Here is a 72,089-nt window from a genome sequence, read left to right on the forward strand (position 1 = left end):
AAATCGAGAAAGACCATATGGAATACAGCAACTGGACAGTCAATCAGACTAATCCAAGTCTGGATTCCTAAAGTACTAATCAGTTTAGGACCCAAATAGAAAAGGGTACCAAAAATTATATCTTGTATGCGATTGCAGGTAACAGGTACAATTAAGGAATCAAGTACACTGGACCAAACATCAGTTTTGGAGATAATTCCAAAGGTAAAACTGTGGGTAAGGGTAAGCTTATCCATGGTAATTTTACCATTAATGATGTTTTATTAGTTGAGAATCTCAAGTATAATCTGATTAGCATCAGTCAGTTATGCGATAACGGATTCTCAGATCAGTTTGACAAACACTCTTGTTCAGTCAAAGACTCAACTGATGAGGTTATTCTAACTGGCAAACAGTGTGGAAACACTTACAAAGTCAGTTGGAATGATCAACCTCATGCGTCAGTATGTTTCATTACTTCAAAGATTTCTAAAAACTGGTTGTGGCATAAGAGATTGAACCACCTGAACTTTAAATCCATTGCATATCTGAGTAACCACGATCTTGTAACTGGTTTGCCCAAAATGGATTTTGTCAAAAATAAAATTTTTTCAGCATGTCAGTTTGGTAAACAAGTAAAATCTTCTTTTAAAAACAAGGGACGTAAATCTTCTTCCCGATGCTTAGAACTATTACATATGGATCTCTTTGGTCCAATACCAATCATGAGCTTAGGGGGAATGAAATACACCTTGGTGATTGTAGATGACTTTTCAAGATTTACTTGGGTTATTTTTCTCAAATCCAAAGACCAAACTGCTGCACAACTGTTCAAGCTTTTCAAAAGATTATTAAATGAAAAATCAGTTGGAATTGATATAATCAGATCTGATCGAGGAACTGAATTCATCAATCAAACTCTTTCAAATTTTTTAGAAAATGCTGGAATTAAGCATGAGCTCTCAGCAGCTAGAACTTCTCAGCAAAATGGTGTAGCTGAAAAGAGAAACCAGACCCTTAAAGAAGCTGCTAGAACAATGCTTGCTGATTCGGGCATTTCTCAAAGGTTTTGGGCAGAGGCAGTAAACACTGCGTGTTATACTCAGAACAGATCGATGATTAATAAGAATCATATGAAAACACCATATGAGATCTGGCATGGAAGAAAAAGTGTGGTCTCCTACTTTAAAATATTCGGCTGTAGATGTTTTATTCTTGATAATGGTAAAATCATTTAAAAACCTTTGATGCAAAATCTGCAGAGGGAATATTTCTTGAATATTCTTCAGTAGCAAAGCATATAGAGTTTTTAATAAAAATTCTTTGAATGTTGAAGAATCTATCCATGTTGTTTTTGAAGAAAACGCTCTAACTGATAAGCCAACTGATCCAGTTGAGCTAATTGATAGACTTACAGAGATCAGTTTGGAGGATGAAGATGAATAAGATAATCATATCAATCACAACAACCTCCAAACACCAGAACCAGAAGTACTAGAACAACCAGTTGAACAGGAAGCTATTCCTGATGTTCAGTTGGAGGAGCCTATTGAGAATATTCAACTGCCAACTGATGAAGCTCCAACTGATACAGAAGTAGTTACCAACTTGGTTACAACAAACACTGAACTCAGATGGAAGAAATCACATCCTCCGGAATTGGTGATAGGCAATCCATCTGATCCGGTAAGAACAAGAAATCAGATGCTTAATTTATTTATTCATTCAGCTTTCGTATCACAATTGGAACCAAAGAAAACTGATGAAGCTCTTGCTGATCCAAACTGGATAAATTCAATGCAAGAGGAGCTGAATCAGTTTACCCATAATAATGTCTGGAACTTAGTTCCAAGACCACTTTCAAAAACTGTTATAGGTACAAAATGGGTGTACAGGAACAAACTGAACGAAGATGGTTCAGTTGTGCGCAACAAGGCGAGACTGGTAGCACAAGGATATAGGCAGGAAGAAGGAATTGACTATGATGAAACATATGCCCCAGTTGCAAGACTGGAAGCCATCCGAATATTCCTTGCCTATGCATCATTCAAGAACTTCAAAGTCTACCAGATGGATGTGAAGAGCGCATTTTTAAACGGTCAGCTGCAGGAAGAAGTCTATGTGGAGCAACCTCCAGGTTTCAGCAATCATACTTTTCCTGATCATGTCTACCATTTGAACAAAGCCTTATATGGTCTGAAACAAGCTCCAAGAGCTTGTATGAAACGCTTTCAAAATTCCTAACTTATCATGATTTTTCAGTTGTATCAGTTAATAAGACCTTGTTCAAATTCTCTAAGAATGATCATATTCTACTTGTTCAAATTTACGTTGATGATATTATATTTGGGTCAACTAACCCCAAATTATGCGAGTATTTTGCTAAGTTGATGCAGGACAAATTCGAATTGAGCATGATAGGTGAACTGACATTTTTCCTTGGACTGCAAGTGAAGCATGTGGAAACTGGTATCTTTATCAGTCAGACCAAATATACGAAGGAACTGCTTAAGAAATTTGGCATGGAATCATGCTCAGCAGCTAGCACTCCCATGAGTTCATCAGTCAAACTAGACAATGATCAAGGGGGAATATCATTTGAGGCGACATTATACAGAGGTTTAATAGGTTTATTATTGTACCTAACTGCTAGTCGTCCTGATATTGTATTTGTTGTATGCATGTGTGCTAGATTTCAAGCAAATCCTAAGCAAACACATTTCTCAGCCACCAAAAGGATTTTAAAATACCTTAAGGGCACACAAAATGTTGGCTGTGGTATTCTAAAGACTCATTTTTCAATTTAGTTGGATGTTCAGATGCAGATTATGCAGGATGTAAGCTTGATCAAAAAGTACAAGTGGATCATGTCAGTTTCTAGGAGACAGACTGATCTCTTGGTTCAGCAAGAAGCAAACACCCATAGCTACTTCCACGACTGAAGCAGAATACCTTGCTGCTGGAAGTTGCTGCGCTCAACTGCTCTGGATTCAGCAACAACTGAAAGACTATGGAGTTATCGCCAAGGAATCGCCTATATTTTGTGATAATACAAGCACGATTGCTATCACGTATAACCCAGTTCTTCACTCAAGGACCCGACACTAAGTTTTCTCACCTTCACAACATACTTGGTTTAATAGATTTATCTTAATCAGTTTTCCATGATTATATCTCATTTGTTAATATATTTGTGTTATTTATCTAATTCTTAACTGATGTTAGCTTGTCAGTTTGTTATTATGATTCAGTTAGTCATTTATTTTTCAGCTGATGAGATTAACTATTGCAGAAAAATAAAAGACAAAGCTAAAACAAAATGAGTCTTTATTTAAAGAAATTGTTGCGGATTACACCAAAATATTCTTCTTCAACAAAAGACCTCCATTTTTTCATCCAACCGGATATTTCGCCAGTTGCAGTCTTAAGAAAACTATCAGAAACAGCTATGCGCTCCATAATAGTCCTCTCCTTGTGGAGCATCAGCTGGTAGACATAACCATCTTCAAAGAGGTTCACTGTCTCGGCGACGTGCAAACGCTCTCTATACTTTTCCAGCTTTGCCAACACTCTAGGAGTGTTCGCTTTTCCACATTCATAGAGGAACTGGAGTCCTTGTATCTCCTCCCAATAGCGAAGAATTTTATGAAAGACCTCATCTTCCATATCAACTTTACGTTTCTCCAGAGCAGTGTTAATAAACTCTTCAGCGATATCTTGAAGCCTTGAGCTACTAGCACCTGTCATTTTATTTGCTGAATATTCGTAACTGATATATTTGATACTAACTGAGCCACTTCTATTTATAGCGCAGGGTCAAGGAAGATGAAAGGGCTCAGTCACTACAGCAGACGATTAATCTTCCAAGCATAAGATTTTATTTAATTAATCTTGCTTAAATTCGCTTAATATTTATAGGCATTTATTAAGGGAGAATATTGGTTTTAAGAAGTTAAATTAGAAGACAGAAGTTAGTAAATCTTCAGCTGAAAGGACACAGTTTTACAACTGATCGTTCAGTTGGATATTCCACTAATCTTCTCACATACGTTAACAAATTAACCATTTTTTTTTCCAAATTAAGTGACGTGACTATCTATCAAGCATTAAATGTTATCTTTCAGCAAATGACAAGTTGAAACGTGGACTCATATAATCCACATATTTACTACACACGTTCTTACCACACAAACACACGTTTTTATTGAAAAATTTTCATTGACTGACATGTGTCCAATAATACGAACAGTCGCGTACAAAAGTACTTTTCCCCCTCCATTTCAATTCTTCTTCTTACGCTTATCCAAATTTCTAAGAGCAAAAGGAAATTCAAGCCTTCTTTTTCGTAGAAAATCATTCAGCTCAAATGGCAAACCAGATTCCAGCGCATATGTTGAATGCTATGGCAATTAATTTCGAATCAGTCCTATCTATCAAAGAAGCCGAGGTGAAGAATGTATTTCAAAAGCTTCAATCAGCTGGGCTCAGAATATTCTTGGGACAATTTTCCCAAGAGATCTATCCAAAGAAGCTTTTCGATTTCTACTCTAGTGGATTTATCAATCAGGATGGAAGCATCTCATCTACTTTCAATGGTCAGTTGTTGACCATATCTGAAGACTCTTTTGGTGAGATATTCTTGTTGTCGTCTGATGGATTGGCACACCTTGCTGATTTTAAAGCATCAGATATTGAAGAGATGCAGATACAACTCTCCGCTGATGGACGAAAAATCAAAGTTTCTGATCCAAAGAAGGAACTAAAACATGAGGTTCAGTTGTTGGCTGACATTGTAGCCAAGGGGTTATTGGCAAAGGCAGGATCCTTTGCTGCTCTTACCTTGTAGAAATTTCAAGCTCTTACCATTATCATGGCAGGACGAACACTCAACTGGAGGCAACTCACCTTCAACATATTGAAAAAAATGTTTCAATCCACCAAACAGTCCAAAGGATTTGCTATTCAGTTGAGCTATTTGCTGAAAATCAAAGGGCTGGTGGCTGATGATTCTAAAAGATCATCCAAATTCAAAGTTTTCAATGCTAAGAATATTCTGCCGTCCAAAGCCAAACTGGATCTTACTCCTGATCAATTCGTCAAGATCAAAAAGGAGATTGGAGCATAGTAGGCTGCTCCCAAGTCTGTGAAAAGGGCAAAAACTATGGCACAGCTGAAGACCTCCAAAAGGAAGCTGATTGTCAGTGAATCGGAATCGGAGAAAACTCCATCTCCCAAAGTTACCAAAAAGCCCAGAACCCAGAAAACCAAGCCAATAGCTTCGCTGGAAGCTATTCAAACTGAAAGGCTGAAACCTTCAGACGCTCAACAGCCTATTCAGGCTATTCCTCTAAAAGCCGTTCCAGTTGCAGTTTCAGCAAGAGATCAGTTGCCTCAATCAACTGATCAATCCAAGAAGGTCATCACCTCAGCAGGTGAAAAGGAGTCAGCCAGGGTCGTATCTTCTCTGCAAACTGTCAATCGCCCTACCATCTTTGCTCAGGCTCGACCTAAAGGGATCACTATTCGAGAATTGGTGGAAACGCCTCGTTCGGGTCTGAACATTTCACACATTCTTACTGATGAGAAAGGCAAGGGCAAGATGATTGAAGAGCCCATGTCAACAAATGCAATCCAGACCCATATTGACCTAATTTAGGAACAGGTCAATGCTTTTGCAGCATCCAAACTGAAAACTTATGAGGCTTGGATCACATACAGAACTCACACTTTTGCCAAACAATTGAAGAAGAAGTCTCAGCTGAAGAAGTTTATCAGGTTGGAAGCCATAGTTTTGAGGATAGTCAAAGCTGCTACTATTGTACAGGCTTTGGAAAGAAAAAATTATTTCTTTGATTTGATGAGTGCCAAAAAGTTGGCTCAACTAGTTGAAAAGTTGAAAGCAAACTACATTCCGACGAATCCAACTGCTTACAATGATCGAGCTGTGCTTACTCAGTTGGATTCAGATCTTACTTCCCTGCATGTACATATAAGATTTTGGGAACAAGATCAGGAATTAGTTATTCATGGAGGGTCTTCAGAAGAAGAGGAAGAACCCTCATCACCGAATAAAGAGCAAGCTCAGGATGTCCCTGAACCCTCTGTTGCTGATCCTCCAATGTACTCAGAAGCTGACTTAACACTTGCAAATATTGATGAAATTATTCAGTCAGTAGTACAGGAATCTCAACCAGAGGAGCTCATTTCTGAATCAGTTGATCACTCGACTGATCAAGCAATTCTAGAGGCTCCTATCTTAACTGAAGAGCCCGTTTGGCAGGATGATCCAACTAATGTGCCAGCTCAGTCCACAGCTAAAGAAATCGCTGAAAATGTGAAGGCTCAGTTGCTCAATTTTGAAAATATTCCAACTGACAAGCCAGCCCAAATTTCAGCTGATTCTCAAGCAGAAGCACCAGTTGATGATCCTCCAACTGAATGTCTCACAGATTTACCTCTTCATCAGGACAGATCAATTGCTACTCAGGATCCTTCTTCTCCTCCTCCAGCGCAAGTAGAGGTTACTGAATCAGTTGTTCCAGAAAAAACTATTGCCGAGACAGTTGTATCTGACAGGACCTTGGTGGTCTTTGATCAAGTCTCCAAAGAACAAGAACCTGGAACTTCTGGACATCTACCTCCTCAGTCGTCTGGTGATCTTGAAGTAGTTCTTGAAGAAATTCAAGACATTCAGAATAATATGCACAAAATACTTACTGTCGTTTCCCAGATTCAGCGAACTCAACTCGCTCATACTCGAAAACTGGAACATGCAGAGGTATTCAACTCAGAAAAACTGAAGGCAGTTCAAGCTACCGTGACCTCTCTTTCCCTTGCAATAGAAGATATCAGAAAGAATAGACGCTTAGCTGAAAGTCTCTTTGTAACCCAAGATGCAATCAGAAATAGAGTTGACTTTGTGGAGACATCTGTTTCCAGAAAGATAGACTTGATGCAAACCACTGTGCTGAATGCAGTCTCAGACGTAGCCACTTCTGTTAAAGTTCTAACAACTGATGTTAAAAGATTATCTATCAGAATGGAGGCGTTTGACAAAAAAAGGGGAATATAGACCTAAGCTAAGTCAAATCAGTTGACGGATTTATTTTGTACAGATTATTTAATTCTTTCATTGTACGAATCTGTACACGACAGTTATTATTTTATCTACAACCGATTTGAAGGACGTCTATAAGCTTAACTGATCAGTTATTATTCGCTTAGTTTTGTCAAACACCAAAAAGTGGGAAATTGTTGGAAATTTAATTTCGGCTGTTTGACAAACCATTTATCTACTGGACTAACTGATCAAGTATTCGTATTATACAACTTGCCTAACTGAAGTATCACGTGAGTTATCAAAGGCAACCGAATCCAGCTGAAATGAACCTTTAGAGTTAACTGACTGATCAATTGGAAAGTGATCAATTGAACCTAACTGGATTTCTGAAGACAGCTGAAGTGGGTCAGTACAAACATTGTATTCGATCAAAGTCTTTTAGTAGAAATCCTATCTTCGTGATAGAAGGGGTGACGTAGGAGTTATTCCATTCTCCGAACATCCAGAAACAAATCGCATGCTTTTCATTTCAGTTACCTTTTATTTTAGTTATTCTATCTTTCATTCTGTTTACTTCTGCAACTGTTTTCTCAGTTAAACTGATTGTCATCAACTGACGAGATACTGAGTATCAGTTTGTCATTAAACCGAACTCAACTTACGAAAAACGAACATAATCTGTGAGTGTTTATTCAACCTCCCCTTCTAAACACTTTCCACTTCTTAACCGATCTTTTCAATGTGCTTCTTAGCTTCTTATCACCGTATATTTTATATCTTATGCTTACTCAAGTAATACTTACAATGGGAGATTCACAAGTAAAATATAATGTGTGGATGACTGAAGAGAGTAATGAATTGCTAAAACTCATGGTTGATGCCGCAATGCAAGGATGGCATGATAAGAATGGAGTATTAAACAAAAAAAATGAGGAGAAAAAAATACTTCCTGCTCTAAACGAAAAACTTCGATGTGAAAAGACTATAAAACAATATCAAAGTCGTTTAAAGTTGTTCATTAAGATCCAAAATTAAGACGACGTAATCCAACTGCATGCAAATTTAGGGAACATGAAAAACGATTAATTAAATGATTTTAATTGCTAAATTGATTATGTGACATGTTTATATGATGTTTTAGTAGTTTTCCTACTTACATGCATTAAAATGTATTTTTAAGGGTTATACGAGTTGCGATCGAGGAACGGATATCGAGGGCTGAAAAATAGAAAATGTTTTTATTAAATAATTGTTTTTAATTATCTAAAATATGATTGATGTTTTTTCTTATTTTTGAAAATAAGGGGGTTTTGAGGTGATTTTATACGCCGAAACGTAAATTTTATCGGTGTTGGATTTTCAACAAAAATACGAACGTGATTGCAACCCGACTAATAAATTCACAAACTTTTCTACTCAAAATAATTTTTAATATTTCAATTGGGCTTAATGGACCAAATTAACCTCCTTGATGGGCTTAAGCCTTGTTAGTGGATTAAATAAGTATATAATATACAAATTTCACCCCATAAACCTTCTAACCCCACGCCCCACTCCCCAATTCAATACTAACTCTTCTCTCCAACAAATCACACGGCACACACATCAAACTTCAAGAGAAAATTCGAAAGTTGCAAAGATATTCAAGTCAAGGTTGTTCGTCGCCGTTCTTTGCAATCGTCAACGTTTATTCGTACGTAAAATACGCAAAGGCATGCCATATTCTTCCTTTCAAACATCTATCACACCATAGTAATTATCTAAGCATATTTTGAAGGAAAACATGACACACAAGTTGTTATTTTTGTAATTATATGCATACATGTTCTAAACTTGTGATTTTTTATTCCAAAAACATGTTTCTATGTTTTCAAGGGGCTGCCATGGGTAGGGTGTTGATCAAGGGTGTTTTACACTAGTGTTAGAGTCATAAAACACACACACAAACGCTGCAAACAAGAACCGAATCAAGTTGGAACCACTTTTTTTCATAAGAGATCATAGGGGCTCGGTTTTTGACATGGTTGCTTGTCTTGGCTTTTTCAGGGACGAGGGATTGGTTAGGGTCAATGAAGGGTCAAAGGTAGGGTCTTATCCATGCTAGGACTCGAGTTAAGAGGACTGAGGAGGAGTCCTAGCAAGCTAGGGCTCCCACCCGAGAGGTGATCAAGGGGATGCGCAGGTGTTTAGCTTGCGCAGGGTTAAGGGGCTCGGCGTGGAGGCTTGGCTAGGTTAGGTCCTTAGGGCCCTAAGAGGGTGCACAAGGGGCTGGGTCAGGGGCTGGCTCGGTTGGTTACAGTCCTAGCAAGTTTGAAAAGTCCTAGTGCATGTAGAAGCCTCGGCCATGGCATGCGTCTGGATTGTGGTTCGGTTTTCAACTTAGGGTCGAGTCCTTTGGGTCAACACAAGTCCAGTAGGTTCCTAGGTGGTCTGGCTCGAGGTCGGCTCATGATGGCTCAAACTTGGCTCGATGAAAAAGCTAAATGGTTCGAGGGTGGCTTAGCCGAGGACATAGGGTTTTCTCCTTTAAAATAAAATTGAAACATGGCTCACGGGGGTCGAGTCGTGTTTCACGATGGCTAAAATAATATAAAAATTATATTTTTTAAATTTAGGAGTTTTATATTATAGTTTTAAATAATTTGGGATTAAAACGTCATAAAAACGAATAATAAATATTAATTAAAAAGTCTAGTATTTAAGCTAAATAAAATTATGATAAAATTAATTTAAGCTTAAATAATTATTTGGGACATGTTAAAGCAAAGAAATTAAGAAAATGTTAAAAACATTAAATTTTACGTCTAGGGGTAAAATAGTAATTTTATACCCAAAACTTATTAACGTCATGGCAGTGTCCTGAATGCTGTTTTACATGTTAATATGATTATTTTAAATGTTTATTAAATTTTATATGTTAAAATATGATTTTTAAATGTTTATGGGTTTTTACGATGAAACGATAACGTTAAAAGACATGTTGCATTCTTGGTTTAAAAGAAAAACGCTATATGCATGTTTAATTTTTATGAAGTGATGAAAATACAAAACGTTGAAGGAAGTGAAGTAATTGTGACTAATACGATGATATGTTAGAGATATCGTGAGGGAGAAGGTTCAAGGGGGAGCCCGACGATCGTATTTTCATGGACACGATATGATATGTTAATACGTAAGGCCAATGCTCTGTTGACGGGTGAGAGTGTCGCTGATGTCTCCACCGCCCAGTACTATGGTTATATGTAGATGGATCCATCGCCCAACACGTAGACAAACACGAAACTAACAATTAACTATCTGAATTCAACGAAAAGAAAAAGAAATACGTATATGTTGATGATAAAATGTATATGAATATGTTGATGATGATATGAAAATGTTTATGTTAAAGTTTATGCATCCTCATGAAATGTTATTTTAAGTACAATAATTTTTCACTGTTGTATGTGATCTGTATACGTATTATGTTGTTATCAAGATTATAGTGTGTTGAGTCTTTAGACTCACTAGGTGTGATCGATGTAGGCGAGTGTGATGTTGAGGGTAGTGGAGGTCTTGATGCCTGATCTGACTGGACTGGAGGTGCACATGACCCGAAGACCAGCACTTCTATTTTTCCGCACTTATGATTTACGTTAAGATATTTTACGACTTTTTATTTATGCTTTGAGAGATTTTTGAGAGATGATAGTATGAGCTATACTTTTCAAATTATTGCTTTAGGTTTGGTTTTATGTTTAAACTATTTCCTTGATTTTTAAAATATTAGTTGGTTTTATTTTTAAATTGGTGTCAAAAATATTTTATATTTGCATATGTGTATTCGGCCGAAATATGTGAGAGGTTTTAAAAAAAAATTCTAGTATTTTTTAAGCAAACCGAATAGCAGACGTTTTAGTTGGTATCAAAGCAATGGTTCTGTAAAGGGTTGTGCCACCATCAGTGCCGGGAAGCTCAGTCGTGTCAAGCCTCAATCTTTAAGTTTACGTGCTTTATATGATTTATTATAATGTTATCTACATGATTACATGAATAATATGTTTACGTTACATGTTTACTAGCTTTTTGGGGATATATACTTTATATGCTTAAATTGCTAAAATGAATTAGAATATATTACATGATTAGAAAACTTAGATTTAAATGCATGTTGGTTATGTTAGAATTTGGAAAACATTCAGATATAATGCCTCATAGACGTGCACCTCTTGATAGACAGAGAGAGACCACCGAGGATCAGAATGTTAATGCACCCCCGTCTTCTAATGGGGATGCTGATACTCGTGCATTAGAGGGGATGGCTCGTTTATTCGAGCAGCAGGCACCTAGGCCACAGCATGACGTGTATGATCAGTTTCGGAGGCTAGGGCCGAAGGAATTTTCTGGCACCACTGATCCCTTTGCTGCTGAGGCATGGATTCGTGCACTCGAGGTGCACTTTCGTTATCTGAATATGGGGAATGCTGACCGTGTGAGGTATGCCACTTACCTATTTAGGGATGATGCGCCTTTATGGTGGAAAGGAGCCGAGCATGGTGTTAATATGGCTACACTTACTTGGGCTCGATTCAAGGAGATATTCTACGAGAAATATTTTACTGCTGATGTTAGGGCGATTGAAGAGGGAATTTATGACTCTCCGTCAGAAAGACTCTTCTGTTGCTGAATTTGTGAAGAAATTTGATAGGGGTTGTCACTTTTTACCCCTTATTGCGAGGGATGTTGCGGAGAAGCTTAGACACTTCATGGATGGTCTACGACCTACCATACGAAATAACGTGATGATTATGCGTCCTTTGGAGTATGCTACTGCTACTACTTATGCATTTCAGTCTGAGCAATCTTTGAAAGACATTGAGTTTGAGATGCAGCGCAAGAGACAGCAACACCAACAGCATAATCAGCCAAACAAAAAGTCATATATGGGTCTTCCTAGAACTCAATGACCTCAAAAGCCCCAAGGTCAAGGCAAGAAGCAAGTACCACAAAAGCCACCAAATCCTGGAGCACCAAAGCCTATTGATAGTCAACCATGCAAGAAGTGCAGTCGCTTTCACTTTGGCAAATGTATGTGGGGATTTTTTAGATGCTTCATATGTAAAGAGGAAGAGCACAAAGCTGCTGATTGCCCAAAGAAGAATGCACCTACTGTGAGATGAGCATATGTTATGAACGTAGAGGAAGCGGAAGAGGAGCCAGACACGACTCTTATCACGAGTAACCTAGTCATTTAACATTTTTATATTGCTTTTATTGCATTAAATGTTAAATTGGTTATTAGAATATAATTGGGATCAAGATTAACTTAGTGAAAATTAGGTTTCATGCTCTACCTTAGTTGGAATTAAGATATGATTTTAGAAATCATAGAATTAAAATTGATTTTGAGCCTTATTTTATAAAAAGGATGTAATACTTCCAAACAAAAAGTTTTATGGCCAAAAACTTAAAGGAAAATCATAACTAAGGGTTTCGAATTCTTTGAGGGGTATGAGTGCAATTTTTGAAAGTTGAAGGGCTTAAATGTAATTATCGAAAAAGATGAAGGACCGAAAATTCAATTACCGAATTCTTAAGGACCAAAAATATAATTTTCAAAATTTAAGGGACCAAAATGTAAATTTTCAAAAATATCAAGGATCAATTGGAAAATATTCGGAAATTTGTGGACAAAAATGCAAATTTCGAAAAATTGAAGGGTTAAAATGCAATTTTTCAAGAAATGCTTAAGTTCAACGCGTAATCTTCACGTAATTTTGGGAAATTAACGATAGAAATTCGTTAAGCTTCAACACGAAAAGATTTAAAAGACATTTTCGCCGCAGGGAGGATTATCATTCAAGGTGTAGCTACCAATGCACTGCTAGATTCAGGAGCTACACATTCGTTTATATCCGAAACCTTCATCAAGCGACTAAATATTATTCCTGAAGATATGGGTTTGGGTATCAAAGTTTCTATTCCTTCCGGTGATCAAATGCTCGCGTCTAAAATTGTCAAGAATCTGGAGCTTTGTTTATTCAAATATGTGGTTCAGGCATATTTTATTGTGCTTCCTATGCCCGAATTCGATATCATACTTGGTATGGATTGGTTATCAGCGAATGAAGCTTCGATTGATTTTCGTCAGAGATCAGTGTCTATTCGACCGCCTAGTGACAAATCTTTTGTATTTGAGACGGCGAAATACAAGCAAATGCCGCACATCATCTGTTGTCATGTGCGAGCTTTTCTAGCATGTGTCACTATCGCACATGCTCCTATCACTCAGAAATTGGAGGATGTTGATGTTGTAAGAGACTTTCTTAGTGTCTTTTCCGAAGACGTTTCTGGCATTCCACCTGATCGTGATGTGGAGTTTATTATTGAGTTAATGTCGGGCATAGTACCTATATCAAAAGCACCTTATCGCCTAGCACTTGCAGAAATGAAAGAATTAAAAGATCAAATTCAAGAATTGCTAGACAAGTGTTTTAGTCGCCCTAGTTATTCTCCATCGGGTGCGCCGGTATTATTTGTGAAGAAGAAAGATGGTCGTATGCGACTCTGTATCGATTATCGAGAGCTGAATAGAGTCACTATCAAGAATAATTATCATCTACCAAGAATCGAAGATTTATTTGATCAGCTGCAAGGAGCATCGATATTCTCGAAGATTGATCTTCGTTCTAGATACCATCAGTTAAAAGTGAAAGATGCAGATGTTCACAAGACAGTGTTTCGGACTAGATATAGGCACTATGAGTTTATGGTCATGTCATTTGGACTGACCAATGTGCCAGCAACCTTCATGGATCTCATGAATCGTGTATTTCAGCCGTATCTGGATCAATTTGTCATAGTCTTCATTGATGATATATTGATCTATTCCAAGAGCAAAGAGGAGCATAATCGTCATTTGAAGACAGTACTGCAAGTACTGCAAGATATAAAGTTGTATGCAAAATTCAGCAAGTGCGAGTTTTGGCTTGATAGAGTGGCTTTCTTAGGCCACATCATTTCTAGTGATGGCATTAAAGTTGATCCAAGTAAAGGTGAGGCAATGAGAGAGTGTCCAGTACCGAAGAGCGTCACCGAGATTCGCAGTTTCTTGGGACTAGCTGGCTATTATCGCAAGTTTATTCAGGGATTCTCATCTATAGCGGTATCCATGACCACCTTGACAAAGAAGAATGCAAAGTTTGTATGGGGATCCGAGTGTCAAGACAGTTTTTATAAGTTGAAGCAAGCCTTGATATCAGCGCCAGTGTTAGCTATGCCATCAGGCCAAGGAGAGTATGTTCTCTGTATCGACGCTTCTAAACTTGGTTTGAGTGCAATTCTAATGCAAAACGACTGAGTTATAGCTTATGCGTCGAGACAGTTAAAAATTCACGAAAAAAACTACCCTGCTCATGATCTTGAGCTTGCAGCGGTAGTTTTTGCATTGAAGATTTGGAGACATTAATTATATGGGGAGAAGTGCAAAATATTCACCGATCATAAAAGTTTGAAATACTTCTTCACCCAAAAAGAGTTGAATATGCGGCAGCGGAGATGGCTTGAGTTAGTGAAGGACTACGACTGTGAGATTACCTATCATCCGAGAAAAGCTAATGTTTGGCAGACGCATTAAGTAGAAAAGCAGCAGTTATCACTCAACTATCACTCCAAAGACAGTTGCAGTATGAGATACAGTGGTTTGATGTTATAGTATATGCTAGGGGCGAGGCCCCTAATCTTGCCACATTATCAGTGCAGTCGACTTTGAGAGATAGAATCCGTGAGGGACAGTCCACTAATGAGCAATTGGAAAAGTGGAAAGCAAGAGATGAAGCCAAGGGCCGGAAGTTATATTTTGAGGTGGATGGTATAATTCGATATCGAGATCGTTTATGTGTTCCTAGTGACGATTCTTTGAGGGATCTCATTATGAAGGAAGCTCATGACACACCATATTCCATTTATCCGGGAAACACGAAAATGTACAAAGATTTGCAGTTGATATATTGGTGGCCAGGCATAAAGAGATATATCCTACGATTTGTATCCGAGTGTTTGACTTGTCCGCAAGTAAAAGCAGAGCATCAGAGGCCAGCGGGAAAGCTTAATCCACTTCCTATTCTCTAGTGGAAATGGGAAAATATTACGATGGACTTTGTTGTGGGATTGTCGAAGACTATTAAGGGATTCAATGCTATATGGGTTATAGTAGATCGTCTTACGAAATCAGCACATTTTCTACCTATTAAGACGACATTCACCATGATTCAATATGCAGAGTTATATATTCGAGAGATAGTTCGTCTGCATGGAATTCCTGTATCTATTGTTTCTGACAGAGATTCGAGATTTACGTCATCTTTCTGGAAGAGTCTGCATGCAGCGATGGGGACCAAGTATTTTTTCAGTACAGCATTCCATCCTCAAACCGATTGTAAGTCCGAAAGAGTTATTCAAATTTTAAATGATCTACTGCGAGTTTGTGTGATCGATTTCCAAGGAAGTTGGGAACCGAAATTACCTCTAGTGGAGTTCACCTACAATAATAGCTTCCAATCATCAATTGAGATGTCTCCTTTTGAGGCACTTTATGGAAGGAAATGTAGATCTTCTATTCATTGGGAGGAGGTTGGTGAAAGAACAGAGATTGGTCCGGATGTGATTGAAGAGACTGCCGAGCTTGTAGTCAAAATTCGAGATAGAATATAGACTGCACAAAGCCGAAAAAAGAGTTATGCTGACAAGAGACGAAGGGACTTAGAGTTTGCAGTGGGAGACCACATGTTTGTGAAAATAACACCTATGAAAGGTGTTATGCGATTTGGCAAGAAAGGCAAGCTTAGTCCAAGATTTATAGGTCTGTTTGAGATTTTGGAGAGGATTGGGACACTAGCTTATAGAGTGGCATTGCCACCGATGCTTTCTGGAGTTCACAATGTGTTCCATATTTCGATGCTGCGAAAGTACATGTCGAATGCATCACATGTGCTAAATTATGAACCTCTACAACTGACTCCAAATATGACTTATGAAGAAAGACCTGTCCAAATCTTGGCAAGGCAAGAAAGAAGACTCCGAAACAAAGTCATTCCAATGGTCAAGGTCAAGTGGCTGAATCACTCGGAAGAAGAGGCTACTTGGGAAACCGAGAGGGACTTGAGGAGTCGCTACCCGTAGCTATTCAGTAAGTTAAAATTTCGAGGATGAAATTTTATTTAATAGGGGGGAGGAATTGTAAGGTCCAAAATTAAGACGACGTAATCCAACTGCATGCAAATCTAGGAAATATGAAAAATGATTAATTAAATGATTTTAATTTCTAAATTGATTATGTGACATGTTTATATGATGTTTTAGTAGTTTTCCTACTTACATGCATTAAAATGTATTTTTAAGGGTTATTCGAGTTGAAATCGAGGAACGGAGACCGAGGGCTGAAAAATGAAAAAAAATTTTATTAAATAATTGTTTTTAATTATTTAAAATATGATTGATGCTTTTTCTTATTTTTGAAAATAAGGGGGTTTTGAGGTGATTTTATACGTCGGGTCATAAATTTTATCGGTGTTGGATTATCAACAAAAATACGAACATGTTGGCAACCCGGCTAATAAATTCACAAACTTTTCTACTCAAAATAATTTTTAATATTTCAATTGGGCTTAATGGGCCTAATTATCCTCCTTAATGGGCCTAAGCTTTGTTAGTGGATTAATTAAGTATTTAATATACAAATTTCACCCCATAGACCTTTTAACCCCACGCCCCACGACCCAATTCAATACAAACTTTTCTCTCCAAAAAATCACACGGCACACACATCAAACTTCAAGAGAAAATTTGAAAGTTGCCAAGATATTCAAGCCAAGGTCGTTTGTCGCCGTTCTTCGCAATCGTCAACGTTTATTCATGCGTAAAATACGCAAAAGCGCGCCATATTCTTTCCTTCAAACATCTATCACACCATAGTAATTATCTAAGCATATTTTGAAGGAAAACATGGCGCACAAGTTGTTATTTTCGTAACTATATTGTTGGAACTTTTCAAGTTCGCAATCTTTGCTTAATTTTGATGTTAACAAAACTTGTTATTTTGTTTCTAATAACTTACGTTAGTGCGCAGATAGCTGAAACTGAAATTATCAGTTTAGAGCCAAAACTAAAGCTATCGGAGATGCTAACTGAAAAAACCAACTGATCGAACGAACTGAACCAGTTCAACTGATGCATCGCAACCAGCTCAACTGAATGTCCAGCTTATAGGTAGTCCAGCTGAAGATCTTCAGAAGCCCGGTCAGCTGATGAAGAGTTCAACTGATGAAAAGCCCAGCTGACCAGGTAAATTGAATCAGTGAAATCAGTTCAGCTGACGAGTCAACTGATTTCACTTGATCAGTTCAAAGACCAGTTGCTGATCAGTTTAAAAACCCTTTCAGAACTTCAGTTAGGAGCAATCAGTTGCAGATCACGACAAGCTTACTTAATGGATGACAGCTATGCGCAAAGGTACAAAAGAAATTGTACTATCACAGTACAATCATGAACGTTGCATCAGAAACTTAAAGCCAAAACTTCCGGAATTGATTCCAAAGAACAAATTCAAAATGCAACGGATACAATAATTGAGTCTCACTGTGTGATCAAGCTTCGCGCCTATAAATAGAAGATCAGTGAAGACTCAGAAAATAACGATATACACAATGTGGTTAAAAGAGAGAACACAAGAAAAGAAGAGAGGGCACTGTGAGGGAACACTTCAAAGTTATATCAGCTTGGATTAGAAGCTTATTTCCCTCAATGTGTGAGAAAACTTTTTGGTAGTGTTCATTGTTCAGTTCTCACACACACGCACACACCACCATCCAAATTACAGTCTTGCACAAAGACAATAAACTTGTGTATGTAATCTTTGACACACAGACGTTAAACAAGTGTTGGCTGGAACGTGCTGCCTTAAGTCTAGACTAGGAGTTCAATTAGGCAGTGGGTAAGTCCTAAGCTGTGTAAGATTTATACAAGGTGTTGTATAAATCTAAGTCTTCTAGTGTATCCTACCCGTGAGGTAGAAGGGGTGACGTAGGAGCAGTTTAAGTCTCCGAACATCCATAGACATATCCTGTGTTTTTTAACTGTTTAACTGCTTGTGTTGTTCTTAACTGATTTGATCAGTTCAGCTGATATCAGTTCAGTTTTGTCCATAACTGAACTGATATAAGCTCCAATTGATTTTCCCGTAAATTCAGTTCTTCAGTTGCAAAGTATATAAAACATATCAGTTTTCTTAAAGAATGATTATTTCAAGTGTTTTTCGCTTGGTTTAATACCAAACTTGATCTAATTCATCGATGTATGCATTCTTAGAACACGACCTATTGCAGCTCATTGATTTATTGTGTTGAAGCACCCCTAAGGTCCCGAGCACTTGATCCGTCAATTGATATCAGAGCAAGGTGTTCTAAGAAGGACATTTGAAAATTGATATCTTAAAATGTATTTTAAGATGGTATTTAAAATGATTTTCAAAACCCTTTTAAAAATTTTATATATCATGCTTTTACTGGAGAAGAGTGGATTGGATCTGCAAGTAACATCGTAGCCACTTCACTCGACTCCGCAATTTTGCTGTTTCAGCAGCTTGCAGGGTTTTGAGTTCAACAGATAGAAGAACAGCAAAACTGATCTGTAGACAAGACCTCAGTTGCCAATCTACCAGTCCAACTGATCTGCAGACGAAACCCAACTACCAGCTGAAACTGATGAGTTAAGTGGAGCTTAATCATCAAAATTGCCGCCACTTCATTGCCATATCAGATCAGAAGAGATGATCAATGCGGTTCAGCAATCAGTTGAGTCCAGTTTGCATCAGCTAGACCAGTTAGCCAGCACAGAAGTCAAGTTCAAAGCAGCTAGTTGTTCATTTGGCAAAGAAATTCGAGACTATGCAGCATGTCAAGCATTCAAGGCGACCAGTAGTTGGTACATTTAGTTCTACTATGTGTAAATTGATTGATAACTGATGTTGTTTAAAATTCAGCTAAGTGTAATAGCATTTTTCCCTTACATAACTGGTGTGCTTAATTATTATACAAGGGAAGTTTATTTGATTAAATAAACATCGTGTTATCCAGTTAGTTTAAATATAACTGAACTGATATTTCCAGTTTTTGTGTAACCTTAACTACTTGAATGATAATTTCTGCTGAAAATATTTTAAAAAATTGCGTGACTGATTATATTTTTAAGGGGGAGTTTTTAATTAAGTTCTTGAGGGAGAGTTTTCTTTTCCCTCGAACTGAAAAATGTTTTAAAAATGTTTTTAACCCGTTTTTTAAATTCAGTTATTGAGAGGGAGTTTTTTCTTTTAAAACTGATTTTAAATATGTCATCCCTAAAAATTGAAATTTTTTTTTGTTTTAAATTTTTATCGTTTTAACTGTTCAAGTTTTGTGAGCATCAAAAAAGAGGAGATTGTTGGAACTTTTCAAGTTCACGATCTTTGCTTAATTTTGATGTTAACAAAACTTATTATTTTGTTTCTAATAACCTACCTTAGTGCGCAGATAGCTGAAACTGAAATGATCAGTTTACGAGCCAAAACTAAAGCTATCGGAGATGCTAACTGAAAGAACCAACTGATCGAACGAACTGAACCAGTTCAACTGATGCATCGCAACCAGCTCAACTGAATGTCCAGCTGATAGGTAGTCCAGCTGAAGATCTCCAGAAGCCCGGTCAGCTGATGAAGAGTTCAACTGATGAAAAGCCCAGCTGACCAAGTAAAATGAATCAGTGAAATCAGTTCAGCTGACGAGTCAACTGATTTCACTAGATCAGTTCAAAGACTAGTTGCTGATCAGTTCACATAGATCACGACAATCTTACTTAATGGATGACAGCTATGCGCAAAGGTACAAAAGCAATTGTACTATCACAGTACAATCATGAACGTTGCATCAGAAACTTAAAGCCAAAACTTCCGGAATGGATTCCAAAGAACAAATTCAAAATGCAACGGATACAATAATTGAGTCTCACTGTACGATCAAGCTTCGAGCCTATAAATAGAAGATCAGTGAAGACTCAGAAAAGAACGATATACACAGTGTGGTTAAAAGAGAGAACACAAGAAAAGAAGAGAGGGCACGCATATTGCATATCAGCTTTCAAGAAGTAATCAACCCAGTTGTGAGGGAACACTTCAAAGTTATATCAGCTTGGATTAGAAGCTTATTTCCCTCAGTGTGTGAGAACACTTTTTGGTAGTGTTCATTGTTCAGTTCTCACACACAGCACACACCACCACCCAAATTAAAGTCTTGCACAAAGACAATAAACTTGTGTATGTAGTCTTTGACACACAGACGTTAAACAAGTATTGGCTGGAAGGTGCTGCCTTCAGTCTAGACTAGGAGTTCAGTTAGGCAGTGGGTAAGTCCTAAGCTGTGTAAGATTTCTACAAGGTGTTGTATAAATCTAAGTCCTCTAGTGTATCCTACCCGAGGAGGTAGAAGGGGTGACGTAGGAGCAGTTGAAGTCTCCGAACATCCATAAGCATATCATGTGTCTTAACTGTTTAACTACTTATTTTGTTCTTAACTGATTTGATTAGTTCAGTTGATATCAGTTCAGTTTTGTCCATAACTGAACTGATATAAGTTCCGACTGATTTTCCCGTAAATTCAGTTCTTCAGTTGCACAGTATATAAAACATATCAGTTTTCTTAACGAAGGATTATTTCAAGTGTTTTCCTCTTAGTTTAATACCAAACTTGATCTAATTCATCGATGTATACATTCTTAAAACACGGGCTATTGCATCTCATTGATTTATTGTGTTGAAGCACCCATAAGGTGCCAAGCACTGGATCCGTCATATATGCATACATGTTCTAAACATGTGATTTTTTATTTGAAAAACATGTTTCTACGTTGTCAAGGGGCTTCCATGGGTAGGGTGTTGATCAAGGGTGTTTTACACAAGTGTTAGAGTCCTAGAACACGCACACAAACGCTGCAAATAAGAACCTAATCAAGTTGGAACCACTTTCTGTCATAATAGATCATAGGGGCTCGGTTTTGGACATGGTTGCTTGGCTTGGCTTTGGCAGGGACCAGGGCTTGGCTAAGGTCTGTGAAGGGTCAAGGGTAGGTTCTTAGCCATGCTAGGACTCGAGTTAAGAGGGCTGGGGAGGAGTCCTAGGAAGCTAGGACTCCCACCCGAGAGGTGATCAAGGGGATGCACAGGTGTTCAGCTTGCACAGGGTTAAGGGGTTCGGCCAAGGGGCTGGGCTAGTTTAGGTCCTTAGGGTCCTAAGAGGGTGCACAAGGGGTTGGGTCACGGGCTGGCTCGGTTAGTTAGAGTCCTAGCAAGTTTGAAGAGTCCTAGTGCATGTTTGAGGCTCGACCATGGCATGCGTCTGGATTGCGGTTTGATTTTCAACTTAGATTCGAGTTCTTTGGGTCAACATGAGTCCAATAAGTTCCTAGGTGGTCTGGCTCGAGGTCGGCTCATGATGGCTCGAGCTTGGCTCGATGAAAAAGCTAGATGGCTCGAGGGTGGCTTAGTCGAGGACCTAGGGTTTTCTCTTTTAAAATAAAATCGAAACATGGCTCACGGGGGCGAATCGTGGTTCATGAGGGCTAAAATAATATAAAAAGTCTATGTTTTTAATTTAACAATTTTATATTAAAGTTAGAATTAATTCGAGATTAAAATGTCTTAAAAATGAATAATCAAATATTAATTAAAAAGTCTAGTATTTAAGCTAAATAAAATTATGAGAAAATTAATTTAAGCTTAAATAATTATTTGGGACATGTTAGAGTCAAAGAAATTAAGGAAATGTCAAAAACGTGAAATTTTACGTCTAAGGGTAAAACGATAATTTTACACCCGAAAATTAGTAAACGTCATGACAGTGCCCTGAATGCTGTTTTTCATGTTAATATGTTTATTTTAAATGTTTATGAAATTTTATATGTTAAAATATGATTTTTAAATGTTTATGGGTTTTACGATGAAACGATAACTTTAAAAGACATGTTGCATGCTTGGTTTAAAAGAAAAAAACTATATGCATGTTTAATTTTTATAAAGTGATGAGAATACGAAACGTTGAAGGAAGTGAAGTAATTGTGACTAATACGATGATATGTTGGAGATATCATCAGGGAGAAGCTCCTAGTGGGAGCCCAACGATCGTATTTCCATGGACACGATATGATATGTTAATATAAAAGGTAAATGCTCAGTTGACGGGTGAGAGTGTCGCTGATGTCCCCGCCGCATAGTACGGTGGTTACATGTAGATGGATCCATCGCCCAACACGTTGACGAATACGAAAATCATAATTAACGATCCGAATTCAACGAAAAGAAAAAAGAATACATATATGTTGATGATAAAATGTATATGAATATGTTCATGATGATATGAAAATGTTTATGGAAATGTTTATGTTAAAGTTTATGAATCTTCATGAAATGTTATTTTAAGTACAAGTATTTTTCACTGTTGTATGTGATTTGTATACGTATTATGTTGTTATCAAGATTATGGTGTGTTGAGTCTTTAGACTCACTAAGTGTGATCGATGCAGGTGAGCTGTTAGAGTAGATGCCCGTCGAGCCAAGTGTTGGCGAGGGTTCATGTTTAAACGCTATGTATAAACAGTCTTTATTTTAATAATATTTGAAATTATTGTTTTGGCACTTCTTTATCTATTTACCCATGCATGTTGCATAGATAAAGTCCTTGAATATACAAATAGTAGAAAGAATATGATATGCTCATATGATGAGTATCATGAAACTCATATTGGGAATACTGTATATTCTAAATTGTTCCTAGTCAATTCAGCCGCCACTAAGAAAGATATAGGCCGCTCGAGTTTGAGAGTAGTATCTGCGATGTGAGTACCATGTTACATTGGTAGGGGGCATTGTAATGTCCGAACATGCAGATAGGTGCTCCTGGTAGAGTGCACTGAACAACCCTCCATAAAGGAATTTCCAAGTGGTTCTCACTTATCGAGTGGAAACATCCAACGATGCAACTACGACATGACACATAGTATCGATTCATTGACAACTCTCGATATAGCAATGGTTGTCGAATCGATCGGGATATATGAGTTGAAGGGACCGTACTGTACGCTAACCATAATTGAATGGTTCTTGCAGGCACTATCATTTGATACCTAGGGAATTATGTAAGCGATGCTTCTAGGCGTTTAACATGATTGGTTGGGTACTATCAGACTTGAGTTCTGACGTTCTTATTATCAAGGAGTTGATAAGTAAGAATGGAGCAATTGGGGTATGCTCGTATAAGGACATGTTTAGTCCAAATCACAGGGAGATGTGAACCCACGTCTAGTTGTATCAATGAACCATTGAGGGCCACACAAGTACTAGCTTTCTAGATCCCGTTGATAAGTAAAATAGTTCAATGTGTTGAATGGCTTATGAAGGAGTTTATAAGCGTAAGGAAAAATAGAAGTATGACTTCTATGAGGGAAATGTAATTTTTAATTTATGAATGTGTTCCTAAATTAAAAGTTGGCCAAATAAATAATGTATTTGAAAATTGTGATTTTCATAAACATTATTATGGATTAAATTAAATTAATTCAAGTGTTGAAGTAATTAAACAGTAGTGGAATTAGTAGAGTCAAATAATTATATTAATTCAAGTGTTGAATTAATTAAACACCATTGGGCCTTGTAGAGCCCAATTAGAAATAATTATTAAACTAGTGGGCTTGAGTAACATCAAGTAAAGTTTAATTGGGCTCAAATATGTTTGAGACATTTAAACTTTAGTCCATGATCCTTGTAATAGTTACAAGCCCAAGTCAAAATGCATGCTTGGGGAGGTGAAGAGTTGGAGGGAACTTTTTCAATAATCTATGCATGGCATGGCATGCACATGCTTGCTACTACTTTTCTCAATACCAAGAAAAACTCTCCCCTTCACTCTCCAAGTAGACATGGCCGAAATTTTTTAGTCATTCCCTCCTTCAATTTTTGTTCTTCAATTGTTGAGGAAACACTCTCTTCTCAAAGAAAAATCTCCTTATTTTTCTAGTGCAAAATAAGAAGGGTTCTAGCTTGTTGGTGGTGGGCTTGATTTGAAGAAAGGAGTCCAAAACCTAGGTGAAGCTTGTAGATTGTCTACCATTGAAGAGCCAAGTTGTTTACAACTTGGTTGGAGCCATAATCAATCCTTGTGGTTGATAGTAATTATCTAAACACCCTATGTATGACATATTGTGTTTTGTATTTGCTACACATCTTAGTATAGGTGTTCGATTTTCTTCTTGAAAATAAATTTTTGAACTTCCGTTGCGCATTTGAACACCTAAAATCGATCCCTTTCAAGTGGTATCATGAGCTAAGGATACTATTTTGTGTAGCATTTACATAATATTATATTGAGGTCAATTTCTAACCGCATGAGATGGATTTTTGCAACAAAATCGAGGCCGGTTTTTTGGGGAAATTTCGGGCAGCATGTTGCTGCTCGGGCTGCCCGAACAGCCCCCTTAAAATTTAAAAAAAAATAAAAAAAATTTTTTGTTGGCCGGAATCCTGCGACGGCGATGACGACTAGGGTTTCCAAAAGTGTTTTGGATTATCAAAGTGTCATGGGCCTTGATGTTGTTGGGCCATTAGATGGCTAACATATTTGTGAAATTTAAATGGGCCAAAATGTTTTTGGTGAAAAATGAATTTTTGGGCCCTTAAGTTTAAATTTACAAAAGTTGCAAATATTTTCTCATGAAATAAATAATTTAAGTTGGACTTTAATTATTTATAGTAAATGGTGATTTACAAGAAATTCGGTTATAAATAAATTAATTTGAAAGTAGACAAAGGTGTTTGTATACTTTGTTAATTTAGTTTATAATCGTGGCGGTTAGTGATTGGATCAAGATATATAATATTGGATCAATTAATTATTGTGATAATTAATTGATGGTGTATGATATGTGATATTATGCATGAAGGATGATCAAAAGCCCAAGCCCAATTTGCTAGGTGTATGCTAGGATATTTTGTGTTGAATGATTGTAATAATTATCAAATTTATAAAGTGGGCTTGGTTTATGGCCCGTTCCCACCCCATGAGATGTATCCCTATTTGCCATGGATATTTATTTGTAAATATTAGTATAGTGGAAGATCAAGATTGGAAGATGGTGGCCTTGATGATTATGAAGATCGAAGACATGTAAATATTGGAAGCTAATGTAATAGTTGCATTTGCATCCCATGCATTTCCCTAGGATTGGACCTAGGCCCGTGTTTAGCTCACACGGGCCATTAGTATTGGGGCGATTGATCATCCTTGTTTGTTTACTGTTTATAATATATGCATGATATGTTATAAATAATGAGTATGTGCGTTATTATTATGATAATAACAAAGTTGCATGAATCCGGCAAACATACGATCAAACATGGCGAGTTTTTAAAATAAAATTAAAGATGAGACCTTTCAAAATTAAAAACCCTCATTTTGAATAAGATTCAAAATTAATATCAAGCCCGAAAAGGGGAATTATAAAGTTGTTTATAATTTCCATGTCTTCCATCGACAATGGTTGCATGACGAACGCTACCCGTGTTCGGGGCTCGGCTCATATTATTGGGGGGGCCCTGGGTGCCGGAAAGCTGTGACATCCATTGACATGGTGATGTGAACTACGTGGAACTCCCATGATTTCGGCTCATATTATTGAGGGAACTCATGGGACCGTCCATTAAGGTTCAACATCGATGGGTAAGGCTTGACACGTTAAGATGAATGACGTCATATTATTGGGTCCTAATCTAACGTGAGACAAAAGTTTACGTTAAGGGTTGCATTGTGATGCAATTGGAAACTACCTTTTAGGAATTATGATTGGCTGATATTATTCGGGATCATAATTCGCTAATTGGACCTTACGTACCTACTGAGGAAAGGAGTTTCCCGTTTTCACTAGAGGGTAGTGAAAATGTCGAAATAGTGGGAGCGAAAATTTATAAAGTAAAAGTCCATACTTTATATCTTACTAAATATTTTAAAATAGTCATTACCATTTATCTGTTTTATTTTTCAGTACAAATTTTTTTACAATGTCTTCGATTCGCAATCCGCTATCTGCAATACTCGAAAAGCACGTATTAACCGGACCTAATTACCTCACTTGGCTAAGAAACTTGAAAATCGTCTTAAACTCGGAAAGGATTGCATATACACTGACTGAGTCGCCCCCTGTTGAGGCTGCGACTGGCTGCACTCCTGAGGAATTGCAGACCTACAAGGATTGGTGTGACCATGACTTGAAGGCCAAGTGTTATATGTATTCTTCTATGAACGATGAGCTGCAGAGGCGTTTTGAGGATGCAAAGAGTGCTGCTGACATTCATTTGCACCTCAAGGAGCTCTTTGGTGAGCAAACTCGGCCTCTTAGGTATGCTACCGTCAAGGAGCTAATCACTTTGCGCATGCGAGATGGGGCCTCGGTCCATGAGCATGGCCTAAAGTTGATTGGGCTCGTGGATAAGCTCGTTGTCATGGATTTGATGTTGCCTTCGGAGTTGACCACCGACGTGTTGCTCTTATCACTGCCTAGCTCATTTGATCCTTTTTTGGTGAATTTCAATATGAACAAGATGGAGCCGTCCCTTGAGGAGTTGGTGAACATGCTTGTGACCTTTGAGTCCACCATCAAGAAAGAGAAGTCGATTCTTTATGTGGGCTCTTCATCTGGTACGAAGACTGGTCCACCTGAGAAGGGAAAGAAGCGTTCTTTCCAACGTCCCAAGAAGAACGTGCCCTTGAAGAGGCAGACTCCGAGTCCCGTTGTGGCAGCCACACCAGTGAAGGCTGACAAGACTGTTGACATCTGTCATCACTACAAGAAGCCTAGACATTGGAGGCGTAACTGCAGGGAATATCTTGCCCAAAAGAGTTCTGGAAACGGTATGTTCTATATTTAAGTAAACATTTCAATTAACTCTACTTCTTGGGTATTGGATACTGGCTGTGGCTCACATCTCTGTATTGATTTGCAGGTGATGGGAAGAAGTAAGAGGCTCAGGGAAGGTGAGACCTTCTTGAGGATGGGCAATGGAGCAAGAGTTGCTGCCAACGCCGTAGGAGATGTTTGTTTACTTTTGAACAATGACTTTAAGTTAATTTTAAGAGATGTTTTGTTTGTACCGGATTTGGTGAAAAACATTGTTTCCATTTCTATGCTTGATAAAGATGGATTTTCTTGTTTATTTAGCAAAGGTGTTTGCAACATTTACAAGAATGAATGTTTAATTGGTTTTGGAGAACTTGAAAACGATCTCTACAACTTAAAATTGAAAGATATTCCACTAAACAATGTCCAAACTATAACAACAACAAGCAAGAGAAAACAAGATACTCTAAATTCGGCACAATTATGGCATGCTCGATTAGGACATATTTCCCTAAGAAGGATGAACAAGTTAGTGGGAGTGGGCATGTTTGATATGTCTGATATTAATGCTCTCACGACTTGTGAATCCTGTCTGAAAGGAAAGATGACCAAGATTCCCTTTAAGGGCCATGTGGAGCGAGCCAAAGGGTTATTGGATTTGATCCATACCGATGTGTGCGGTCCGCTTAGCATCACCACTAAGCATGGACATGCCTACTTCATCACCTTTACCGATGACTTTTCGAGGTATGGGTATGTGTATTTGATGAAATACAAGTCTGAAGCCTTTGAAAGGTTCAAAGAATTCAGAAGTGAAGTAGAGAAACAACTGGGACGAAGCATCAAGACACTTCGATCGGATCGAGGTGGGGAGTACTTGAGTGCCGAGTTCCAAGAATATCTTAGGGAGAATGGGATTCTCTCGCAGTGGACTACGCCCGCTACACCGCAGTTGAATGGTGTTTCAGAGCGTCGTAATCGAACTTTGATGGACATGGTTCAGTCTATGATGGGGTTCACGGAGTTGCCGCCATCCTTTTGAGGATATGCGCTTGAGACAGCGGCACTGTTGAACAATGTCCATTCAAAGGCAGTTGATAAGACACCATATGAGATATGGATGGGTAAGCTTCCCAGATATTCTTATCTTAGAATATGGGGGTGCCCTGCTTATGTGAAGCAGGTAGTGGGAGATAAATTGGATAGTCGATCCATTTTATGCTACTTTGTGGGATATCCAAGGAATTCAGTTGGATACTATTTCTATCATCCCCAAGAAACAAAGGTGTTTGTTTCTAGGAATGCAACCTTTTTGGAAAAGGAATTTCTATTGGATAGAAAAGGGAAGATGATAGAACTCGAAGAAGTTCGAGAGACACCCACAATTGAAGAACCCACACCCGAAGAGCCAAGAGAGGAGATACAAGCTCCTAGAAGATCCGAGAGAGTCTTGAGACCACCTATGAGGTATGGTCTGCTTCTTGAAGAGGGCCATGATGAGCCTATCCATGGATGTGATCCAAGGACCTTCAAGGAAGCGTTATCTGATGCCGATTCATCCAAGTGGCTTGAAGCAATGGAATCTGAGATGAATTCCATGCATTCGGACCAAGTGTGGAATCTCGTGGATCCACCTGAGGGAATTGTTCCCATAGGGTGTAAATGGATTTACAAGAGGAAACTTGGGGCGGATGAGAAGGTATTGACCTTCAAAGCGCGATTGGTGGCAAAAAGATATACTCAAAGACAAGGAGTTGACTTTGAGGAAACCTTTTCTCCAGTTGCAATGTTCAAGTTGATAAGGATATTGCTAGCCATAGCTGCATCGCATGACTATGAGATATGGCAGATGGATGTTAAGACAGCCTTTCTTAATGGGGATATTAAGGAAGAGATTTACATGTCTCAACCTGAAGGGTTTACATCTATCGGAAGTGAGCATATGGTATGCAAATTTCAGAGATCTATTTATGGTCTAAAGCAGGCATCTAGGAGTTGGAACCTCAGATTCGATAGTACAATCAAAGAGTTTGGTTTTACTAAGAATCCTGAGGAACCCTGTGCGTATAAGAAGGTCAGTGGGAGTGCTGTGACATTCCTGGTGCTTTATGTTGATGACATTCTACTCATTGGGAATGATGTAAGAATGTTGCAATCAACTAAAATATAGTTAGCAAGTAAGTTCTCGATGCAGGACTTGGGTGAAGCATCTTTTGTATTGGGAATACAGATCTATAGAGATAGATTAAAAAGATTGCTTGGTCTCACCCAGTCCACATACATTGATACCATCGTGAAGCGGTTCTCGATGGATGAGTCCAAGAGAGGACATCTACCAATGTGTCATGGCGTGTCCCTATCCAAGTTGATGTCTCCCAAGACTGATACAGAGATAGCGGCGATGACAAGCATTCCTTATGCATCTGCGATTGGTAGCATAATGTATGGGATGATATCTACACGTCTTGACATGACTTTCGCACTAAGTGTAGTGAGTAGATATCAATCGAACCCTGGTCTTCCACATTGGAAAGCTGTGAAAGACATCCTCAAGTATTTGAGAAGGACCAATAAGTTGTTCTTGGTCTATGGGGGTGGAGAACTGAAATTGGAAGGCTATACCGACTCTAGCTTCCAAAGCGATATCGATGACTCGAAGTCAACCCCTGGATTCATATTCATGCTCAATGGTGCTGCTGTCTCTTGGAAGAGTTCCAAGCAAGAAAGTACAGCGGATTCCACCACTGAGGCAGAATATATTGTTGCATCAGCTACAGCAAAGGAGGCTTTTTAGATAAGGAATTTCGTCCAAGATTTGGGCGTCATTCCTAATGGAGTTGCTCCTTTCCCGGTGATTTGTGATAACACGGGAGCCATTGCTCAAGCAAAGGAGCCGAGATCTCATCAGAAGTCCAAACACGTATTGAGAAAGTACCACATCCTCCGAGAGATCGTGGAAAGAGGAGATGTCTCGATTGAAAAAGTCGGCTCCGCAGGTAATGTTGCTGATCCGCTAACTAATCCTTTACCTGGACCATTATTCGAGAAGCATCGCGAATTGATGGGTTTGAAGCATATGGGTAGTTGGCTCTAGTGTAAGTGGGAGATTGTTAGAGTAGGTGCCCGTCGAGCCAAGTGTTGGCCGAGGGTTCATGTTTAAACTCTATGTATAAACAGTCTTTATTTTAATAATATTTGAAATTATTGTTTTGGCACTTCTTATCTATTTTCCCATGCATGTTGCATAGATAAAGTCCTTGAATATACAAATAGTAGAAAGAGTATGAGATGCTCATATGATGAGTATCATGAAACTCATATTTGGAATATTGTATATTCTAAACTGTTCCTAGTCGATTCAGCCGCCTCTAAGAAGGATATAGGCCGCTCGAGTTTGAGACTATTATCTGCGATGTGAGTGCCATGTTTCATTGGTAGGAGAAATTGTGATGTCCGAACATGCAGATAGGTGCTCCTGGTAGAGTGCACAGAACAACCCTCCATAAAGGACTTTCCAAATGGTTCTCACTTATCGAGTGGAAACGTCCTAGTTTATGGTTGTACACCATTAGTCCTTATGATCCGGGACAACATTGAGACTCTATGTGCTGGCATTACACTTTGACTTATTTACCGACTCACATGGGGTCATCAGGTGGCAAGGTTGGGTGTTTTGGCGAAAAATATAGGAGTCGATGCATTGTAGTCGGGGATTCACCGCTTACCTTCGGGTATGGATATCCTATGTGATCTCATGTGTATGTAGTTTGAAATATCTGATCAGAGTATGGTGGTAATTATGAAAGGGATTTCATAGATTACACCATCGAAGCAACTACGACATGACGCATAGTATCGATTCATTGACAACTCTCGATATACTAATGGTTGTCGAATCGGTCAGGATATATGAGTTGAAGGGACCGTACTGTACGCTAACCATAATTGAATGGTTCTTGCAGGCAATATCATTTGATACCTAGGGAATCATGTAAGCGATGCTGCTAGGCGTTTAACATGATTGGTTGGGTACTATCAGACTTGAGTTCTGACGTTCTTATTATCAAGGAGTTGATAAGTAAGAAAGAAGCTGTAACGTACCGTAATTTTAACTACTTTAAATTTTGCGGAAAAATAAAAAGTTTCTTAATTAAATAAAAACCTTCAAATTGCGATAACAATAAACTGATCATTTAAAATATTTGCAATGAAAATATCACATATAAAGTTTTCTAAAAACACTTAAAAACACTTATTTAAATATCGGACACAATAACATGAAATCAGAATATTTGAAACATTGCATAATGTCTTAAAAACATGGGCGGTCCTCGGGTTTAGCCTCCTGCTCAGTCCAAGCCGACTCATTGGTCCCCACCTCTCGTCTCCTCAATGTCATCCTCACCTGCATCGATTAAGTCTAGTGAGTCTAAAGACTCAACATGTATAACTTGGTAATAACAAGTAATACGTGATAAAACCACATGCATATTTAAAATAGAGCGTACATAATTTAAACTTGAACGTAATAGCATAAACATACTTGAACTTGAACGTAATAGCATAAACGTAGACGTGCCATCATCATAAAACTTTTCTTAAACGTGATTGCATCATACATACTTGAGCATACATAACATCATTTTACGTAGAGATATGTTTCAAAGCAAGTGGCTCATACATAAATGTGCCTGATCAGACTAAACCATAGTACTGGGCTGGCAGGGAAAGTCCACTACCACATACATGAGATCCCCGTTCATGCTTTAACGGGTAGATTGGTCCCTGGTCATGCTTTACCATTTTCCAATCCTGATCTAAACCCCGTCATACTTTACCGGGGTGGAGAGGTCCTCGGCCACGTTCACCCACTTACAAACCCGTTCATAATTTGGTCACAAGACATTTAGCATACCTCAAAAACTTAAAAGTATTTTCTTTTTGCACGTCGAACATACTTACTTGGCATTGAGGGATTAGTTGGATCACACTTGGGGCCACTGCTGCACATACTAACATGAGTTCAAACACTTATCTTTCATAGCTTAGACGTAGATATTCGTGCGCGCCACCGAAATAAATAAATAGCTTATGACATTCTAGATCACTCGAGACTTGACCTCGTTTAATAATCGTACTAAACCATGATATTGAACCCCAAACAAAATCCTATGTTTTAAATTCATAACCACAAAATAAATCCTATATTTATATTCACAATCATAAAACACATCCTATATTTTATACTCATAATCATAAAACACATCCTATATTTTATACTCAAAATTAAAAAAATATATATTTTTTTTATAAAAAGGGGGTACACGGACCCCGTGTAGGGGTCCGGGTAGGGGTCCGGGTACATGCGGAAAATTCGCATTTTGAAGGAAAAATGGCACGGACTCCGTGTACAGGTCCGGCTCCGGGTCCGTGTAGGTGCTGTAATCGTGAACAAACGGAATTCCCTACATTTGTGACTTAATCCTACCTCAAGACCCATCCTAGGATGCTAAGGCACTTATTCAAACTCAAACAAATACCCCAAAACAACTACGCATCACAAGCAACGCAACCCAATCCGTGAACACGCCATTTGACACAAAAACGCATCCTACGATTTCTAATGCAAACAAGTGCCTATCGATGTGAACCGACACACCAAAAACCATCTCAACATCATACTCAACATGCTTAAACGCAGCAGCAGACACCCGTCGATCCTCAACGAAGCCTGCAACAATAAAACTTCAAGAACACATTTTCATAAAAATTGCGGTTTGAGCAGTCCCACGAAAACAATCATAACTCACTCATTTCCTATCCAAATATTTTGAATTTACTGTCAAATCGAAGGTCTCAAAAATTTCTACGTTTTATATGTTGAAAGTTTTTCCAGAATATCGACCAAAAAGTCGCAGTTTTTAAAATAACAGCAAACTCATGTTTTGAGATCCAAAATGTTTCAGAAATCGATTCAATGCATAATCGCTCAAACTTTTCTCATAACAATCAAACTTTCACGCATAACATACATCAAAATATATACTATGACGAGATCGATGCATAAAACGAAAGAATATACATGCCTTTGGTCTTGAAACGTAGGAAATCTTGCAAATCTCAACGATCCGGATACGAGGAAGAAATTTGGAGCTTCTTGCTATTCTCAAATGGTAGAATAGAAGGAAATGGAGCTCAAGAACCCTTGAGGAGAGAAGGGAAATAAATGAGGGGAAATGGAGGAGAATTGATGGGCATGATATTTCTTCCGGAGAAGACTTGGCCAAAGTCTTGTAATTGGAGGCAAGTAGGATTGATTTAGGGTGGTAGTTTAGGGATAATTTAAATTTATTGATTAGGTTTAAACTAATTAATCAATATATGGTGTAGTTCAAATAAAATTTTAGACTACTCGAGACTTGAAAACTGATACATAAAATATTCCTAAATTTACAAAAGTTGCACCACAATTAAGGGAAAATAAAAATACTAATTGTCATAGAATAAAATACTCCATAGCTTAAAATTCCTATCCCCGGTCCGGACTCGTGTATTTGCCTGAAAAACTGGAACTCAAATAATAAAATTTTATAAATCATGCATCTAAATAAAAAATTTCCTTTTAAACTTAAATAAATATTTTTACGATTTAAATAAATGCATGTGTTTTACGTGTACTGATTTTGAGCTCTACAGTTTCTCCCCCACTTAAATAAATTTCGTCCTCGAAATTAAATCTTACCAAACAGTTCCGGATAGCGACTTTTCATATCTGCTTCGGTCTCCCAAGTGGCATCCTCCACTGATTGATTTAGCCACCGGACTTTGACCAATTTGGTCACTTTGTTCCGAAGTCTCTGCTCCTGTCTGTCTAGAATTTGGACAGGTCTTTCCTCATACGACATATCTGGAGCCAAATGCAACGGCTCAAAACTCAAAACATGCGAAGAGTTTGCTATATACTTCCTCAGCATCGAGACGTGGAACATATTGTGCACTCCAGCCAGATTCGGCGGTAGGGCTACACGATAAGCTAGTGTCCCAACTCTGTCAAGAATTTCGAACGGTCCAATAAACCTCGGACTAAGCTTGCCTCTCTTCCCAAATCTCATAACACCCTTCATGGGTGCTATCTTCACGAAAACGTGATCACCTACGGCAAACTCAAGATCCCTCCTCCTCTTATCAGCATAACTCTTTTGACGACTCTGTGCGGTTTTCATCCTGTCTCGGATCTTGACCACCACATCTGCAGTCTGCTGAACAATCTCTGGACCAAGTTCTGATCTCTCACCGACTTCATCCCAATGAATCGACGATCTGCACTTTCTCCCATACAATGCCTCATAGGGAGCCATACCTATAGAGGATCGAAAACTATTGTTGTAGGTAAACTCCACTAGAGGTAGCTTCGATTCCCAATTCCCATGGAAATCTATCACACAAGCTCGCAGTAAGTCTTCTAAAATCTGAATCACTCGCTCAGACTGGCCATCTGTCTGCGGATGAAATGCGGTACTGAATAACAATTTCGTCCCCATGGTTGCATGTAAACTCTTCCAAAAGGACGATGTGAATCTCGGGTCCCTGTCGGACACAATCGTAACTGGGATCCCGTGCAAACGAACTATCTCCCTGATATAGAGCTCTGCATACTGCGTCATGGAGAAAGTTGTCTTCACAGGCAAAAAGTGTGCTGACTTAGTAAGTCGATCTACTATAACCCAAATGGCATTGGATCCTCTAACTGACCTCGGTAAACCAACAACGAAATCCATGGTGATATTCTCCCATTTCCACTCGGGAATAGGGAGCGGCTTTAACATTCCTGCTGGCCTCTGATGCTCTGCTTTCACTTGCTGGAAAGTGAGACATTCAGATACAAATCGACGGATGTCTCGCTTCATACCTGGCCACCAATACAGCATCTGCAAATCCTTGTACATCTTGGTACCTCCTGGATGGATGGAATACGGAGATGTATGTGCCTCTGACAAGATATCTTCTCTGATCGAATCAACACTAGGCACCCACATTCTCCCTCTGTATCACACAATATCATCAGACACTGTGTAAAGTACACTGCACTTGGTCTCATCCTTCAGTCTCCATTTCTGTAATTGCTCATCTGAAGACTGTCCTTTACGGATTCGGTCTAGCAAAGAAGACTGGACTGTCGGATTAGACAGCTTGGGAGCTCTGCCCTTAGGATAAACTTCTAAGCCAAGCCTCTGAATCTCCGTCTGAAGAGGTCTCTGCACTGACAGCTGTGCTACAATTGCTACCTTTCTGCTCAAAGCATCTGCCACAACATTAGCTTTCCCTGGATGGTAGCTAATTTCACAATCGTAGTTTTTACCAACTCCAACCACCGTCTTTGTCTCATGTTAATCTCTTTCTGCGTGAAGAAATACTTGAGACTCTTGTGATCAGTGAATATCTGGCATTTCTCATCGTACAAATAATGTCTCCAAATCTTCAACGCAAAGACCACGGCAGCTAACTCGAGATCATGAGTCGGATAATTCTTTTCATTAACTTTTAACTGTCTGGAGGCATAAGCTATAACCCGACCATTCTGCATCAATACTGCGCCCAAACCGAGCTTAGAAGCATCGGTGTACAACACAAAATTATCTTGCCCTGCTGGCATGGCTAACACTGGCGCTGTGATAAGAGCTTGTTTCAAAGTATCAAAGCTCTTCTGGCAATCATCACTCCACACAAATTTAGCATTCTTCTTAGTCAAGGAAGTGAGTGGCACTGAAATCGAAGAAAACCCTTGAATAAATTTCTTGTAGTAACCTGCTAAGCCTAGGAAACTGCGAATCTCTGACGCATTTTTCGGCTCAATCCATTCTATAATTGCTACCACCTTAGCTGGATCCACCTCAATACCACTGCTAGATATTACATGACCTAAAAATGCTATTTTCCCCAACCAAAATTCACACTTACTGAATTTTGCATACAACTTGCGACTCTGCAAGATCTGCAAAACTGTACACAAATGCTGACTGTGTTCGTCATGGCTCTTCGAGTAAATAAGAATGTCATCAATAAACACTATGACAAACTGATCTAGGTAGGGCTGAAATACTCGGTTCATGAGATCCATAAAAATTGCTGGAGCATTCGCCACTCCAAACGGCATCACTAAGAACTCGTAATGCCCATATCTGGTTCTGAAGGCCATCTTATGAACATCTGCATCCTTTACTTTCAGCTGATGATACCCTGATCGAAGATCTATCTTAGAGAACACTGTAGCTCCCTGCAACTGATCGAATAAGTCCTCGATCCTTGGTAGTGGGTATTTATTCTTGATCGTTACCTTGTTCAGTTCTCGGTAATCGATACACGGCCTCATACTCCCATCTTTCTTCTTTACAAAGAGCACTGGTGCGCCCCATGGTGAGAAACTATGGCGGATGAATTCTTTGTCTAAGAGCTCCTGAATCTGCTGCTTGAGCTCTAACATCTCCGCTGGAGCTAAACGATACGGTGCCTTTGAGATTGGCACGGTGCCTGGCATAAGGTCGATGGCGAACTCCACCTCTCTTTCTAGTGGAAAGACGTCAGGAAAATCTCTGACTACTGGTACATCCGATAATGACGGAGTGGTTACGTCAGGTGCGGAAATAACGCTGGCCAAGAAAGCCTGACACCCCTTAAGAATAAGTCTCCGAGCCTGCATGCAAGAGATTATGCGAGGGAAACTTCTCCATCTATCTGGCTCAAAGAGAAACTGCTCCATGCCCAAAGGTCTTACCAACACTGACCTTTTCTGGAAATCAATAAGAACTCTGTTCTTCGTCAGCCAGTCCATTCACAAAATGATATCAAATTCTGGCATTGGCAACACAATCAAATCGGCATACACTAGGTGGCCCTGTAGTTCAAGATCGATGTCTCTGACCACACTAGTAGCTAATAACTCTTCCCCTGATGGGATTGTCACTGAATAGTTTACGTCTAACCCAATGGACTTGAAATCCAAATGATTAGCGAATGTCTCCGAAATAAAAGAGTGAGTGGCCCCGGAATCTATCAAAGCCTTCGTGGCTACACTCTTTATGAAGATATTTCCTGAGAGTTGTTAACACAACTCACAAAACATAAATCCCAAAATACTAATTTTAACCTCAAGCATAGTAGAAAATTTCTATACAAGTCACCAAGCATACTAACTAGCACGCTAATAATCCCAAATCAAATTTGAAACATGCATAGCAAAAATAATTATACGGTGCTGAGTTAAATAAATTACCAGTCAACAGGGTCGTGTCTGGGTTCGCATCCTCTGCCTGCATGGCGAACACTCTCCCCTGATTCGGCTGCCTCCATTGCGGGCAGTCCCTCAACATATGATCATTGGCTCCACACTTGAAGCATTTGCCCGATCCAAATAAACACTGTCCCGGATGCTGGCGGTTGCACTTCGGGCACACTGGGTACTCACCGGGTCTCTGAGGAGCCTTCTGTTGAGGAATAGGACCCTTGCCTTTCGGTGGTCCCTGAAATGAATTCTTTCCTTGCTGACCCTGGAAGGGCCTTTTAAACTGGGGTCGCTGCTGTTGTTGTTGCTGAGGTGCTTGATAGGGCCTCTTGCCCTGCCTATCACTCTCGATATCCCTTTGGTCCTGCTCTGCCGCCAAGGCTCTAGATACAGCAACGGCATAGGTAGTAAGACCAGCAACCCTCACATCACGGCGCACGATCGGTCGCAACCCATCAATAAAATGCCTCAGCTTCTCCCGGACATCATTCGCAATCAGGGGTACAAAATGACACCCCCTCTCAAATTTTCTGACAAACTCTGCGACACTACTACCTCCCTGTCGCAAAGTCATAAACTCCCTGGTCAGTCGGGAACGTACTTCCTCAGTGAAGTACTTGGAGTAGAATACTTCCTTGAAACCATTCCAAGTCAGCGTTTGCAAGTTCACTGACACTGATGCACTTTCCCACCACAATCTATCATATCCTGACAACAGAAAGGTGGCGCATCTAACTCTGTCTATATCCGGAAGCTCCATGAAATCGAAAATCATATCGATGGACTTAATCCATCCTTCAGCTATTATCGGGTCAGTAGTCCCCGAAAACTCCTTTGGGTCCATCCTCCTGAACCTCTCATATACTGCCTTCGGCCTGTGCCTCGCCCCTGTATCTACTGCAGCATTGTTTCCCGCAAACTGTGTGAAGAACTGAGTCATACCTGCAAGCATTTGTGCCTGCATATTTGGCGGTGGAGGAGGAGGAGTGGCCCTCTCCCCATCACAAGCCTCTCTGTCCTCATCCCTTGCTTCACGTTCAACCAAACGTCTAGGAGGCATACCGTTCTAAAAATTTACCCAAAACGTAACCCAGCATACAATAACCTTATATAAATATCGCTGGATGCAAGAAATTTGAACTTAAAACATGTACATGCTGAAATCATGATTTCATGCTTACTACAAAGAAAACTTAAAACTTACAGACTTGATGTGTGACTTCGTGAGCTTCTCGCAAATGACAGAAGGCATAACCCTTTACAAGAACACCGCTCTGATACCAACTGTAACGTACCGTAATTTTAACTACTTTAAATTTTGCGGAAAAATAAAAAGTTTCTTAATTAAATAAAAACCTTCAAATTGCGATAACAATAAACTGATCATTTAAAATATTTGCAATGAAAATATCACATATAAAGTTTTCTAAAAACACTTAAAAACACTTATTTAAATATCGTACACAATAACATGATATCAGAATATTTGAAACATTGCATAATGTCTTAAAAACATGGGCGGTCCTCGGGTTTAGCCTCCTACTCAGTCCAAGCCGACTCATTGGTCCCCACCTCTCGTCTCCTCAATGTCATCATCACCTGCATCGATCAAGTCTACTGAGTCTAGAGACTCAACATGTATAACTTGGTAATAACAAGTAATACGTAATAAAACCACATGCATATTTAAAATAGAGCGTACATAATTTAAACTTGAACGTAATAGCATAAACATACTTGAACTTGAACGTAATAGCATAAACGTAGACGTGCCATCATCATAAAACTTTTCTTAAACGTGATTGCATCATACATACTTGAGCATACATAACATCATTTTGCGTAGAGATATGTTTCAAAGCAAGTGACCCATACATAAATGTGCCTGATCAGACTAAACCACAGTACTGGGCTGGCAGGGAAAGTCCACTACCACATACATGAGATCCCCGTTCATGCTTTAACGGGTGGATTGGTCCCTGGTCATGCTTTACCATTTTCCAATCCTGATCTAAACCCGGTCATACTTTACCGGGGTGGAGAGGTCCTCGGCCACGTTCACCGACTTCCAAACCCGTTCATAATTTGGTCACAAGACATTTAGCATACCTCAAAAACTTAAAAGTATTTTCTTTTTGCACGTCGAACATACTTACTTGGCATTGAGGGATTCGTTGGATCACACTTGGGGCCACTGCTGCACATACTAACATGAGTTCAAACACTTATCTTTCATAGCTTAGACGTAGATATTCGTGCTGGCCACCGAAATAAATAAATAGCTTATGACATTCTAGATCACTCGAGAGTTGACCTCGTTTAATAATCGTACTAAACCATGATATTGAACCCCAAACAAAATCCTATGTTTTATATTCATAACCACAAAATAAATCCTATATTTATATTCACAATCATAAAACACATCCTATATTTTATATTCATAATCATAAAACACATCCTATATTTTATACTCAAAATTTAAAAAAAAAATTTTTTTTTTTTATAAAAAAGGGGTACACGGACCCTGTGTAGGGGTCCGGGTACATGCGGAAAATTCGCATTTTTAAGGAAAAATGGCACGGACTTCGTGTACAGGTCCGGCTCCGGGTCCGTGTAGGTGCTGTATTCGTGAACAAACGGAATTCCCTACATTTGTGACTTAATCCTACCTCAAGACCCATCCTAGGATGCTAAGGCACTTATTCAAACTCAAAAAAACACCCCAAAACAACTACACATCACAAGCAACGCAACCCAATCCGTGAACATGCCATTTGACACCAAAACGCATCCTACGATTTCTAATGCAAACAAGTGCCTATCGATGTGAACCGACACACCAAAAACCATCTCAACATCATACTCAACATGCTTAAACGCAGCAGCAAACACCCGTCGATCATCAACGAAGCCTGCAACAATAAAACTTCAAGAACACATTTTCATAAAAATTGCGGTTTGAGCAGTCCCACGAAAACAATCATAACTCACTTATTTATTATTCAAATATTTTGAATTTACTGTCAATCAAAGATCTCAAAAAGTTCTACGTTTTATATGTTGAAAGTTTTTCCAGAATATCGACCAAAAAGTCTCAGTTTTTAAAATGACAGCAAACTCATGTTTTGAGATCCAAAATGTTTCAGAAATCGATTCAATGCATAATCGCTCAAACTTTTCTCATAACAATCAAACTTTCACGCATAACATACATCAAAATATCTACTATGACGAGATCGATGCATAAAACGAAAGAATATACATGCCTTTGGTCTTGAAACGTAGGAAATCTTGCAAATCTCAACGATCCGGACACGAGGAAGAAATTTGGAGCTTCTTGCTATTCTCAAATGGTAGAATAGATGGAAATGGAGCTCAAGAACCCTTGAGGAGAGAAGGGAAATAAATGAGGAGAAATGGAGGAGAATTGATGGGCATGATATTTCTTCCGGAGAAGACTTGGCCAAAGTCTTGTAATTGGAGGCAAGTGGGATTGATTTAGGGTAGTATAGGGATAATTTAAATTTATTGATTAGGTTTAAACTAATTAATCATTATATGGTGTAGTCCAAATAAAATTTTAGACTACTGGAGACTTGAAAACTGATACATAAAATATTCCTAAATTTACAAAAGTTGCACCACAATTAAGGGAAAATAAAAATACTAATTGTCATATATAGAATAAAATACTCCATAGCTTAAAATTACTATCCCCGGTCCGGACTCGTGTATTTGCCTGAAAAACTGGAACTCAAATAATACAATTTTATAAATCATGCATCTAAATAAAAAATTTCCTTTTAAACTTAAATAAATATTTTTACGATTTAAATAAATGCATGTGTTTTACATGTACTGATTTTGGGCTCTACAGAAGCAATTGGGGTATGCTCGTATAAGGACATGTTTAGTCCAAATCACAGGGAGATGTGAACTCACGGCTAGTTGTATCAATGAACCATTGAGGGATACACAAGTACTAGCTTTCTTGATCCCGTTGAGAAGTAAAATAGTTCAATGTGTTGAACGGCTTATGAAGGAGTTTATAAGCGTAATGAAAAATAGAAGTATGACTTCTATGAGGGAAATGTAATTTTTAATTTATGAATGTGTTCCTAAATTAAAAGTTGGCCAAATAAATAATGTATTTAAAAATTGTGATTTTTATAAACATTATTATGGACTAAATTAAATTAATTCAAGTGTTGAAGTAATTAAACACTAGTGGGCCTAGTAGAGTCAAATAATTATATTAATTCAAGTGTTGAATTAATTAAACACCATTGGACCTTGTAGAGCCCAATTAGAAATAATTATTAAACTAGTGGGCTTGAGTAACATCAAGTAAAGTTTAATTGGGCTCAAATATGTTTGAGACATTTAAACTTTAGTCCATGGGCCTTGTAATAGTTACAAGCCTAAGTCAAAATGCATGCTTGGGGAGGTGAAGAGTTGGAGGGAACTTTTTCAATAATCTACGCATGGCATGCACATGCTTGCTACTACTTTTCTCAATACCAAGAAAAACTCTCCCCTTCACTCTCCAAGTAGACATGGCCGAAATTTTTTAGTCATTCTCTCCTTCAATTTTTGTTCTTCAATTGTTGAGGAAACACTCTCTTCTCAAAGAAAAATCTTCTTATTTTTCTAGTGAAAAAGAAGAAGGGTTCTAGCTTGTTGGTGGTGGGCTTGATTTGAAGAAATGAGTCCAAAACATAGGTGAAGCTTGTAGATTGTCTACCATTGAAGAGCCAAGTTGTTTACAACTTGGTTGGAGCCATAATCAATCCTTGTGATTGATAGGTAATTATCTAAACACCCTACGTATGACATATTGTGTTTTGTATTTGCTACACATCTTAGTAGAGGTGTTCTATTTTCTTCTTGCAAATAAATTTTTGAACTTCCATTGCGCATTTGAACACCTAAAATCGATCCCTTTCATGAGCGTGATGTTGAGGGTAGTGGAGGTCTTGATGTCTGATTTGATTGGACTGGAGGTGCACATGACCAGAGGACCAGCGCTTCTATTTTTTCGCACTTATGATTTACTTTAAGAGATTTTAAGACTTTTTATTTATGCTTTGAGAGATTTTTGAGAGGTGATAGTATGAGCTATACTTTTCAAATTATTGCTTTTTAGGTTTGGTTTTATGTTTAAAATATTTTCTTGATTTTTAAAATATTAGTTGGTTGTTTTATTTTTAAAATGATGTCAAAAATATTTTATATTTGCATGTGTGTATTCGGCCGAAATATGTGAGATGTTTTGAAAAAAAAATTTCTAGTACTTTTTAAGCAAAACGAATAGCAGATGTTTCAGGTTCAAACAATGATACAACAATTATTGTAAGCTTATACGTCATAACTCTGGTTTGGGATGGGATTCCTTGACAAAGAAATTCACTGCTAAAGATGAAGTATGGGAGGATTATTTCAAAGTACAAATCTTTGAGTTTAAATATAAAATTTATTTTTATAATTAGAATTATAACTAGTTTTAACAATTGTTGTTTTTTGTTATTTACCAGTCTCATCCTTAACATGAACACTATCGGACAGACACTTTTAAGGATTCTGAAGATTTGAGAATTGCGGTCGGGACTGGAACTGCTACTGGAAAATACTCAATTGGATTAGGAGATGACACTGATGCAAGAATATTTGAGATAGAAGAAAATAGGGAAACTAATTTATTAGATGATTATGTCTTTGATTATGATAGTGGTGAATTCGTGCAAAATGACAAACAAGAATCTTCACACCAGCCTCCATTTTTTGAGGACTCTGCTTTACCATTACCTCCTCAGCCTAGAAGTTCAAAGGTTCCACCAACAACTAAAAAACGAGATAGAGCTGAGTTTGAAGCAAAAGCAAGTACATTCAAGAATACAGACCCAAATTATATATGTGAAATATCTCACACTCTTGAGAAGGTAGTTTCTAATATAGAATTAATATGGAATGCAGGTGATACTTGTTGGGATGCTGCAAAGAACTCCCAAATTTGGATAATCGTATTCGATACAAAGTGCTTGATTTACTTAACACCAGATCAAAGAATATAGATTTTTGGAAAATGACAATTGAAGAGCGTTCGGGATGGATATACTATAAAGTAAATGAATGAGTATTTTTAGGGACATGATCAATAATGAGTTACGTTGTGATATAATTTCTAGACATATTCTTTTATTTGTTTTCTGATTGTGGATTTTTGGATTATTTATATAAGTTTTGAGTTTTACATGGAATGATGTTCAATAAATTCAAAGATTTTTTTATTCTAATTCTTTGTCTGATATCAGGTGGTTCATTAAAATGTCCTATATCAACATACATGATGTAGAATATCAAATGGAAGAAGAGGAATTCGAAGAAAAATTACATGAAACTTTTAGGTATTTGTCGAGGGAAATTCTTGGGATCCTCTATGTGCTAACTAAGCATATAACTAACATGAATGACGAACGTGTCCATCGTCTCTTAAATAGACGACCAATAACTTCAAGTGGATACGATTATATCCATGAAATATTAAAAGAAGATCCAACAAACTTTCGAGAAATTTATAGAATGTACCCTGACGTATTTTTAAAATTGTGCAACATCTTTAGAGAAAAAACACCATTGCAAGATACAAGATATATTTGTATTGAATAAATGCTTGCCATGTTTTTACTTGTTGTCGGTCATAATACTCGATATTGCTTGATTTGTAAAATATTTGGTCGATCACAATACAATACTAGCCAAAACTTCAACAAGATGTTGAGAAAATTGAATAGCATTACAGCAGATATGATGGCCAAACCTGGATCTGAAGCGAGAGTACAAGATTTTATTCTTATTCTAAAGTAAGTGATTAAATTCTTTTTAGTTGTTATTATTTTAAGTACCACAATTTTTATTATGTTTTTATTATTGTAGGATTGCATTGGGGCTATTGTCTATTGATGACACTCATATTCCAGCAACAGTGTTTGGGCATGATACTAAAAGTTATCGTAATCTTCATGGGACAATTTCTCAAAATGTTTTAGCAGCTTGTAACTTTGATTTATAATTTATTTATGTGCTCAGTGGGAGGGAGGGATCTGCCCATGATTCAAACATATTGACAGATGTTTTATCAAGAAATAACGGGCTTAAAGTGCCACAAGGTATTTTTTTGTTTTGCATGTAATTTCCAAGATCACATGTGTTATCCATTGGTTACTTGATTCCACAAATATGGTTCGATAGGTAAATTTTTTTAGTGGATTGTGGATATGCAAATCGGCGTCAATTCTTGGCTTCTTTTAGAGGTGTTCGTTATCATCTCCAAGAATTCACTAGCCAAGGTTGTCATCCTGGAGATGCAAAGGAATTGTTCAATCTTCGTCATGTCTCTTTGAGGAAAGTCATTGAGAAGATATTTGATATATTTAAATCGCGGTTCAAAATATTTAAAACATCTCCTCCGTTAGCTTGTATTGGCTTGTGCCGGATTGCACAATTTTCTTAAGAAGGAATGTCGATCTGATGAATTTTCAGTTGAACCAGATAATGAAGTTCCACAACTTTCATCAGAACAAGTTTACGAAGATAACAACTTTGATCAAATATTTGACACTTAAGAACAACAACAAACAAATGCAAATGTTTGGAGGGATACTATAACAAATCAAATGTGGAGTGACGTTGATCATATTTACAACAACGAACCTTAGATTTTTTCATAACACTGCCTAAAATTTATTGCATTTCATACTGTTTTGATTAGTTATCTAATACTGATATAAAAATTTGTTACATAGTTATATATATATAAGTAAAATTTATTCACACTAAAAAAATTATTTTAAAGTGAATATGTTATTTATGTCAAATAATTACTAGTTCGAAGAATATATATATATATATATATATGTGTGTGTGTGTGTGTGTGTGTGTGTGTGTGTGTGTGTGTGTGTGTTTATTTATGTATAAAAGTACAAAATTCACATCATAATTGAAAAGTTTACAAATGTCTACAAAAATCTTTTAAAAAATCCTTAAAAGTCCATAGAATTCTGTTTACAAATCTTTGAAATTCTATAAAAATCAATAAAAATATATCAAATCCACAAAAATCTATAATTTTAAAAAAAGTCATTAAATCTACAACCCCACCTAGTTTCAAACACTGATTTTCGTTTTTTGAATTGTTGGGCTTGGCCCAAAACTGCAATAGCTGGTAGGCCTTGTCCAAAAGAGCAAGGACTCGTCGAGATCGTGGCTGTTTCTCTCTCATCTGTTCGATCGCCTGCGCTGGAATTCTCCCGATCTCTCTCTCTCTGGAGAGATCTATGATCAGGTAGGCTCTACGTTGAAACTTAATTCTTTAATTTATGATTAAATTATTGCGACAGGTTTAATTTGGCGAATCATTGTTTTTTATTTTTTATTTTGGGAATTTTTTGTGTATTTTGTCTTCTTTCCGAGATTTGTTGTGTGTAGATTCAGTATGAACTGCTTCCGATGTTCTAGTTGAAATATTCTGCGATGTGATGCCAGATTGAGTTTGATTATAAGATTCCGTCCTTTACAGTGTTTGGTTGTCAGTTAGTGTTAGCACGGCAGGAAAAATCGAAATCTTCTGTTTGATGGTTTTGTTTGATTAATGACCACCTAATATGCAGTAAATTGGTAGAAATTTGGTGTAATTGCGCATGTATTGATTTGGTTCAATTCTGTTGTGTTTAATACTGCGGACACAGGAAAGAAAAGCAAAATGGACAAATCAACCAAATTGCGCTTATTTGTGGTGCCAAAATTGTATTTACTGCCCAAGATTAGTTAAATGAGAATAGCACGATAGTAAAAACTAAGACGACTAACAATGACCCAATGTTGATCGTAAAGATATTGGTAAGCACAGTTCATTTGTACTCTAAAACCAGGAGATGTTTTTTCCGCCTCTCTAGTATGTTTTTAAATGAAAACTGATATTCTAAAGGGCCTAAACATCCGTTCCTCTTTCTTCTACTCTATTACATTTACAATGAGAGAATTGAGGGCACCAGATTTAAGAATTTTCACCCTGATATAATTGGCATTAGCAAATGGCTTTCATGCCATATATCTTTTTTTATAATAAATTGTGCATGCTGTAATTACAGAAGCTAAGACATTTGATAGGAGATCAAGCAAAGCAATGGGGACCGAAAATTCCAACCGTCAAAATTACCCATTAAGGCCAGCTACAACTCCCTTTTCTACTCCACAAAGTTCAACAGCTTTTTTATCGTCTGGTCCTGTGTTTGGTTCTCAAGCATCTGCCTTTAGACCTGCGCCTCCTACTTCCTCTCAATTTCCAACTCCTCCTTTATCCGCTGGACCTTTGGCAGGATCTGAAGCCCCTGGCTTTAGACCTCCTCCATCTGTCAGGTCTAATGAATTGGTTGGACAACCTCCATCGGCACAATCAACATATGGACCACCAACTACAGGATTCCAACGTTTTCCAACCCCGCCATTAGCCTCAACAGATTATTTGCAACACCCACAAGCCTCGGTTTCAGGTCTTCCAGTTGCGCCTCCACCAACCAGGCCACAAGGGGGTTCAGTTCCATCCCAAGCTTCTTTTTTTCCACAGCCTCAACCACCTTCTATATCAATGCGGTCTCCTTCCCAAAACATAAAAACTGGACAATTCAACACAAATATCCCTCCCTCTACAGATCAACCATTCTCTCCATCCAGGCAAAATGTCCAGTCTTTTCCATCACCGGTGGGCCCATCTCAGGCCACTGCTAGAGGCACATTTCAGCCAGCATTTCCAGGTTATTTTAGTGTGCAACCTTATTCTAGTGCTCAAGTTCCTCTGGTGCGGTCTGCCCCATTTCCATCACAACCGGGAGGCTATGCTCCACCGCTGCCTCCTGCTCCATTTCCTGGTCAACCAAGAGGTTATATGCCAGGTCCTCCAGTTACGACGTCATCAGTCCCCTATTCAAGGGACCAAGTGCAACTTCAAGGCATGGCACAGCCCATTGCTTCACGGGGATTGGTTGAAGATTTTAGTTCACTCTCTCTTGGGTCTGTGCCAGGATCATTGGACACTGGACTTGATGTTAAAGCATTACCAAGGCCATTGGATGGCGACGTGGAACCAAAATCTTTAGCTGAGATGTACCCCATGAACTGTGGCCCTAGAGTTTTGCGACTGACAACTGGTGGCATACCAAATTCTCAGTCCCTGGCTTCGAGGTGGCATTTGGGACTTGGGGCAGTTGTTTGTCCTTTGGCAGAATCTCCTATTGGGGTTAGTCTGAAGTTCAACTGCGTTTGAGATGTTTTATTTTATGCTTGTTAGCCCAATTTATATATCAACCAAAAATGTCTGGCATCTTTTATTTGAAGATACAAAATATCTCTATTCTACTCTAATTGTTACTTGATTTTCCATTCAGGATGAAGTGCCCATTGTCAATTTTGGCACCACAGGAATAATTCGTTGTCGAAGGTGCCGCACGTATGTGAATCCATATGTTACTTTCACAGATCATGGAAGAAAGTGGAGGTGCAATATATGTTCACTGCTGAATGATGGTAATTAAGAAGCTATAATATGTCTTTATTTTTTGGTCTTTGGGATCATGTCTTATATCTGCTCTTGAGAGTCTTGTATTTTTCCATATTTATTTAGGCTTTTGTTTTCTGTTCAAGGAGCATGTTAAATGGTTTGGCCAATTTATGTGTATCAAATAAAACTAAATCATGAGAAGTATAGAGGGACAAAATTGCTCATTTACTCTGTGTCTAAATATTCTATGTACCGACAGTTTTTCAGCCTCATTTTTTTCCCTAAGAGGACGTATATTGGAATCTATCCATCTCAGTTTCTTTCACTCTTAATCTTTGTTTTTTCTGGTACATTTTGTAGTTGCCTGCAAATTTTTGTCTGTTTATTTTTGCATGGAGCAGCAGCTACCAGAAGCATGAAGTTTGTCATCCAACTGACTCAGGAAAACCTTTAAATTGTTAAAAGTTGCAAACAGAATTGCCTTAAATATGCCCTTATAAAATTGGCCATTTTTGGTGTTATGAAACTTCATAAGTTACTGCCAACTAATGCATGTTCTACGCACAACCCCCTGAAGTTTAGTCTAGTTTCAGTTCTTGCTTCCTGTTTCCTATATGTCTACTGCCAAAAAATTTAGGCAAGTGGCTTATCCTTGTAAAGTTTTGTTTCATTACTGTAAATATGTGTGAATTAATTTATCTTAACTCCTCATGTTCAGTTCCTGGTGATTACTTTGCTCATGTGGATGCTAATGGCAGAAGAGTTGATCTGGATCAACGGCCTGAGCTAACAAAGGGTAGTGTTGAGTTTATTGCTCCAGCTGAATACATGGTTCGCCCTCCGATGCCTCCGCTGTATTTTTTTCTTATCGACGTGTCAATATCTGCAATTCAAAGTGGAATGCTTGAGGTAACACTTCCATCGAGAATTATATAATTTTATAGCTTTGTGATTCTGCGGTTTTTTATTCTGATTTGTCCACCCAAATAATAAGTTACATTGGAATTCTAGTCTTATGGCAGCATATAATGCTATTTCTTTCAATTTTGTTGCCTTTTTCATAAAGATTTGAGTAATGGATGTGGCATGACGGAGGCAAAAAAATTGTTTTCGTGATGAAAGAATGTTAAATATCATCATTTTCTTTTAGGCTAAAGAGAGAAGTCTTCTACATTGTTGTGATTATGAATGCAAACCAAACACCAAGAATGTTGTTTGTGTTTTGTTATCTTTTTAGATTCCTTGTCAAAATTAATGCTTTAATGTAATGAGAAATCAAAATTTTGGGGTGGACAACATTCTATGCCAAACAAGCGGAATTGTTTTTAAAAGTGTGAAGTGGAAAATGGAATTTGGGTTGTGTGGACTTTTGGTCTAGCTGTTAAAATCCTCATAATGTGTTGGATTAAAAAGTTGTCTGGATTCTGAGAATATTCTAAAATGCATTTAAATTTTTGTTTCCATTCGTATTCATTACCAGGGATGTACACTTAAAATTTTAGTGAGGTATACCATCAATGCACTAAATATGGATGTTCTACTTCCAGGTGTAGAGTCTTATCCAACAGTAGATGGGAGTTTTTAAATTTCACGCCTTAATCTTCGACAAACAGTTATATTTAAATTTTGATTTAGATTAAAAATAATGGATTTTCAGAGGGAAAATATCATAAGAATTAGTTGCAAATGCAGTGGGAATAAGGTTTGGGCTTTAACTAGGCTGTTAATCATGAACAGGCCAACTGGTGAGAATTGATAATTTTGTGTCAAATAATAAATGCTGATGTTAAGCATTTACATTGAAATTAAGCTCTATGGCCTTCATATAGACAGGTTGTAGACAAGTTTTATTGAGTTAAATTTGTCGAGGATGAATCACATTCCTAAAAAAACTCTGATATCATCAGTACAAGTTTATTAAATTCCTCTTTTTGTTCTTATATAATTTTTTTGATAGTTTCATTTTGTATTTGTTTTGTCATGGCTCTGATGGTCTGTGATGTTAAGTTTGCCTGTCTACCAGTTGATTGTGAGGGATTGGTCAACATGGTATTTATTTAGCATGACCAGTCCTTTTAATAGTTTCCATCTTTGTTTCAGATTGTTTCATAAAATTCGAAAAATCAATAATGAACGTGTGATATCTTGCAGGTTATGGCCCAAACAATTAAGTCTTGTCTTGACAACTTGCCTGGATCTCCTCGAACACAGATTGGATTTCTAACTTATGATAGCACAATTCATTTCTATAATATGAAGGCAAGTAATACCATTTAGGAGAGAGTTTGCAGCATTTCTAGTTCTCCCAGCTTTAGGAATGACGAGAAACTTTCCTTTCTTTTTTATCAGTCATCTTTGGTGCGGCCTCAGATGATGGTTGTTTCAGATTTGGATGACGTATTCATTCCAATGCCAGAGGATCTTCTGGTCAACTTATCGGAATCTAGAATTGTGGTGGAAGCATTCCTTGAGAGTTTACCCTCCATGTTCCAGGAGAACATGAATGTAGAATCAGCATTTGGTCCAGCTCTCAAAGCGGCTTTAATGGTCATGGTGTGTGACTTTTTATTTGCTCCAAATTCAACTTTGACTTGTAATTTTTTGCTTTAGGAACATTCTTTATTATTTGGTTGTATTTAATTTGTGTTTTTCCTTCTGTCAGAGCCAACTTGGTGGTAAATTGTTAATTTTCCAAAATACCCTGCCATCACTAGGTGTCGGTCGCCTGAGGCTACGTGGAGATGACATTCGTGTATATGGAACAGATAAGGAGCATACTCTACGCACTCCTGAAGATCCATTTTATAAACAAATGGCTGCTGATTTTACCAAGTATCAAATTGCAGTAAATGTATATGCATTCAGTGGAAAGTATACAGACATAGCATCCTTAGGTACATAACTTATATGTGTAGTGAAGCTAACCTTTATATTGAAAAGATGTGATGAGGGACCAGTATCCAGAAAATTGTAACAGAGTTAACATACAAAGAGATTAGAAAAAGGAGAGCAGAAAACTGCTAGCACACACACATGAAATAGCAACCTGAATGTCATCAGAAATTTGAGTTTAGAGCTAATGAGTGTTGTATAATTCTTTTAATTCTTCTTTCTTAGATCTAGTCTTGATACCTAGAAAAGCTCAATGAAGTTGCACTCTGGTGAAAAAGAAAAAAGAATTTTTTTTTTCTCGTGAGTGGTGCTTTGAAACATCATAAGATGTATCACACAGGAAAGCTCTTGTCCTCATTGCCTCGGTACAATTTTCTGACTGTTAGAATACTTCCTTTCGAGTTATTAGATGTAATCTAATAATAAAAGAATGGAGTTGAAGTAACACCATTGTGCTATCGCTTGAGAATTCTGCTATTATGTTGAATTCAACACTTCTGAGTATCTGAAATTCAAAATAACAAATTTTTTAGGTTCAAACCCCACTTGCTATGTGGAAATTTATTATAAAGTTAAACGGCCATCTTAAATGCCTTGTAGGAACCCTCGCAAAATATACTGGTGGCCAGGTGTATTACTATCCAAGTTTTCTGTCGGTCGTCCACAAAGATAAGTTAAGACATGAGTTAACCAGAGATCTTACTAGAGAGACTGCATGGGAATCCGTCATGCGCATTAGATGTGGGAAAGGTGAATCTTTGCTCCTCTAGTTGTTGAGCCTAGACTTTCATGTTTTCTGATTCTGTAGTAAATTATTTTGTTAGTTAAGTTCTGATATTCATTGGTTATGTCCTCTCTTTAGGTGTTCGTTTCACATCTTTTCATGGGAATTTCATGCTAAGATCCACCGACTTGCTAGCACTTCCTGCTGTTGATTGTGATAAGGCTTATGCGGCTCAGTTATCTCTTGAAGAGACACTGCTAACAACCCAGACTGTGTACTTCCAAGTTGCTTTGTTGTATCCTTATCCCTGAAAAGAATTTAGTGTGACGGTTTCTTCCAAAAAAATTATGATTTTAGAACTCGAGTTCTTGTTAACTTTAGAGACATCATGGTTGTCACTCTACGAGGTCTTTCCTTTTTTTATGCAATTGAAAAATGACATCTAGGTTCAGCCTATCTTGCATGTGAAGCAGGTATGGCTGTTTCCCCTCTGTCTGTAAGGGTTTATGCATGTTTGAAGCTCTCCCCTTTTATACTTCTTAGATCATATATTCCTGTTTTCTTTCTCCTGCATCCTTTTAACTCGGGAGCTTTCTTGGAGGGAAAAGGTTGAAATTCCTCAACTGTTCTGAAGATATACATCATCTTCTGGAGAAAGGCGAATCAGGGTTCACACAGCAGCTGCTCCAGTTGTTGCAGACTTAGGAGAAATGTATCGCCTGGCCGACACGGGGGCGGTTGTGTCTTTGCTTTCCAGGCTAGGTAAGTGGCCGTCTTGTCTTCTTCGATCCTGCCCATAGCATCCATTCCTGATGGGAAATGGNGGGGGGGGGGGGGGGGGGGGGGGGGGGGGGGGGGGGGGGGGTTTCACAGCCAAGTTGCAGACTAATGTAGGTTCGATATGATCTGCAGCAATCGAAAAAACTTTGTCCAACAAGTTGGAAGATGCTCGGAACTTTATCCAGTTGAAGATTGTAAAAGCCTTTAGAGAATATCGAAATCTATATGCTGTACAGCATCGTTTGGTTGGAAGGATGATTTACCCAGAAACGCTGAAATTCTTACCCCTGTATGGATTAGCTTTAAGTAAATCCACACCCCTCCGTGGTGGATATTCTGATGCTCAACTTGATGAACGCTGTGAAGCTGGTTATACTACGATGGCTTTACCTGTTAAGAAATTGCTGAAACTTCTCTATCCTACCCTTCTGCGTATAGATGACTGTCTTGTGAATGTAAGTTATTGGCATTTTCATTTTTTATAAAAATTATTTGATTGATGGTAATATGTTTTGCTATTCTGAAGTCATTTTTTTATTCCCAGTCATCTGTCGAGGCTGATGATTTTGACGTATCAAAGAGGCTACCGCTTACATCAGAGAGCTTAGATACCAGAAATGTATATATTTTTGATGATGGTTTCCGTTTGGTCATATGGTTTGGCATATCAGCTTCACCTGACATAGCTAGGGGTTTGCTTGGGGAAGATTTTGGTGCAGACTTCTCAAAGGTTGGGTTAGTTTTAGCACATAAAGTATTTTTCCAGACCTTAATCCCATAGTTTTTGATTTGTAGACCTGCATGGCTATGTGTCATATATGTGAAACATTCATTAAAAATGTTGTTTGATGTGAGCATCTGATTCCTGAACATTCAAATACATGATGCTCGCTCAATCTTATTTCCTGGGTCAATTTATATTAAGCTATCACCTGGATCTTCTGATCTAATTTTGGTTTATGTTTATTTGGTTCTATATTTTAATTCTGCTCCAAATGTTATGCGGAGACTTGTTGGAATTAATATCAGATCCCAGCAGCAATTGGGTTCATATTTATTAGCAATTATTGTCGCTCAACTTTTCAATAATTTCCCCCCTTGCAAGTTAGGTAAACTATTACAACTCATGAATGGAATGGTGTCAGTGCCAGTTTTTTTACTATGATAGCTTTTTACTTCATTTATCGTTGCACATTTCTTCTACTTCCTGCTGCAAGTTCTCACTCTGTGAATTTGCTGATATCCATCTCTGTATTTTATGGATCCAGATTAGCCTGCCTCGGCGAGACAATGAAATGTCAAGAAAACTGACGAAGATATTTCAGAAATGTAGGGAAAGCGATCCATCGTATTATCAGCTTTGTCATCTCGTGAGGCAAGGTGAGCAGCCAAGAGAAGGTTACTTCCTTCTTTCCAATTTAGTAGAGGACCAAGCTGGAGGTGCGAGTGGTTATGCCGACTGGTTCATGCAACTACACCGTCAAGTTCAACAAAATGCATAATATTCAGGTAGTGGAAAACTTTGGCTCGTTTGCGCTACCTATTCTTTATAAGAAGCAGAAAATGTTCATCTTTCGAGATTGTTCTTTTTCCCCCAGTTTCATGATCTCAGTTGTCCTACAAACAGGAGCAACTGTTGTTTTAAGTTAATGTGTGAAACTTTGTGGGCGAGAAGAGGAGGTATACTTGGGATGAAACTGCCGAAATTGCAATGGCCGAATAATGCTGTGTTTCTTTGGTAGCGTATTCCGATTACTGATTTTTACTGGGATACCTTGTGGAAGGGGGGATACGAGGAAGGGGTTGCTTCTGGGACTATTTTGCATCGTAGCTTAAAATGATATATTTATTTATTGGCATTTATTTCGGTCAAAATTTTCTCAAGAGAGGACATACTTTTTTTTTTTGGGGGTGGGATATATTTATTTATTGGCATTTATTTGTTAATTTTTTTTTTCCTCCTGAAGTTTAGTTTGTACACGGTGTGTGTGTCTGCAGTGATTTTTGGTCATTGCTGGGCGACTCTTAAGATTTTGATAAGAAATTATGATTTAATACTTTTAAAAATTGTTTCTGTTCAATTAATTCCAAGTAAGGGCTGCTGTGGTACTACTACTATATCTTATAACACCATATACATCATGTTTAAATTTATATGATCGTACACAATTTGTGTAGGATTTATGTAGCCGATGGTTAATGATGCATGATAACGAGTTATGATTTTTCCCATGTAGCTTAGAGTAAATTTCAATTTTGCAATGAAGCCAATCCACGAATCAAAATTCAATTCAATCATTATTTTCTCTCATATCAAAATGCGAACATAAATACAAGTTTTCGAACCAAAATTTATGAGAAAATTAGTGCATGCGGGTGACACAAATCTAATTTATCTGGCAACGTAAATTTTGTGAAAAATACAGTTATATAAATGAGTAATTTGTATCTGGTTTCCGTAATGGTATTTTCAGATGGTAAGCTCCTAAAATTGTATTACGTTGCTATTGATGTATTTAATTTGGGAGATTATTTAAAGTCCACAATAATTATTATTAAATATTTTTGACTTCATATGAAGTGAATTTAAATCACTTGAATTTTGTATATCAAAACAAATCAAGAAATTTTAAAATCAATAATTTGAAATTCGAAATTTAAATCTATCGATTCAAGTACATTCTTGAAATTCACTTAAATTTTTGTGAATTCAAGAAAAACAAGAAATTTAAAATTAATGAATTAGAGATTTTAAATTTTAAATTCATCAATCTAAGCACACCTTTACACAATGAAATAAATGTATTATTTGTGTTTATTATAAAATTTTGCATGTGTGCCAAACACAAAACGTTTCAAATATGAAATCTGACTTTTAAACCAAACGATATTAGCTCCGAATCAGTCAATAGTTCTGATTCCCTTGATAAAGCGTCAACCAGAAACTAAATTAGAAAAACAAAAGAAATTGAAGGCAATATTCATGAACAACAACAAAACAAATTATGTTTTTACAAATCAACATTTTTATAACTAGAAATTGAAAATAAAAGCTGAAGGGATATGATAAAGTAAGGAAAACTAAAATCATAAAATCAGAAAATGAGTAAACTGAATGAACTAGAATTAACGAAATTTACAGAGCATTTGTTATGTTGTTTGTTGATGAATTGTTGTGAGATCCTTTTTCTGATCATCACTTCTGTTTTTGTTCCATTTTTTTAAGCGGTTCTGACCATCTTTCACGATCATCAATTGTGGATCGTGGGTCAACTTCTCCCATGTGCGGCCTTCGTTTTGCATTGATTGGCATTGAGTCTTGGATAAATTTGGGCTCTAACAACTGATGGACATTGGTTGTTGGTTTTTTGCTATTGGTGGGCTTTTTGCTGAATTTGAGTAGAACAATTGCCCGCATAGCCAATTTGACCTATGGGGCAATATGGGTACTCGCCAAAAATTTCAATTAAGAATAAATCTAGTAAGCGAACTAGGTGTAGTAAATAGATGATGAGTCCAAATATCGATCCCATATAGACTAATATTTAGTTACTAGAATTTTTATCATTTAAATTTAGAGAATACAAATAAAATGAGGAGGATTTAATTATTAATCTAAGCTAAATTAATAAACTAAGACAACTGCAATTGAATATTAAAAATTCAATGATCAAGGAATAATTAAACTTCAAATCAAGGACTAAGACACGCAACGATAGCAAACTCTACTAAGTTGACGTGTGTTAAAATTCAATTAATTATTAAATTATTGACAATCATGGTGGAATCCCAAATTTATTTATTAAACTATTCATCGGGTTAGTAAACCTATTTAATTCTAACAGTCTAGTTATTCCTACTTGAATTTAACTAGATCTAAATATATTAAATCTTTGTGGAATTTCAGTTTTCATCTAAAACCGCACATTGAAATCTAATATTATTCCTAATCAATTTAAAGGTGTGTTAGATTGAAGTTTTTATTGCTTTATTTAACAAATCATATTCCGATTCGTGATTAAACAACAAACATGAAAATAAGTGATCAGATTATTATTAATAATATTAAACCAACAACAATCAACAATTAAAATTAAGAAAAATAATATATTTAAAATAATAAAATATAAAACAAAGTTTTGTTTTGCCCTATCGTGGTCTTAGTTTCAAGAAATTTATTCCATAAAATACAAATAAAGCAAAAACACAATGTTGAATTCATAAGAATAAAATCTAGGAAGAAATAAAAAGCCTCGAAGTGGTTGTTGTGATTCCTCCTTTCAAGTTGTCTTCCTACTCTATCTCAAATCCTAACTTCCTTCTTCCTCCTAGTCCTGAGTGAAAGTTGTTGTCTTCCTCCAAGGTTTTTTCTTTCCTATGTTGTTGTTTACGTGAATTCTGTTATATGTTTTTGTCTTTTATCTCAACTTAATGGGCCTAATCCTTCAAATCCTTAGCAAATGTAAAGTCCAAGTTGTTCATAAAATTGTAGAAATATTATTTTTAAAAGGTGTTGACTTCTTCCTCGATCATGATTTACCCAGATTTTCTTCTAAAGTTCCAGGACTCCCACATTAATAAAATATAAGAATATTTTATTTTCTTAATTATCAATCACATATCGAAAATTAAGCTTTTCTCCAAATTTTGGTCAAATCTACAAATAATATCAAATTAATTCAAATAATTGCAAAATAAGAAATAAAAATCCGAGATAAAAACGAATACAAGAAAATAAAATCCCTAAAATCTCTATAAGATTTAGGTTTATGAATCCCCCCACATTAGATTTTGTTCATCCTCGAACAAGAATAGAACAAAAATATAATTGAGGAATATTCAATGATTCACCACGAAAATGACACAATCAACACTTTTCAACAAACAAAATCTAATCAGACTCAATCAAACGATCACACTTCGAAAATCATAAAATTAACTTTTCTTGCAACTTCAAAATCAAGCATTCACTAGTGTAGTGTGGAGATCAAAACTCATATTCCTCAATATTATTTCAGATCAAGGATCGCTCATATATATATATTTTTTTTATATTTGTGCTTATCTGATATTGTTATCCTTATTTTGTGCTTATATAAATTAATTTTATAATATATGTAGATTTAAACAAAAGAAAAAAAAACCTAATTTTAGAGATTAGGTGATGTTACAAGAATTTCAATGGCAACATAATATTACAATATTACAAATAAAGAAATAAAAGAATAGAAAAAATTATTTATTCTACATCCTAGTACAACTCAATGAAAGCAAGGATAAAGAATAAGTAATTTTCGCAAAATCTGGACATATCCAAGTGGAATCCCACCTTGTGAGATGAGAGATTTGAAATTTAAAATGAATGAATTTTATTTATCTATTTTCCTTCTCATCGCATGAGATTTTTCAACTTGTTAAGAAGATTAATTTTGGGTCGTGAAAATTCTTTTAGGCTTTGCACATAAGGACCCATTTACGTGAAATATAAGTTAGAGAGAGGAGTTCCGAATGGAGGAGATAGCATAGAACACTACACGTACAATACTACATGTGAATAGAAGAGAGAAGAGAGAACACAACAGCTGTAAGGTCTAAAAATTTGAGCGACGTAACTTGACTGCAGTCAAATCTAAGGTTTTATTAAAATGCTTATTTAATTATTTTCAAATACATGTTTATGACGTGAATATGTGTTTTATTTCATGAATTACTAGATTGCATTTTGTTAGGATCGATTAGGGGGCAATCGTTGAGCTACAATAGCTCGGTTCTTGAAATATTGAACACCGATGAATTAAATCGAGTTTTGTATTCAAATCAAGCAGAAGACACTCGAAATAACCTTCGTAGAAACCGATTAAACATTTTGTAAACCATTTAAAATATATGCAAGTTGAATGAGTAAAAATATTTTAGTTGAAATATTTTATCAAACACTTTGTATGCAATATTTTGGTATTTGAAAAACACATAAAATGCTTCAACAATGCATCTTTAAAACTATGAAAATGATAATTAAATGCAATAAAAAAATTGACACAAATTTGTTTATGGATGTTCGGAGACTTCAAATGCTCTTACGTCACCTCTTCTTCCCCTTGGGAAGGATTCACTAGAAGACTTTGATTTATACAACTCTTTGTACAAACCCATTCAGCTAGGACTTACCCACTGCCTAAACTGAACTCTAGCACTCAAGATTGTAGGTAGCACCTCACAATCTTCATATTGTTTAATGTCTCATATGCAAAGACTACGTACACAAGTTTATTGTCTTTGTGCAAGACTCACTCAACTAATCTTTGAAGTTCAACTCTCTTGTATATATGTGAGTGATTGTGTGTGAGGAATTTATCATTTACAGTGTACATCTCAAGTATCCTCATACAAGGGCTTGTGCTCTCAACTAGCTGATTTTTCATGCTAACTGCCCATGCTTTGAATCCACTTAAAAAGCTCTTGTTTGACCTTCAATATATTGTATTTATAAGCCCCAACAATGATATATACGTCAGACACAAGAATATGACCGTTTGGAAAGTTTCTGTACTGTTTCTGAAATTGCAACGGTCAAATTCGTCTTGATGGGCATTTTCCCGAATGGTCAACTTTGGTCAACTGGTCAACTCTAGTCAACTCAACTGGTCGTTCAGTTCAACTGGTCAGCAGCTGGTTCAGTTCAGTTCAGTTGGTCAGCTGCTGGTTCGGTTCAGTTCAACTGGTTCAGTTGGTCTGGTTTGGTTCAACTGGTCTTCAGCTGGTCTGGTTCAGTTCAACTCGTCTGGTTCAACTGGTCTTCAGCGGGTCTGGTTCAGTTCAGTTTCAGCTTGTGTGCTGAAATCAGCCTAGCCGATTTTAGTTTGTAAAGAACCAGTAGTTTCATCGTCATTTATCAGCCTCTTAAGCTTTGATTCAGACTTTGACTTTTGAAGATGATTTGTAGATCTTTGTCTTATATTTTTAACGCATACTGAATCGCTTCATTTCTATAACCAAGCTGAGAGATATGATTAAAATACCGCAATTGCTTAAACCCAACTGATTGATATTTTCGTGTGATCAGTTTGGTAATTCAACGATCAGATAGACCATGATAACATCCAATTTTGCCCAACTAACGTAAAATACGACTTGTTGCAAATTGAGTTTTCTGATTATTCTAGTTGGCGGATTGTCATTTGAATCATCTAACTGGGAGATATAATCAAAACACAGAAGCTTGCCAGAAATTCAGTTTGAGCAGAATTCAGTTTCATCTTGCTTCTTGTGTTAACAACTTCACAGTTGAGTAAATATGTTAGAAACACAATAACAAGTTTTGTTAACATCAAAATCACGATTGCGAACTTGAAAAGTTCCAACAATCTCCCCCTTTTTGATGATCACAAAAGTTGGATAAACAATCAACTCAACAAACATATTTCTCCCCCTTTTTGTGTGAATCAAAAAGTCATATTTTCAAAACATTTTAAACAAAATTTTCTCCCCCTCAATATTTAAAAACAATAACTCCATTAAAATTTTAATGAGTTCTCCCTCTATATTTTTGAAATTTTGAAAATTACAAAAGAAGAGGGATAACTAACCAATTTTTTCCATGGCTCATTTTCTGCTGCAGCAAATATGCTCTGCCTTCAATGAATAAACTGTATTTTCTCGGGCATAAATAGGCTGCAAAATTTATACCGCTGTAAACCTCTACGAGTCTAGTTTGCAACGCAAAAAATGGTTTGCATTTGGACACTCGAGCAAGGAGATATGCCATTTTTCCTACAGTCGTTGCAAGCTGCGTGAAAATTCAGTTTTGCATATATATGTGTAAAAAATCTAAAATTTTAGATTTTAAACATCAAAATCAGTTTCAATGCTCTTTCAAGAACAACCCGCTTTGATACCACTTGTTAGGATCGATTAGGGGGCAATCGTTGAGCTACAATAGCTCGGTTCTTGAAATATTGAACACCGATGAATTAAATCGAGTTTGGTATTCAAATCAAGCGGAAGACACTCGAAATAATCTTTCGTAGAAACCGATTAAACATTTTGTAAACTATTTAAAATATATGCAAGTTGAATGAGCAAAAATATTTTAGTTGAAGCATTTTATCAAACACTTGGTATGCAATATTTTGGTATTTGAAGAACTCATAAAATGCTTCAACAATGCATCTTTAAAACTATGAAAATGATAATTAAATGCAATAAACAAATTGACACAAATTTGTTTATGGATGTTTGGAAACTTCAAATGCTCCTACGTCACCCCTTCTTCCCCTTTGATAAGGATTCACTAGAAGACTTTGATTTATATAACTCTTTGTACAAACCCATTCAGTTAGGACTTACCCACTGCCTAAACTAAACTCCTAGCACTCAAGATTGTAGGCAGCACCTCACAATCATCATATTGTTTAATGTCTCATATGCAAAGACTACATACACAAGTTTATTGTCTTTGTGCAAGACTCACTCAACTAATCTTTGAAGTTCAACTCTATTGTATATATGTGAGTGATTGTGTGTGAAGAATTTATCATTTACAGTGTACATCTCAAGTATCCTCACACAAGGGCTTGTGCTCTCAACTAGCTGATTTTTCATGCTAACTGCCCATGCTTTGAATCCACTTAAAAAGCTCTTGTTTGACCTTCAATATGTTGTATTTATAAGCCCCAACAATGATATATACGTTAGACACAAGAATATGACCGTTTGTAAAGTTTATGTACTGATTCTGAAATTGCAACGGTCAAATTCGTCTTGATGGGCATTTTCCCGACTTGTCAACTTTGGTCAACTGGTCAACTCTGGTCAACTCAACTGGTCGTTCAGTTCAACTGGTCAGCAGCTGGTTCGGTTCAGTTCAGTTGGTCAGCTGGTCTGGTTCATTTCAATTGTTCTGGTTCAATTGGTCTTCAGCTGGTCTAGTTCGGTTCAGTTCCCGCTGGTTCAGTTCAACTGGTCTGGTTCAACTGGTCTTCAGCTGGTCTGGTTCAGTTCAGTTTCAGCTTGTGTGCTGAAATCAGCCTAGCCGATTTCAGTTTGTAAAGAACCTGTAGTTTCATCGTCATTTATCAGCCTCTTAAGCTTTGATTCAGACTTTGACTTTTGAAGATGATTTGTAGATCTTTGTCTTATATTTTTAACGCATACTGAATCGCTTCATTTCTATAACCAAGCTGAGTCATATGATCAAAATACCGCAACTGCTCAAACCCAACTGATTGATGTTTTCGTGTGATCAGTTCGGTAATTCAGCGATCAGTTAGACCATGATAACATCCGATTTTTCCCAACTGATGTGAAATACGACTTGTTCCAAATTGAGTTTTCTAATCATTCTAGTTAGCGGATTGTCATTTGGATAATCTAGCTGGGAGATATAATCAAAATACAGAAGCTCGCCAGAAATTCAGTTTGAGCAGAATTCAGTTTCAGCTTGCTTCTTGTGTTAACAACTTCACACTTGAGTAAATACGTTAGAAACACAATAACAAGTTTTGTTAACATCAAAATCAAGATTGTGAACTTGAAAAGTTCCAACACATTTATTAAGCTTTAGCAGTATTTCACGCTCGAACGAGGAACGGAGACAGTTAAGAAAAAATGTTTTTATTAAATAATTATTTTTAATTATCTAATATATGGTGAATTTATGTGGAACTTTTGAAGTTACGAATTTTTAAAATATTTTCACACGTCGAACCATATTTTAAACATGTATTCATTCTTTAGCAAAACGGAGGACTTTTGAGGGTTCGAGAAATATTTTCAAAAACGTACCTAAACGAAATATTTTGCGAGAATGTCATTGGGCTTAATGGACTTGTTTTAATGGGCTTTTGAGCCTAGACCACTATGCCTTAATATTTTAAACCTAGGCCCATTATACAATTAATTGTATATCATCTTTGTCACTCCAAAACCCTACTCCCCCACCCCACCACTTCGGACTCCACTCCTCCCAAACCTAGCAGCAAATTTGCTCTAATTTTTTCAAGATAAATTCGGTAGAAGCTTGCCCCGTCCCTCCGGTGTTTGTCCCTCACTCTGTTGGTCATCTTTTTGCATACGTTTCTTCATCAAGGCACACCCTAAACCCTTGTTTTCTCATCGATCACATCATAGTATGTATTTTGATGGTATTTGCATGATATAATATCGATATATCGATACGAACGAATTATACTTGGATTTTACATGATTTTGCATAAATATATCGGATTTTACATCCTTTATAACTCACGTTTTTGACTTGTTTCGAAAGGAGCTGCCTGGATCGAGAGCTATTTGAATAAAATCCTGGCTAGTAGGTGGTCTTCGAAGGTTAAGTTCAGATATGGAGTTTGTTGGGTGATGGTGCGATCGGGTTTCCTCGTTCTAGGGATTGTGACGGCTAGGTTGTGTGAAGGGCAGCGTGCATGGGCTCAGCCTAGGCCATGGTTCAGACCCTGTGTATCCGTTTCGAGGCTTGGGATGGTCCATGAGCCACTGGACGCAAGGCTTGGGTTGGATCGAGTGCTTTGTGGCAAGCTAGCTCGCGGGTTGGAGTTGTGCGAGTGATCCCAAGTGCAGGGTCTGTAAGCGTGAGCTTGTTCAGTCCAGGTGGGGGCTCATGGTTCGGTCTTGGTCCCAGGATAGTCGGCTAGGGGCTGGTCCAAGAGAGTTTGGTCTAGGGTCAAGAAATCGGGAGCTAGGTGCGCTAGGGTTTGGATCTTCTTGCGTGCAGAAAATTCCCGCAGCTGGTTGAGGGCTTTTGAGGGTCTCAGGTGGTCTGAATTAATTGGTTTAAGTGTTGTTCATGAGTGGTTAAGTTATGGTTTAAGTTTGGTTGAATTTCGAGTGAATTCGGATTAAAATCGGGACCCCAATCTAAGTTTTAAAACGAATTATAAAAGTTATTGCATGGGCTCGAGTTTACGTCTAGGAAATGGTTATAAGTATGTTCTAAGGTGTTTTGATAAGTTTGGATGGATTTCGGGGCAAAATGGTCATTTTGCACCTAGGTCGAGTTAGCAGTCCATGCAGTGCTCTGATAACTGAAAATGCATGTTTAAAATGTATATGTTAATTATGAATATGAATTTTTATGAAAATGCTGAAAATACGTTGCATGCTTGTTTTTAAGAAAAATGTATGTATATGCATGAATTTTACAAGTGATGAATACGATGACATGTTTTTGAAGGAGTGAGTTGGTTGTGACTAATACGAAAACGAAAACGAATATGAACATGTAAGGCCAAGGCTAAGTGGATGGGTAAAACTGTCGCTGATGTCCCTGCCGCCGGGTACCGCAGTTATACGTAGATGAATACATCGATTTAGAGCTGATACGAAAGTCACAACTAATGATTTGAATTCAATAAAGAAAAATGAACACATATATGATGATATGAAGGGACATGATTTGAATATGTTTATGTTATGTTGTGTTTAGGTTCACGCCTTTAAAGATCATGAAATTTATTTTAATTACAGTGCTTTTCACTGTTGAATGATATGTATATGTATTTGTTATACTGGTTCAGGTGTGTTGAGTTTTTAGACTCACTAGGTGTGATTGATGCAGGCGATCATGAAGGATTTGGAGACTGGAGGTGCTGAAGACTGAGTAGGAAGAGCTGGTTGTGCACGTGAAAACCCGATGACCTTGCATTTCTTCCGCATATTATGATCATGAGGCATGGGTGTAAACAATGTTTTAAAGGTTTTTGCATCTTTTTATACGCTGATGTTATTGACAGATGTTGAGTTCTTTTAGAACAGTAGACTAGGAGATTTGGTTGCATTTTTAAGATTTGATAACTGCAGTTATTTTATTGAGTTGTTGGATGGTAGTTTATAATGCCTGTTTCGAAATTTTTATGGATGGTTTAGATCATAGCTTCATTTATTTATTTTTTTAAAAAATTTCTAGTAGGATTTTCGGTAGTAGACAACACAGTTGGTATCAGAACAAGAGTTCTTATAAAGGGTTATGCCACCGCCATCTTCAGAAGCTCATTCGTCAAGCCTCAAGTTTGTAAGTTTACATGTTTTAAATGTTTTTAGTAGTTTCATGTTATCAATTGCATATTTACATGATATATATTTTATAGTACATGTCTAGCTGTTTATATGCTTTGGGGATTAAATGTTTTGAAAGCTAAATTGAATTGCATGATGGGTTACATGTAGAATTTGTACTGTATTCAGATAATATGCGTCCTAGGAGAGCTCCCAATACAGACAGGCAGGATGATAATCCTGGGTGTGACAGAGGCTTTCCACCACCACCGCCAGGAGATCCCGCTACCCGAGTTCTAGAGGGTATTGCGCGACTGATGGAGCAAGATCAGCAGGCTCCGAGACCCCAGGTGGTTATATATGAGCAGTTCAGGAGGCTCAACCCGAAGGAGATTGGGGGCACTACTGACCCGTTTGTGGCAGAGGGTTGGATTCGATCACTGGAGTTGCACTTCCATTATTTGGACATGAGAGATGAGGACTGAGTCAGAAGTGCTACGTATATGCTGAGAGATGATTCATCTCTTTGGTGGGAGGGAGCAGCGCATGTAGTGGATCTTGCTACTCTCACTTGGAATTAGTTTAAAGACATCTTCTACAACAAGTTTTTTTTCTTGTTGACGTCAGGAGGCGCCTGACACGAGAGTTCACGAGTCTCCGACAGGAGGACTTAATTGTTGTTGAGTTCATCAGGAGGTTTGATCGGGGCTGTCACTTTGTGCCCCTTATTGCGAGAGATGCGACAGAAAAGCTGAGGCACTTCATGGATGTCCTCAGATCTACCATTCGCCGGGATCTCATGTTGATGAGGTCGGCTATTTATGATGCTGCCACTACTTGTGCTTTTAAGGCAGAGCAGGTCCTGAGGATATAGATGAAAAGACCCGTATTTCGTATTTATAATTTTGCGGAATTATTAAAAATTTTCTAAATAAATAAATAACTTGCCCAATTTATAAAATAAACATGTAAATAATTTTAACTTTAAAATAACAGCGGAAGCAAATATTATTTTCAAACAACAATTTAAAAATAATCCAACGTATTAAAACTGAGTTTGAATAATAAAAGGTGCATAAATTAAAACATGAGGTCCTCGGGTTTACTACTGCTGCCACAAGATCGCTCACTGGTCTACGCCCTCCGTCTTGACCTCATCAGTACCTACAACAATCAAGTCTAGTGAGTCTAAAGACTCAACATGTATATATCGTGAATAACAAGTAAATATATCATAAAATCGCATGCAACGTAAAAATATAGTATCGTAAAGCGCATGGTGAAAATCGTATCATGAATAATTATAACTACGTGCATATCTGAAAATCATACGTAAAAGCTTTGCTCAATAGAGCTCTGTCATGTCATATCATAATTTTCTGGTAGAGATAATGTTTCTAAGCAAGTGGCCCATAACATAACGTAAGCGCCTGATCAGACTAAACCACAGTATACTGGGCGGTAGAGATCAATCACAGCCCTTGGACTGGATGTCCGTACCCATACATAATCATAAACCGGTCGTAAGTCACCGGGTGGAGAGGTCCTCGGTTGCGCCTACCGACTTCCAAACCCATAAGCGTAAGGTGGCCACAAGACATATCGCATATATCTCAAAAATAAACATTTTATATTTTTATGCACGTAATATAATTATAACCTTATTTTTACCGGATGAGTTGGATCGTTCCCAGGCTTGCTGCGACTTACTACTAATATGTGACACATGCAATAAATCTTAACTTGCACAAAACTTGACAATTGAACCAAAAACGAGACGATTCGGACCAACAACTTGATTTTTAATCATAGCATGTACCAACCCGAACAAACATTAAACCGACGTTTAACCATGATTAAAAATACCCCAAACATACTGAAAAATATGCACAAGGACTGTAAAACATGAAAATAGGTGAATGGAACTCAAAACCATAAAACACTCTTTCGAGAGTCATTTTGGCACCTTTCACCGTAAATTCTCGTACGACCTCTAAACTCGACCAAATCACAAACGGCCAAAAACACGACTTTCCTAACTCATTAAGGTAGTGTCCAGTCCAAGGCTATGGGCTAAAAGCCAACCAAGAACTCAAACCACCACCAAAACCGTGACCCAAAGCTGCTGTCAAAAAGGCAGCAGTAGCAGCTTGTGTGTTTGTAGTAAAAATTCTGAAATTAATGACTATGGGCTTGAACCACCGCCCAAGGACTCTTACTAACATCCTAAGGCATGGCTTGGACCATTTCTAAAGGCTAAAAGCCAACCACAAACCAAGCCATCACCTAAGACAATGCACAGCTCAAACCGAGAATACAACTTTCTGTGTAGTGTGATGTATTGACTTGTTTTACTGTCTTGGGTCGTTCCAATGGCCATTTGATTGACCATGTCTCGATCTAGACATGATGGAGTGTTGTATGAACCATGGCTACGGGCTAGGAGCCAACCATCATCCATACAAACACTAGAAACTCGAAACTCACTCACACAGAAATATGAAGAACCGAAATGCACTTGAATTGTTTTGGTAAAATTTTTATGGATCCGTGAACCCAGCTTTAAAAAAATGATTTGATCACATCCTAGACATGTTAAGGTAGTGTTCCAACCATGGCTACCGTCCCTAGGACAGCCAAGATTCGAACACCCCCTTAAACCACTCATGTAGCCAAAACCGAGACTCACTTTTGCTGCTAAAGAATAAAGTTGCTGTAATTTCTTTGTTTGTGTGTGTATGGACTTAAAACACTGAACCGAAAACACCCTAACACGTTCTAAATTATGCCTAGAAGCAGCCTTGGCAGCCTGGAATCGAAGCAACTCCTGAAATCAACAAAACATCTCAAACCGTGAAGTTGGAAATCAAATGAGTTGAGAAAATCTGTGCAGATTTTTACTTGGGAACTTGCTGTCAATTTCGTGATTTTTGCTTGAATCATGGTTATATAATGGTTTAAAAATATTTATAGGACTTGATTGAAGAGCAAAGAAACAATATATACATGCCTGAAATTTGTTTTGACACAAAACAAATCAATACGACGAAGACGAGCGGCGGAGTCGGAGTTGGATTTCCTTTCTTATTTCTGTGCTGTTTTCACGATTTCAACAGCTGGTTCTTTCTGATATTTCGAATGTAAGGGTGGGGGAAGGCTAGGTAGGGAAGGTGAATGATATAAGAGGTGTTAAATAAGTCTTGAATTGCATTTAGTTGAGAGTTACAAGTGAGAATTTGAATGGGAATTGAATTGTTTCTTCACCTTGCTGTAGCTGCTATTATTCTTTTATTCCAGCTACTAACTCACGAATCTAAGCTGCTATTTTCTGATATTTTTCAAGGGTGAGAGTGTGGGTTTGCTAGACAATGAAGGTGAGTGTTAAAAGGTGTCATTATATGCATTAAGGTGGGAGTTACAAGTGTAGGCTTTGAATGCAATTTGAAATGATTCTCATTCCTCTTGCTAGCCGATACATTTTCTCCTTCTTGCTGTCTATTCACGTTTATTTGCTAGCAATATGGGCTGAGGAGCTTCAAGGAGAATTATGGTGCATATATTACCCATAACTATGGAGGTTAAAAGTGAGAAATGATTACACTATGAAAACCATTTAGTGGTAAATTTGAATGAGGTTTACTACAATTTTTGAATTGTCTTAACCAAATATTATTACTACTTCTTGCATGGTATAATAGTGTTTTAATCTTGCATTTTAAATTCTTAAGGTTTAATACACTCATTATATATATTTTTAATGAATGACAAATTAATTTAGAATAGAATATTGCATGGCATGCTTGACTTAAAATTTAAGTATTTAAATGTTATGTTTAATTTCTTAAATATATTAAGCTTAAATTAATTCCTCCTCAATTGTTTACACATATTAATTTTAGCTTTAATTAAATATTGAACCTAATAGAATTTATTTACTAACTTGACTCCCATTAATTTAATAAATCCTAAAACATTCTTTTTCTATAAATTAAATTATTCCTTCACTTAAGTTAAATTTAGGAATATTTTTCTTATTATTAATTTTATTTCTAATTTCCAAACTCCGGTCCGACCTCGCGTATTTATCCTGAAAAGATAAACTAAACATCTACTTTTAAAATAAATAATCATGACTTAAAATTTATTAAAATAAACCAAACACTTCATATATTTATAAAAATTCATTTTTAATATAAATAGTAGCAATTATGCATGGCTTATACGTAATCTGATTTTCGGGTCGTTACAATAGATGTGGAGATGCAGAGGAAGAGGCATTAGGCTCAGCAGAGTTCACATCCCCAAAAGAAGCAGTTGACAGGGGCAACTGAAGCACCATAGACAATTCAAGAAACTAGGGCAGCAAAAGTGTAATGCCCAAGATATAATCACTGTAATCAGACATTACTTACTTGACATAATTGAAGTTGTAGGAGCTCGAGTGGGGTAGCCGGGCGTCGGTACATCATAATACTAATCTTTTGTACAGAACCTTTGGCGCCTGAGCGGTAGAAGAAGACCGCTCGAGCGCCAGTGCACCACCAGCTTTGTCTTTGAACAGAATGTCTGGCGCCCGAGCGATAGTTTTTGACCGTCCGAGCGCCAGTGGATAACAAGCAAAGTTCTGGGACAAAACATTCGGCGCCCGAGCGGTAGTTTTTGACCACGTTTCTTACACATGCAAGTGGAGATATATATACATATATCCTTCAATTCCTTCAGATGAAACAAGATAAAAACCAAGGAGCTTCCAGGAAAGCTTCAAAGTTTTCATAGTTTAGAATTGTGATTTTGTGAAATCCGGCCATCCGATTTTGAATCTGAGTTCAGTACCGTGTTCCACTTGTTACAGGCTTCGACAAGACGTAAGTTTTCTTATGCTTTGATATGATTTGAAAATATGATGTTGAAGGAATCAGATAAGATTCATATAAGGTGTTCTTGATATCGTAGACATCGTATAATTGAAACCAGATTGAAGAACAGATACCATATGAAATTGGTATGATTTTCAGAATGGATTTGATTGAGATTTGATATCAGATTGTGTTGTTATTGATGATGAGTTGTTGATTGATATCTCATATTGTCTGAGTTTCCCGGGATATCGATATTGTGCCGTTATGCCGTCAAAATTTGATTTAACTTGTGTTGGGTTGTATTATGATATTGTACTCCTCAATACTGTTATTCCAGAGTTGGGATCGAAGGCTTCGAAGACTAAACAGAGCCAGATTGATCGACGAAAAGAAAGGTATAAATCAATGTTGAACCGGGAGGATATAACTCGAGTTAGATCTGACTTGAGTTCCCCTAAATCACATACTTTACCTTGTTGCATTGATATTTGCAATTGAATGAGATTGATATCTTTGATCTATTTATTTATGTATTGAGTCATAGGCGGATGCGCCTAGTCATAGACGATTGATCTTGTGACAGAGGTGCCAGATAGTGATGGAATCGTCACTGGCCCATTGCACATTGTCACAGATGTTTGGCAGGATATGCCAGGGCAGGGCATGCCTAGTTATCGTCAGGGTATGCAAGGGCGGATGCGCCTAGTCTGTGGCGGAGTCGCCAAGACACCGGACGTTTGGTCGTATCGATATGTTGGGGAAAAGAGCAGCTCCTATCGCTGAGATTCGATACGGAAAGGGCCAAAGTCCGTGAATAAAAATGTACCACCACCCCAATTGGAGAGTAGGTGGGACAGAACGTCTGGCGCCCGAGCAGTAGTTTTTGACCGCCCGAGCGCCAGTGGATAACAAGCAAAGTTCTCGGACAGAACATTCCGCGCCCGAGCGATAGTTTTTGATCGCCCGAGCGCCGACTGAGATGCAAGAAAAATAAGCTACGTTTCTTACACATGCAAGTGGAGATATATATACATATATCCTTCAATTCCTTCAGATGAAACAAGATAAAAACAAGGAAGCTCCCAGGAAAGCTTCAAAGTTTTCATAGTTTAGAATTGTGATTTTGTGAAATCCGGCCATCCGATTTTGAATCCGAGTTCAGTACCGTGTTCCTTTCGTTACAGGCTTCGACAAGACGTAAGTTTTCTTATGTTTTGGTATGATTTGAAAATATGATGTTGAAGGAAAATCANGATATCGATATTGTGCCGTTATGCCGTCAAAATTTGATTTAACTTGTGTTGGGTTGTATTATGATATTGTACTCCTCAATACTGTTATTCCAGAGTTGGGATCGAAGGCTTCGAAGACTAAACAGAGCCAGATTGATCGACGAAAAGAAAGGTATAAATCAATGTTGAACCGGGAGGATATAACTCGAGTTAGATCTGACTTGAGTTCCCCTAAATCACATACTTTACCTTGTTGCATTGATATTTGCAATTGAATGAGATTGATATCTTTGATCTATTGATTTATGTATTGAGTCATAGGCGGATGCGCCTAGTCATAGACGATTGATCTTGTGACAGAGGTGCCAGATAGTGATGGAATCGTCACTGGCCCATTGCACATTGTCACAGATGTTTGGCAGGATATGCCAGGGCAGGGCATGCCTAGTTATCGTCAGGGTATGCAAGGGCGGATGCGCCTAGTCTGTGGCGGAGTCGCCAAGACACCGGACGTTTGGTCGTATCGATATGTTGGGGAAAAGAGCAGCTCCTATCGCTGAGATTCGATACGGAAAGGGCCAAAGTCCGTGAATAAAAATGTACCACCACCCCAATTGGAGAGTAGGTGGGACAGAACGTCTGGCGCCCGAGCAGTAGTTTTTGACCGCCCGAGCGCCAGTGGATAACAAGCAAAGTTCTCGGACAGAACATTCCGCGCCCGAGCGATAGTTTTTGATCGCCCGAGCGCCGACTGAGATGCAAGAAAAATAAGCTACGTTTCTTACACATGCAAGTGGAGATATATATACATATATCCTTCAATTCCTTCAGATGAAACAAGATAAAAACAAGGAAGCTCCCAGGAAAGCTTCAAAGTTTTCATAGTTTAGAATTGTGATTTTGTGAAATCCGGCCATCCGATTTTGAATCCGAGTTCAGTACCGTGTTCCTTTCGTTACAGGCTTCGACAAGACGTAAGTTTTCTTATGTTTTGGTATGATTTGAAAATATGATGTTGAAGGAAAATCAGATATGATTCATATAAGGTGTTCTTGATATCGTAGACATCGTATAATTGAAACCGGATTGAAGAACAGTTGGCACACATTTTCTCTCAAAATTTTTCTCTCATCTTGTTCTTCAATAGTTGGAGAAACAATTCTCTTCTCAAAGAGAAATGCCTTACATTTTCTAGGGCAAGTGTAAGGTGGATCTTTTAAGTTTGGTGGTGAGCTTGATTTTGAAGGAAGGACTCAAGAACAAGGAGAGCTTGTAGATTTGTCTTGCTTTTGAAGAGCCAAGTTGTTTACAACTTGGTTGGAGCCATTACATCAATCTTCGAGATTGATAGGTAACATTTTAAACACCCTATGAATGTTATAGTTGTGGTTTTTGTATTTTCTTCACATAATAGTTGAGGTGTTCGAATTTTCTTTGTTGAAAAACAATTTTGGAAACTTCCGTTGCGCATTAAACACCCATAACCGATCCCCTTTCAAGTGGTATCAGAGCTATGGATACTATTTTGTGTAGCTTATACATGATATTATATTGAGGTCGATTTCTAACCGCATGAGATGGATTTTTGCAACAAATTGAAGGCCGTTTTTTGGGCAACTTTGGGCAGCAAGTTGCTGCCCATTTCGGGCAGCTCAGGCTGCCCGTGGGGCTGCCCATTTCGGGCAGCAAGGGCAGCCCGAGGGGCTGCCCGAACAACCCCTTGTTTTTAATAAAAAAAAAATTTTGTGAGTTGGCCGGAATCCGGCGACGGAGCTC

The 72,089-nt window shown here is 37.6% G+C and overlaps 1 protein-coding gene across 2 annotated transcripts; it reads left to right on the forward strand.

The window, feature by feature from the left end:
• The first annotated feature begins 45,449 nt into the window (after positions 1-45,449).
• Positions 45,450-54,270, forward strand: LOC140986083 (protein transport protein SEC24 A-like). Of its 2 annotated transcripts, none has more exons than XM_073454070.1 (14): positions 45,450-45,606; positions 46,412-47,556; positions 47,705-47,843; positions 48,536-48,726; positions 49,969-50,076; positions 50,167-50,370; positions 50,480-50,711; positions 51,310-51,459; positions 51,572-51,728; positions 52,068-52,195; positions 52,346-52,668; positions 52,758-52,943; positions 53,482-53,722; positions 53,841-54,270. In XM_073454070.1, exons 2-13 carry the CDS (start codon positions 46,447-46,449, stop codon positions 53,713-53,715), a joined length of 3,162 nt encoding a protein of 1,053 aa, XP_073310171.1. In that variant the 5' UTR covers positions 45,450-45,606; positions 46,412-46,446; the 3' UTR covers positions 53,716-53,722; positions 53,841-54,270. The 2 variants fall into 2 exon arrangements, with proteins under 2 accessions (XP_073310171.1, XP_073310172.1); XM_073454071.1 differs by having other exon boundaries at positions 53,844-54,270.
• Positions 54,271-72,089: the final 17,819 nt, after the last annotated feature.

Source organism: Primulina huaijiensis, chromosome 10, assembly GCF_012295235.1.
Source record: "Primulina huaijiensis isolate GDHJ02 chromosome 10, ASM1229523v2, whole genome shotgun sequence".
In the NCBI taxonomy this organism is placed as follows: Eukaryota; Viridiplantae; Streptophyta; class Magnoliopsida; order Lamiales; family Gesneriaceae; genus Primulina; species Primulina huaijiensis.

Excerpts from the sequence above, each read along its gene's own strand:
- LOC140986083 (XM_073454070.1), top strand. The coding sequence starts at position 46,447 with ATGGGGACCGAAAATTCCAACCGTCAAAATTACCCATTAAGGCCAGCT. Across the intron at positions 47,844-48,535 it reads ATGTTCACTGCTGAATGATG|TTCCTGGTGATTACTTTGCT; the intron begins GTAATTAAGAAG and ends CCTCATGTTCAG. Across the intron at positions 51,729-52,067 it reads TACTTCCAAGTTGCTTTGTT|ATATACATCATCTTCTGGAG; the intron begins GTATCCTTATCC and ends ACTGTTCTGAAG.